General features: G+C 45.1%; 1 protein-coding gene across 1 annotated transcript; it reads left to right on the top strand.

Annotated features, from left to right (window-relative positions):
* The first annotated feature begins 10,271 nt into the window (after nucleotides 1-10,271).
* On the top strand, nucleotides 10,272-57,964 carry GPC4 (glypican 4). The gene is made up of 9 exons (XM_015626712.3): nucleotides 10,272-10,290; nucleotides 21,085-21,243; nucleotides 34,962-35,353; nucleotides 45,615-45,780; nucleotides 51,463-51,593; nucleotides 51,795-51,941; nucleotides 52,341-52,477; nucleotides 54,645-54,820; nucleotides 55,650-57,964. The coding sequence occupies exons 2-9, from the start codon at nucleotides 21,135-21,137 to the stop codon at nucleotides 55,856-55,858; spliced, it is 1,467 nt and encodes a 488-aa protein (XP_015482198.1). The 5' UTR covers nucleotides 10,272-10,290; nucleotides 21,085-21,134; the 3' UTR covers nucleotides 55,859-57,964.
* Nucleotides 57,965-71,080: the final 13,116 nt, after the last annotated feature.

The following is a 71,080-nucleotide window of genomic DNA, read 5'->3' on the forward strand; positions in this document are numbered from 1 at the left end:
AGAAATTAGTGATAGGGAAAGCCATGCAATAAGGGTGATAAATAACCTCCTGCACCTTCCTTGACTTTCCTTGGCCCATTCCCATGGGAGGGACAGAGCATTTATGTGATCAAAGAAACAGGCACAATTACAAGCTTGATGGAAAATGAATCCCTTGCCAGCTACGTATGGGCACCCAGGCGGGCTTTGCCTTTGCTCTGAATAGTGTGGGCTGGATTTCTTTTTGTGTACCTGCCAACCTTAGGGTTTCTAAAGTGTGGTGGCCAGCAGTCCTGGGGGAGCACAGGGTGCCTGTTGAGCCGAGGCAGTAGTGCCCAAATCCCTTTGCCTGGGCAGAGGCACTGGGAGCAGCTGGCAAACACCGGGCATGCAGATCAGGGGTCGGAGTGGTGCTGCTGGTTTAGCTTGGACTGGAGGAAAACAAACAGGCTTCCTCCTGAGTTTTGGCTCCGTTTAGAGACAGAACTGAGGGTGCCATAGGGCCATACGCTTTTCTTCTCAGTGGGGGGAAAAATGGCTTTAATAGCGTCTGCTAATGATTCAGTGCTGTTTACATAATAATTGCGGTTCGCTTTCATTAGCTCTCATAATGAGATTGCTTTCTTCCAGTGCAATCGCTTGCTAGTTTGGTTTTACATGCTCCTGCCTCCCTGTTCCCCGAGCATGGCAGTGGGATGAGGAGGGTGTGCAAGGGCTCTGTGTCTGGCCTGGCCTCCCTTCCCTGGCTCCAGACATGGAAGAAAGCTCAGAACTGCTCACTGGAAAGGAGAGAAGGTGAAGGGATTTTGTACTGCTGGCACTCAGGTGGTGGTTTGGAGCATCATCAAAATGGTTTGGAGCATCATGGCATCTTAGCGGAGTTGGGTTTGAATCCATTTTGCATGAGGTTCTCTCATCTTCATACTGAAAACTCTTGGGCTTACCTGTTTGCAAGGGCAGGAATACAGTGACCTGCTTCCACCCAGAGGAAGAAGCCAGGTCCTTTTGTCTCCCGGTTCCTCCATATCAGAAGCAGTGATCTGTGACAGTGGATGTGCATCATGGATATTGTTTGTAGCTGCTGCAGCCTAACCTTGATCTCGTACTTGTTTGCGTTCCATGTCTGAGTAATTGTGAGTGGTGGCGATGCTCCCCAGGCTGCAAGCGCCTGCCTCCAGCTGCTGTGCCAAGGAGCTGCTGCGAGCACCGGGGGATAACACCCATGGCTGAGCTCTTTTAAATTAATAATGTCACTTGGAGGAAAATACAATAGTGTGGGTGCTACCTTTTGAAAAGGTAAGGCTGGGTATTGTTTGGTTGGGTGTTTTCCTTTGTAGTGTAGTAGTGGGTGCATGAGGGTTTCAGAGCAGGCAGGACGTGGCTGACCCTGGCACAGCACTGGGCTGGAGCAGAATGGGTCCCCTTGGAGCAGTGGGTGCTCACCCAGGGGTGCTGTGGGGAGTGTGGGGGTCTGTGTGTGGCTTTACAAATGTCCTGGGGGATGCATGCCCTCTCCCCTTTGGCTGCAAGTGACTGTTTCTTTAGAAATATGTCTCAATTAATTGCCACTGGTAGATTAAGGTCTCGGCTGCTGGAGGGTCCTGAGCAGAGGATGAGTTGACCTTCTTCACCTTTGCAAAACAAAACACTTTGATGGGGGGTTGGGAGAGGTGTGATTTCTTTTGACCATGTGGCTTCTGCTAATTAACATGAGTTAATTTGGGCTGGTTGAAGAGCTGTGGCTTGGTGGCTAGAGGAGGCTGGAAGAGACAGGGCTCAGGGCTGCTCAGCCCTGTTGAATCCAGCCCACCAAAGGGATCCTGGTGCAGGCGCCTTGCTAGTGAAAACTCCGCATTATTAAAGGCTCCTTTATACCTCTTCTTGCCGTAACTCCTGTGAGAACAGCCAGTCTTTTCAGCAGCCTTCCTTATGGGGAAAGTTCTGTGAGGGGAGCAGCCTGGCCGGCACGGTGCTGCTCCAAACCAGCCCTGAAGTTGCTGTTGAAGCAGTCTGGGTGTGGGCAAGGGTGCCAGGTGAGCCTGGTGCTCCTGTCCAGCCTTGATAAAACAAGGGCTCTGGGTCCATTTGCTGCCCAACTGGCTCAGTAGGATCCTGAAAAATACTTGTGGAAACTAGGGGTTAATTTCTAGGTATCAAAATATGCACAAAAGGTTAAATGAGACTTCCTTCTTGTCAATGAATTACGGCTTGAAAATATTTGCATTCTTTCCTGAAAGATTTAGGAATAATTATACAGCACTCAGGGGCAAGGCATTCCCAGATAAACTTAACAACTCTATAATTTGTACTCGAGGCAGGGTTTCCTGTAAGTGATAGCTTTGTTTAATTTTACAATACTGCTTCCAAATGTTTGCTGACTATGAATTGCCAGCTAAACTGGACTTGTGAATCTGGAAGAGTATTTATTTGTTTATTATTGCAGACAGTTAGAGCTGCTGTGTTAGGCTAAAACTTGGCATCTTCTTTACAAGCTGTAGGCATCTCTCCCCAGGCAGGTTTGGTGCAGTGGGCAGCTGATGCGGGGTGTGAACAGCTTTCCAACTTCTCTGTACAAAATTCCTGAGCTTCTCTAGGATCTCCTCCTGCTCTGCCTTTCTTTTTCTGGGGTTGGGAAAGGAACGCTGCAGTCGCAATGCACATACTTTATTTCCATTACTCAAAGCTGGAGTCATGCATAGTTACAGCCAAAGACACTTCAGCAGCTCTGGGGATAACAAGATAGCTGACAGACTGGAATGTGGATTTATCAGGGGTAAAAACTGGCAAAATTCCTTATTTCTGGTTCTTCTTTTTAAATGGGCCCTTCATGCTCCTCCTGCAGGAGTCCACCACGTGTTTAACCCCTTGTGTTCTCCCAGCTGGATCCAGGGATGAGCACTGGCACTACCCATGTTTCTTTTGGGATTAAATTGCTCAGTCCCACATAGTTCCTAGGTGTTGTTTTTGAACTGCAAAGCTCTTTAAGAAGTGCTTTCAATGGGTTTTTATTTTAAAGTGCAAGCCTTTGCACCAGATGTCTGTCTGAGTGACCACAGAATGTAAATTTTACTGTGTGTTGCCTTTGGACTGGTAGTTTGGGAGACTACTGGGCAGTTAACATAGGCAGATTGTGCCATGAAATCTGCTTCCTTGGATTTGATTCATATTAATTTCTTTCAAAGCAAATCTCTCTATTGGCTTCAGTTTCATTTTGCTGTAGAGCTACTTTTACTGTGCCTTGCTAGGACCTGGAAATACTTATATGAGAAATAGGTCATATTCAGCGCCATGGATTTTCAGTTAGATATATATCAATATTGCAAGACATTAAGCAATTTCTTTTTTGGGGAAACAAGTTATGGCAGAAGGAGCACACTTGGAAGTTAAATAGATTAAGTAAAATCCCTCAATTACAGGAGGGAGGTTCAGAAGACAAGTCAGGCAGTTTAGGGAAGGAGTTTCAAGTTAAAATTTAACCTTTCCCAGTCTTCTGTGAGCTGTGGTGCAGCAAGACCTGTCTGTAGCCAGCCCAGTGTGGGAGCCTGGGGTGAGGTCTGTGACGTGGCCATCTGCAGGGTGGATGGGTTTGGAACTGAACAGGGAGCTGGTGGTTGTCCCTGTGGTTGAGAGTCTCAACTGACTGAGAATGAAGAGAATTTCACTTTTTATTGGAAAAGGAAAGAATTGCTCAAGGATTGCAAAACACTTTGTTTTGGAATAAATGTCATTGTTTGAAAATAGCACAAGAGCACGACGGGAGCTATCCCTAAGCCTCTGGCAGTCCTGGAAATCCACTTACCTGGGGGCTCCAGTGGAACTTCAGGGCTTAAGTGTTAGATTGGACTTTTGTCCAGGCTGGAGGGCTACACTTCTCCCATTCCTGCCTCTTCCTTTGGTGGTGTAAGGATGAGGAACTTTATTGTTTTTTGTTTTTATATTTTAAGCAGGAGGTGTAGTTTAAAAAGGAAACCAAGTCATGGCTTTTGGACAGAAACACTGATGGGGTGGTGACCAGCACTTGGTCTCTCATGGGATAGTTGCTGGCTCCTGGTTTTCTGCCCTCTGTGTCCTTTCTGCTCTCTGCATTTATCTCCTTGGCTGAGCCCCAGGGACATGGATTTGAACCAGCATGGCCATCCCTCTTTGCTGCAGGCCTTTGGCTGGGTGCTGCCTGGTCTATTTTGTATGGCTGCATCCCAGCACAGGTCGATTCCCCACAGTGAGAACCTGTTCTGGTCTCCACTGGAGACACCCAGCCCACGTGGGTTTGTCACAGAGGGCAGCCCTCCAGCCAAAGCCTTGTCTGGGTGCTGCCAGGATTTCCCCATGCAGCTGGCAGGTTGCTCAGTGCCTCCCCATTGCAGGGGCTGCCCATCGCTCCCCCAGGCTTTTTTTAGCTGCAAACTTTATTTCATAGACTATTTTTGCTGATGGAGGGTGCCAGGACACAGCAGTGGCTGTGGGGAGGGAGGAGAGCTCCTCTTCCTGCTTCAGAAAGACTAACACAACTGGTAAATCCACCCCATCCTTCTAATCAGCCATCTTCTCCCTGGGGCTCACAGTGCCAGGGCTGTTTACCTTCCTGCTGGTGGATGTCGATGGTCCCACCTGGCAGGTGGATGGCACAGGTCCTCTTCGTACTCCCTACTCCCCCCAGGTTGCTCAGGGCTGTGCTTAAGACAAAATAAATCCCTTTGCTGCCTGCCAGCAAAACCTCAGTGCAATTGTCCCCTGGTGCAGTTGGGTGCTGTCAGCCCAGTGTGTTGTTTTCCTATCGCACCAAAGCTGTTTGCACAAGCCCGGCTGCTGTTCAAACAGGGGATCAAAGTTGGGGTTTGCAGGTAGACAGTCTACAACACCAGGGCTAAGGTGTCTCCAAAACTTGTTTTTTCCAAAATACCTAAGAAAATGTGACCCTGTGCCGTGTTCCCATGTGGAGCAGCAATGAGGAGGCACATGTGAAATGTGTTTGAAAAGAGGGTAAGGAGCTCAAAAAGCTTTAATTTTCAAAGGTTCAAGTGGCCTCCTGCACTCTCCTTTTGTGATTTGCTGTCCCTTCTGGGAGGGATTTGCTCAAACAAAGGTGGCAGCACAGAAGTTGGCTTGGGAATTGTTGCAGAGATGTTTGGATTTATCTGTGCTGCGGTGAGGAGGAGGAGTACCAGTGTGAAGCTGGCGGCAGATAAGGCTGGTGTTCACAGCTGTGCCAAGGAGAGCGGGAAAGATAGGGCATTCTGGAGTGGGGGAGAAGCAGGAATTCTTAATTTTGTGATATCCTTATCTTAATCCTTTCTCCTCTCTCTTCCACCCTCCTTGCTTCGTCCAGGGTAGGTTAAACTACCCAGCCTCGCCTTTTCCACAAACACTGGCAGGCTGGTGGTTCCAGACCTGGAATACATTGGGAGTCTGTTTCAGCAGTGGGATGGGTTTTTGGACGTAGGTCGTGTTGTGCTAGCAGAGCACAGTGCAGTGCTTGTGTGAGCTGGGTGGCTTCTGCAACGGATACCTGGCTGTTGGAAAAGTAACACTTGGTGGGAGTAGCAGTCAAGGGCTTAAAAGCACGTTTTTCAGGTCAAAAAATCTTATTTACAAACTCAGCTGTGGTCTTAGCTCTGAGGTGTTTTGTCCAAGGGGAGATAAAGGAGGGAGGTGGGAGATGTAGGGGATGGTTCTGAACGTCACCAGAGTGCAGGCTGTGCTCTTGTCCCAGTGCTGCTGCTGCTCCCTGGGTGAGGAGGCAGTGACCCCACAATTGGGATCTCTTGGCAAATGTGCTGCCCTGTGTTTGGGGTTGGTGCCTCTTGCCTCTCCAGGCACTATCCCTTTTTTTTTTTTCAGGGGTATTGAACCTGGAGCTGTGCCTCTAGCTGGAGGGAGGTTTCCACTGATACCCTCCCTCTGTATGGTGGCCCAGTTTCTGGGAATTTCAAAGGCCCTGGGCAAGTTGCACCTTGGCTTTTTGGCACTGGATGTCCCCTGCCTCCTGTTGTGCTGCTTATTTGCCTTTCTCTGTGTGTTGCTTCAGCCTTGGCCATGTGCGTTTCTGGAGGTTTGTCTTATTTACATGAACAGTTCTCGGAAAGTTCAGCTGAAAAGCAGCTTTTTTTTTTTTTCCCCTGGGAACAGCCAGGAACCACTAGTGTGTGATCTTTGTGTATAAAGTTGCCTTTCTCTGATTATAAACAGCAGCCCTAGGATGGATGTGTGGTGGACCTGTTTAGATTTAAACCTGACCCACCTCCTCGTTTTCAGTGCTGGTATCTCCTTTGAGCTTCTTTCCTGCCTTTTGCAGTAACACATGGTGTGTTTTTTAACGTTTAAATTGGAAAGTCCTATCAAATTGTGATGTCCTGCTCTAGGCAGGAGAGTATGATTTTTTTTTTTTTAATGATTTTTTTTTTCCAATGCAATATCAGATACACACACTGCTCATTAATTTCCCATGTAGCCTTTCTTCTGATGGCCTGGCAAGCCACAGAGAGCCTATTGCGTGCCCCACTTAGTCCCTGGAAGCTCTGACTGAGGGAGGGGATAAGCTGGGAAGCACAGATCTGTGCCTTGGTCCTGCATCTGCAGTGGAAGAGCTGCTGCAAGATCAAGCTCTGCTGGATATCCCTCCCAGAGCCCTTCATCTGGGCTTGTTTCCCCAACCCTGCTTTGCATCAGGCTGATGTGAGCTAATTATTTCTGAAATCCCTTTAATTGGTGGCTCTTTCTGGTCCAGCTGTTTGTACAGTCATGAGCAGAGTGAAGACCTGGGGCAGAGTAGCATCACCTTTATTTCCCAGGAAGGCAGGCTGGATCAAGGGGTTGACAGCATCCCTGGGGTCATTGATGAAGCAAGAAAGGCCTTTGTATGGCTTTGTGGGCAAGGCTGGAAAATGCAGCATTCCAGAAGCTTGCTGCTTTACTGGATGTTCATAGTGTGCAGCTGTGTGCTGAGATGTAGCATGGGTTCCTCAAAATTGAGTTGTGGCTGTGATGGTCTGGAGAACATTTCTGGGGTGATGGCAGTGGTTCTTCCAGACTCCTGGAAAGCTGCTCTGCAGTGGAGCTGCTCAGCTAGAATATTTGGCACCAAACTGGCTGATTGTGGAAGAGGCATTGCCCATGTCTGGGCTGACAATGTCATCCTATGCTAAGCTAAACTGGGGGGACAACCAGGGAGCTGGAATTGTGGAGCAGCACAAGTGCTCTGCCTTGCCTCTGGTGCCAGAACAGCCTCCGTGTTGCTATGAAAATGTCTTGTGGAAAACTTTCCACTTAGAACTGAAGTCTCATTTATGTCTGCCCAGAACCTGCTCTTGGACTGAATTTTATTTTCTAAGCAAATGAGACTTTCTGGTCCTTGAGGCGGTGGAAATAACTGCTCCACCAACTTGCAGCCCACCCGCCCTCAGGGGCCCGGGAGCCAGTGGGGGTTTTGGCAGAGGAAATGGTTTATTTGTCAGGAGCAGTGTAGGGCTTGACTGGGGCAGTGGGCAGCACAACTCTCTCAAACTTAGTTTGTGAGCCCTCTAAAAACTTGGTTTTCAGGGGACCACAGCTCCTCATATTGCAACCTTCAGACTGCTGCTGTGCTCCCAGAGACCCCTCCAGCCACCCCCCAGACTGCAGACTACAAACTGAATACGAAATGCTTAATAGGAGCCAAACTGCCTTGAAAAATGCGTGGATGCAAAATTAATTTGAAAAATCTGGCCTTTTTGTGTATTTTCTTTCTGGAGTCTCCTAACCTGCTCGAAGTTCTTTCGTTATCTGCATTGTTACTCTGCTTGGCATGCTCTGCAGGCAGGAGAAGGGCTTATTAATGTGGATTTTTACATAGATAGGTGGTTGTGAAGTACTATTGACACATGGAAACGTTGGTGGATGTTTAGAGAAGGATCAGCTGCTTTGTGATAGCTCTGTGCCAGTTCCCTCGTTCGAATATAGTTACGAAACCCAGTTGTAGCAAAGCATGTTTAAAAAAAAAAAAAAAAGCAGCATATTTCTGTGGTTTAAGAAGAAGAAAAATCAACCCCAAAACCACACACACCCCTCCTTAGTAAAAGTTTTGCGCACATAGGAAACAAAGGCATCAGCATTTGCTTGTCAGAGCTAATAAAGTTTGCTTGGATCTTAATTTTTCTGCTTGATTTCACAAAGTAATTGAAACTTCCTTTTTGCTGCGAGCCCTTTTCCCCCCTTCTTTTCCCTCTTTTTTTTAAATATTCTTAAAAGAACATCTTTTGGTCAGTGAGTTGATGGAATTTTGCTCAGGAGGCAGGCGCAGTTTGAGCGTACATTGCAACTGGTCAGTCAAAGCTTATAGGGCAAATTACTTGTGTCTGCAAGTCATTCCTCCAAGTTGAAAACCACCTAGACCAAATAAACCTTGAACTACAGGTTTTATAGGAGCTTTTGAGCATGTAAGTGAGGCTTTTGTAATCTCGGTGATCTGATAAAACCTTTAAAACCAGGGTTCCCATAAAGAAAATAGTTCCACTTGAGGTGATAAAAGCCACATCTGGTAAACTTTGCCTGCTACCTCCTGATGACCTGTGAAACAGCAAATAGTCCCCACTCCAGAGGAACCGAAGCCAAACTACTGGTGCCATACCCTTGTCGTGGAGGGGATGCACTAAAAAAAAGCTGATTTGACAGCAAAACCAACAGCCTTTGAAGAAGGAGCCTCTTCTGGCTCATCCTCTAGCTCACAGTTGATATTCCACGACTAAGGTGTCTTGCTGCTTTCCTCCCGGCTGGCACAGGGAGATTCAGAGGTTAGGATAAAGGAGGGGCCTGCGTAATTGAAAGCAAACAAACAGCTAAGACAAAGAAAGAAACATAAAACAGCAAACCCAAAGCCACAAATAGAAAACAGACTTTCCAGATTGATTAGTTCAAATTTGTTTATTTGAAGTCCCAAAAGTTCACATTGTCACTCTTTTGAGGTGTCTCTCCAATTTGGCAATATGTTGGCCATGTGTTGCGGATCAGTTTTTCACAAGAAAGACCCTGTTTTCTGGTGTGTTGGTGTTGCCTTAAACTTTGAATTGAAAGGAGGGTTGCAAGCTCCAAAGACTGATTTGTAATTGTGATATTGAGGTGCTGCTTTTGAGGTAATTACGTTCTGTTAAACTTGTTTCATGGAGAATTTTCCTTGGGCACACATAGCGCTAAAATGTGCTGCTGATCACTTTTTCCCCAGGTTTAGGAAGACTGGTGCACTCACTGGCTTTGGAAATCAGTGGAAAAGTTTGGGTTTACTTTTGTTTTTCAAAGTGCTTTGGACAGAAAGGTGCTTCCTATCTTCAGTAACAAATCAACAGCGCGGCTGTATTTTGTACATACAAACATATACACACACACACACACACACACACATATATATATATATATTATGGATTTGGCTTAAACACCCTCAAGTCCCCAGACAGAGGAATTTCAGCTCCAGCCTACTAACTGTTGGCCATTAATGAGTCAGGTCTAAATGCCTTGATTGTGTCTGAGATTTCTAAGCTGAATCTTTGCATAACATTAGCATGGCAGGAATGCCTCCCAAGGACAAAGAGAACTTCCCAGGCCTTGCCGTGCCTCTCCAGGAAGGAGTAAGTACATTTTGGGTTGTACTGATACCATCTCGTGCCTTGGTGCTATCAAATCGGGTGGAAGCTCCCCACTGCTCTGGTAGCCTGGCTCTGATGTTCTTTCACATCCAGGCACATTGTTTATCTTTAACCAAGGCTTGGATAAACTTCCAAAATAAATGACTGGAGTAGTCCAACTTGGTCTGCTTTGGCGTAGGTTTTCTGGAGTGACTCAAACGTTATAAATATGAAAGTAGCTAGACTTCAAACGCTGCTTTTGGACTAAGTTTTCAGAGTTGCCTTCTAAAGCAGCAAAGGGGAATATTTCCTTGAAGAAAATCTTTGTTTTTTCTCCTATTTAAACCCCCGCCCTCCCCGTTTCTCTTTTCATCTGCACCCTTTGTTCACGTCTGCCTTCCTGATTAAGAACTAATCAGTGAAGATAGATTAGTCCGGGAGCATTGCAGCCCTTGGGACCCGCGCAGCTCCGGCGGGTCAGGAGCCGGGAGGCACCGCGGGGTCACCGTCACCGCCGCGGAGGAGGCTGGAGGAGGCCGGCTGGGCCGCGCTCCAGTGCACGGAGGAATGCGGTAACAGGATTTAAAGGAAACGTACAGAACTAACGAGGATTAAGGCTAATTGTCCTGTGAGGGGCGGCAGGATGTGGCCGTGCGGGGAGCAGCTCTTTTCTGTGAGGGGGAAGGTCTGGTAGCTGGGGCCTTGTTCGTGGAAGGCTCAGGTAGGTTTTGGTTGGTTTAGTTGCTGTGTGTGGAGAAATGGAAAATAGTGGATTGGAAACGAAAATAAAGTTGAGCTCTCCCTTAAAGACTTCAAGGCTGTTAGAGCAAATATTTCTGCAGTTGGTGGGAAGCATGCTCCAAGTGCTGGTTCTCGTCGTGCCTCGGCTCTGTTTTTGCTGGCTTTGCACAACTGCTGCTCTGTGCAGGGAGCCGATGTCTCCTGACTGCTCGTCCTGGGGCTGGCTGGAGGCTCTTGCTGAAGGACTTTGCGTGCCAATGAGTTTGTTTTGAGCAATGGCATGAATGTTGTTGGAGGTGTTCAGAGGACCCTGCCTCCCCTCGTAGGTCAGGCTGGTTATCAGGTCTTGCAGAAAGGCCACAGGTATCTCTGAGCTTGAATAAGGGGGGGATTTAAGAAGCAAAAGCCCTCAGGCTTCATCCTCAGCGAGCCAGAGTGTGTGAAATGCTGTCTGGAGCCAACCATCCATCATCAAGTGGTACTAGAGGGCAGCCAGGCCAAAAAGAATTATTCGCATTGTATTTCTGCACTTTGGGGAAGATCTGTTGCTACCTGGAATAAAGTGAAGTTTGCTTGTGTCCAGGCCAGAGCATGGAGAGATGATGCCCTTCAAGGCTGTGGGACCCTCCAGGCAAACCCCTGTTTATTTGCCTTGTGTCAAGGGAGGGGATCAGAGTGGGGTCTGGGGGCACCAGAGGTGTGATTCTCAGCGGGTGTGGATGGACAAGTTGCCCAAGAAAACTCATTCTTCCTTGGGCCTTGAGTTTTTGATGTTCCTGGTAGGAGCAGTCCAAAGCTCAGTTTTCTGTCCTGTACAGAGGTGCCTTGAGTGACACTGCAGGTATGCAGAGACACAATAGGTGCCTGGTTTCCCAGCTATTAGATTACAGCTGGACTTTGCCACACCTGAACCCTTAAACCTTGTTTTTTTTGTTTATACTTCCAGTTACCACAAGTCCTAAGTCTTGACTCCAAAAACCCCAAGCAAGCAATACTTTTGCAAATGGAGAAGATAGTGTTTTTTTCCTTAGTGCAGAGCTTGGGCTCACTTTTGCTCCCTCCCTGAGTGGGGTTCCTGGGATCAGTGGGGGATTGGGTGTGGGTAGCTGGTGGCATGCAGGGCACCAGGAGGAAGGAGATAAGGAGTTGGTGCTCTGGTCTGAAGTCCAGGCTGCCTGTGCTGTTGGGAAGAGTGCTCTGCCATTGGCAGCTGCGTGGGACAAGCAGTTCACATGGTTTTGGCTGTCAAAGCAAGTGGAGTAAAAGCAGTCCTCCTGTCCATGTACTTAAGACTTTTGGGTGGCTTTGGCTGGTCCTGGCTCTTTGCTGAGCTCTGCATCCAGCTTACTCTTCTCCCTGTCCAAAACTACCCAAGGCAGGGTGAAGGAGCGTGTCCTTACAAGTGGAAAACATCGCCCAGCTACTTCCCAGATATTTGTGTTTTTATTCATGCACTGCCCTTTAATGTAGCTGTTTGCAGTTGTTCTTGTGTTTTTGTTTGGGTTTGTTTGTTTGTTTCTTGGTTTTTTGCATTTTTTTTCCCCCTTCTGTGTAAAATTGGTTTCAGAATTGGAGCAGGTTCTGCAGTGCCTATTTTGGACCCCACAATAGGGAATTAATCTCTCTGGAAGCTAATTAACATCTCTCTTTTGTTCCAATTTATAGATTAGATTATTGTTTGTATAAAGCCTGGGATATTTTTTTAATTTTATTTTAAGTCGAAAACAGGAAATTGTGGCTGAATTCCACAAGCTTTGTTTCTTATTTGAGGAATTAAAAACATCTTCAGGTTTTGGGGTTTTTAAAAAATTTCTTGCTTGGGTCACAGCTGCCCGTTTGCATGCCCTTAGTGCTCTTACTGCTATGAAGCTCAGGGAAATGGTAGCTCTGCTTTGTCTTGTGCTGCACGTGTGGTTTTGCTTGTGCAAGCAGGAAAGCTTCACTTCTGTTGAGCTCCTGCATAGCTGATAAAATTGGAAAGGGGGGATGTTCAGGGGTTTTGGCCACACAGCCACAGTTCCAGTGCCTTGGGGCGGTGGTGCTTGCCTTGAAATGTGCCAGTGCAACCAGTTGGGAGAGCAGTGGTTTCCTGTGGTAGTGTAACTCTCAAGTGAGATCTGTCTTACTGAGTGCCTCCAAAAAAACATTGTCTTACATCCTTCTGAGTTTGTTTTGTAATTTTTTGGGGTATTTTTCCACATAAAGCATGATCCTCAGAATCATAAGGGTCATCTGCTGCCAGATCTGGGACTTGCCAAGGGATGACCAGTCTGCTGGCACAAGCAGGTGAGCCTGGGTGCATCTCACAAGAACCTACTGTGTGGCTCTGAAATACGTTTTTGTGCATTGACACTGGAATCAGCTGTGTTTGAAAAGGAAAGAATTACTAAAAAAGTGGTTGCCAGTGGCATATTTCTGCTTTTTCCTGCCTGCCCACATGTGGTGCCACCCTGCACTGGTGTGAGCATCCCTGGAGGTGCTTGGTGGAGGGTCTGGGGCATGCAGAGGGAGAGAGGCCAAAAGTGGAGGGAGAAAATGTTAAGGAGGAAAAATACTCCAATTTAAATTACATTGGTTGTGATGGAATCAGTTTTGGTCAAAGGCTGCTTTTTTTTCTAGCAAATAGCCGAAAGCTTTAGGGGAGAAAAAAATACAAACAGGCATTTTTTTTTTTTTTTTTTTTGGGTTTGTTTTGCCTTCTTAATGGGGAATTTGAGGAAAAAAACTGAGAAGTCTCACAACGAAAGTAACTGTCTCCCAGCCACATCTCTTCTGTTTGCTGTTCCTTATGCCTGAGGCTTCTGTAATTCTGTGTATTTGCAGTTCCAAATGGATTCTGTTTCCTGCCACCCCTTTTGCCCCATTTAATTGCATGAAATTATACTTGGTGAGGTATTTTTGTATTACCCTGGTAAAATCTGCTGGCCAGTCTCTGTTGAATTTTGTAGTCTTGATTGCTGGCTACATGCAACTTCTTTTTCCTGTGGCTTTTACCCTTAGGTAAAGGTTAAGAATTAATGACTGCAGGTATTGGTAGCTGTTAGAGGGTCCTAGCCATCCCAGAGATGGGTTGGTCTATCTGTATCCAACCTCCTCACCAGAGAAGTGGAAAAAATCCAGTAATTTTCTGCATACCTTGTCCCTTGTATAACACCACTCACTTAGTGTGTGTAGGCAGAGACATGTTATGAAAACTGTTTCATGCCTAAAGAATTCGTTGATAATAAAGAGAATTTGCATTTCCTAAGTTCTCAGTCAGAGATACCGAGGAGGGTTTTTGGTTTTGTTTTTTAAATTATGGTTTAAAATGGTTTTCATTGAAGATTTTTGTCTTAGCTAGAGCCAGGGAGAATCCTCTAGTTAGCCAGAGTTATTTCCTTTTCAGATTTGCTTAAATAATAAGTTTAATTATGTAATATTTTAATATTCTGTTTTCCCCCCTTGCCTTATTTGTATATTCAGGTCTTTGTGTGGTTTCTCTCTCTTTTGATGTTTGCAGAAATGTATTATCTTCATCTGTCTGGTTTGTGTTTGGTGTGCCACTAATTGACTCAATATCCTGTTTGTTGGAATGAAAGCAGGCTCTATCATGGCATATTTTTCCAGGGTGTAAAACCTTGCAGTATTCGGGCCACCCTGTCGGGTAGGAAATTGTTGGCTGTGCTGTGGAAATGAAGCAGTGATGGTATTTTTCCTCAGGTGAGCTGGGTTTTAGATTTTAATGAACTTTTTAAACCTCACTGAAGGCAAGATCCTGCATCCTCCTTGTTTAGACATCACCTGCAGAGGGCAGAGTCCCCAGCCCAGATGTGCTGTAGAGAGTTTTTGGGTTTCATCCTTGGGGTCTTCCACCTGAACCTCTCCATTGACCCAACCTCAGTTTGAGTGCTGGGCAGAATGGGATCTCAGTTGACCAGTGGTGCTTCTCTGGGCTGGTATGGAGAGCAGAGACAGATCTTTGTCTTTTGTTTGGGACTGAGGAGCTGGGTTAGGAGTGTGGGAAGGGCTCTTCTGATCTATCGCTGCCCAGGAGGGATATCCCAAAACCACTCCAGTTGACCTCAGCAGACAGCATTTACCCAGACCTGGTCCTTCAGGGACTGGCTCTGTCATCAGGTCCAGGATGAGCTTTGCAGTGGTTATTTGGACCTGGGAGGGTGGTTGCAAGAGGCCTCTTTATGTCCTAAGTTGCTCTTTCCAGTAGAAAATTAAATTTCTTAATGTGCATTTGGCTTAATGTACACACATGGATATAAATCTCTCTTGTTCTCTGCACTCCCTGACCCTCTTGGCAGTAAATTTGGGAACCGAAAGCTGTCAACAAAGCAAAATGGAAAAATAGAAGCCAGACAGACCTCTGTTGTATACGATATTTTAAGTAACTGTAGGTACGCACTGTGGAAATAATTAGGATTATTTGTTGTGTTGAAGGGAGGTATGTCACTGAGGTATTGTGTGTGCACTGCCATTCCCATGCCTGCAAGATGGATTAGCAGCTGAGTTAACAGATGCAGTAAAGCCCAACTGAAAATAGTTCACTGTTGTTAAGTGTAGGTGAAAGGGCTTTGGTTTGGGAATCAAAGAGTGTATTTTGACTGCTTGACAAGTTTGCAAAAAAAAAAAAAAAATCATTTCACTATTATAAGCTTTCTCTGTGAGTCTGGGGAATTTTTTGGTGCCATTAGAGTAATCAGCAAAAAACTGAAATGCACATTGATTAATAACCTAAGTGGAAGTGTGGGGGAAACAAGTGGCTTTAACATTAATAAGGCAAATAAACCATTTATATAAAATGGTTGCTAATTGGGTGGGATATTAAATACATTGCATGCTGGCTCATGGTGCCAAACAGTGGTACTTCCATAACCCTACTAATCAGCTTTGGGAGCTGACTACATAGTGAAGATGTCTTCTGGCTTAAAAAGTGGGAAAAAAGGTTCAGGTGGGGATGAGGACCCATGGTGGTTGAATCCAGGACCAAGATCTTCTGTGACTGTGAAAGGGCTGGAGCCCCATGCCTGGATGGAGAGTGGTGCTGGCTGTTTACCTTCATGGTGAGGACCTGAGTTAAGGAACATAGGGTGTGTTCTTTCTTTTGGTGCTTTTTTAGGTGTGAGATCCCAATAGGAGTTGCTAATGTTTTGAGGAGGGAAGAAAGAAAAGCTGACTCTGGTTGCATGAGCCTTTAGAATGGGAATGGGAAATTATTCACATTGGAAAATGGGATATGTTATTTTGTGTCTGGTGATAGGTGTAGGGAGGCTGCTGCACAAAGTGCTTCTCCTGGAAGCGTGTAGTTGAAATGAGGGTTTGGGATGGTTGTAACACTATGCACTCAGGAGCATCAAGGGAAGTACAGCCCCAGGTGTGCCAGCCTGGTTTGCCCTGCTCTGATCAGAGGGTACCAGCAGCTCTGCATCATTTGTAGGATGTGAGTGTAGGATTTTAACTCTGCTGCCCTTGGTGGATGTGTCACCACTGTTAGCAGGACCTTAATGCTGTTTTACATCCCTTCCTTCCTGGCACGCGACCATCTCCACAGGAGTATTCTCCTCAGTAAAATAAACACAAGGCTGACAGCAGCACAGCTTTAAAGCAAGTGGAGAGCTCTGACCACCCAGTGAAAAAGGAGAGTTCTGATAAGAGGCATCAACTAAAAATTCAAGTTTGCTGCTTCTGCCAGGAAGAAAGCATGCCTTGAAGCAGTGTGTGTGTGTGTGACAGCCAGGGAGGAGGTGGAAGGGCTGCTTTCGGGGTGCAGTGTATCTCAGATATTTTTTCCTCTCTTTGGTGTTCACAGCTTAGTGTAATTTCACCTGGAAAGAGTTAAATGCCAAGACACTGCATTTTGCTAGAGTTCTTTGTTGGCAGGTATCTAATGACAGTGTAAGCAGTGATTGTGCTGTGACTGTGCTGACATCCTGTAGGGATTACAGCAGCGCCATTAAAGATGGACAGGAGCTCATGGCCCATTCCCAGAGGTACTGAGCATCCCCTGATAATTTTGTAGCCAGGAAAAGGGGATACTTTGGGTATTTTCAGTAAATCAAAGGTGACTGGATTGAGTGGGCATTTGGGACTTGATGACTCTGCCAGAGCTCATGCTTTTCTTTTTTCTTGCCCCTTGCTAATGCAGGGCCGGAGGAGTGGAGCTATGCTCAGGGGTGATGCTAGTGTTTCTTGTCATCTTTGTTGGGGGTTTTGTAAAGCCTCGGTAGCATGTCAATTATATATGATGGGTGGAAGCCTAATATTCTGTGATAATTAGAAGGCAAGTCTAGTGTGAAATTGGATTAGGGTCCGGCATTACAGTCCGGGATTCCTTTGGTAGTTGGTTCAGAGGAAGTCATAAAACTCCTTTAAAGATGACACAGATCCATGTGTGCTAGAGGGGAGAGGCAGAGCACAAGGCTGAAATGCTGGTCCTGCTTTCAGGTTCTCAGCAGTGTTTTCCTCCTGCTCTTCTACCACCCAACATTACCCCAGCCTGATTTCTCACATGGGAGCAAAGTCCAGCAGTAACGTCTGAGACCATAAACCACTTCTGGCTTGTTTACTGAGCTCCAGTGAAGGGCTGGGCTGTGTGGGAAGCCTTTTAAAGAAATAGTCACCCCCCACCTCCCAATAAACTGCTGCTGGAGCGTTAGCTACTTTTGCAGTTAGCTGTCCTTAAAGTGTGGACTTGGGCAAGGTGAGGAGGAACAGACTGGGAAGGTGTGCTAGACATCCAGAAACAGCATTTTGAAAAGGTCTTGGAAAATTGCTTGGTAAAGAGAACTGCTTTTCAGTATCATGTAGCCCCTGAGTTTGTGCTGCTCATTTACTTATTTGATGAAAACTTGTTTTTCAACACATTGCAAAATAGTTACTTGATTTAGAAGAAACTCTGTGTGCCTGGAGTCTGCTAAATGCAGTGTTTCTGTAATGGCTTAAATCATAAGTTTGCAAGATTACCTTTCTGAGTGCATTTGCTTGGATGTACAGATGGTAATGTCATGTACCATTACATTTCTGTCTTTAAACAACCACCTCCATTCCCCAGAGATGTGCTGTTAACCAGCCAAGGAGCAAGTTTCTTTCATAATTTTTGGTCCCTCATTTTTCTCTCTGTACTCATATGTATCATAAAATAAGGAAAAGTTTTGCTGCAGCAGGCCATGAGAAAGATCTGCTGCAAATCCATGTCAAGCTGTGGTGATGGCGTGCATATGTGGTAGATATTTGGAGTCAATCTCTGCTACTTGAGCTCTTTTTGCCATGCAGTCCCTGATGTGATGATTGCACACCCTGCCAAACAATTCAATAAAAAGCCTAACTTGAAAGGAGGCTGTGGCAGAGTTATATTTTTGCTGTGCTCACATGGTGATAAATTACAAAAGCTGCCGAGGTTTTTACACTCAACAGTAGATGAAGAGTTGCATTGTTTGAGGAGTTTTAACTTGGGAAATAATTATTGCTGAATGTGTCCTTGACAGTGAGCGCACACCATGAGCATTCTCTACATAATATGCATAAACATTAGATCTCTGCTAAGTACACCTAAGTACAAGTATTAAAGAGTATTTTTCATTCATTTCCCTTAGTGGAGTTCACTGCCAGTTTGACAAAGGGCGTTGGCTTTGATCTGGGCTCCAGGCTGGTTGTGTGTGCATAACTGGTCAGTGCTCACATGGAGCTCTTCAGCCTTCATCCCTTTCATTCAACCAACCAACCTGGTTGTAGCACCGTGGTGTTTGAAAGCTGTTTGATGATGTCTTGCACCAGGGTCTGTCTGCATTGGATGAGTCCTGTGGATGGATCCTGAATGGATCAGCTCTGCTAGCAGATTTAAAAGGTCAGATGTGAGATTTCTCACTCACTGTGCCAGTGTTGGTGTTGGATGTATCCTTAGGGATGCTGTTGTGCTTGGGACAAACTTGTATGTGGGAAAACTGGGGCCCCCAGTGTCTTCCAGTGACTTTCCAGTGGCATATTGCACTGTGGCATAAGAAAACTGCGAGAAAAGCAGCCCACAGACCTAAACTTTCTGTTTTTCAAATGCTGGGTAGCAGAGTGCATCTTCCTATGATTAGCACTGAGTAGCCAGAGCTCTTCAGTTCCAGACAGAGCTAATTCTTGATCATGAGCCAAGACCACATAGTGCTGACATGACTGAGAAATATCTTCCATAATTAGATTGCTTGGTCATTCATTTTTGAATGTCTGAGTTACATTTTGGAGCATTATTTCTTAATGATCAACCAAATGAGATCTGTACAAGCTTGATTTACTGTCAGTAGTGTTCTTGCTTGGCTTTGCACGTGTGTCCTGGGGAGGCACTGTCAAATCTGGGACAAAGGGGATTAGATAAAATGATTTTGCTTTATAACATTAGGCAGGATGGTAACTTTAGTTTAATAATGTAAATAGATGTGAATCTGATACCTGTGTTTGTGAAATATACTGGGCTTTTTTTAATAACAAATAAATTGGAGAAGCTGTTAAAGCCACTGTATTAGGGATTGTAGGGCATCTGTGAAAAACTTCAGAAGTGTCTGTGAAGTGTAACAAGGAAATGAAATCCTGGTATCAGTAGGTCTGAATTTGCTTTGCTGCTATTCATGGTTAATGTTGTGTCAGAGTCCTTAGTCCTGTGTTGGAATTGTAGCAGAGATTCAAGGTGAAATAAAGCAGAGATGCTTGGGCACTTTCTTATTTTGATGCTTGCTGGTAAGGTGGGCTCAGAGAAGAGTGCCCAGGCGTGCTCCAGGGTGAATTTAGAGGGCAGGGTCTAAAAATCTGGATGCACCCCTTCTTCCATTTTAAACGACTTACGAAGCTACCTGGAGTTGCCTCCCTTGGAGCTATGGTTTTGCTGCTGGAGGTGCTCCTCTGGGACAGAAGGAAGTAGTCTGTGAAAAAAAGATGTAAGTGTAAGGAGTCAGTGAGATTTTTCTGTGTTTTCCAAAAGCTGTGCTTAAGCAGTGCTGCTTCCCGTAGCGGACTTTGAGCTTTCCGTAATTGAAGAGCAGTGGATGGTCTTGTGCAATAAATTTGCTGTGTCAGAATTATCTGCTGGTCAAGGTCTCTCTGGAATGCCACAGAAAACAAACAAACCCTGTAGCACAACAGGGAAATAGATTTTAGGAGGAGAGGTTCTTAGGAAGTGTATATATATAGAGAAAGAGAGAGAAAAACAATATTTGTGTAGTTTTTTAAGATGGCCCTGAAGAGTCTGTAAGGAGACACTAACCTTTCTGGGCTAGAAGGTCATGCAAAGTGATACAAAGGTTCACAACCTGGGCAAAAGACATTGTGGAGAAATCTTGCACAAGGTAGGCAGAGCATCATCCTGTTGTGTTAACCATGGGCAGGCTTTGAACTGTCCAAAACCTGCTTTTGTTTCTCTAAATCCAGTTTTGATGCTTTAGCAGGTAGAATGGATGGCTCTTCCTTAAATGTGTGGTGCACTGCCTGTCAGGAAGATGTTATTTTCTGCATGAGGGCTGACAAGTCCTTTGCAGCTCTGACAGTGAGTCTCTGAACCTCCGTGGTGGTTGGAGGTCCTTGGTGACTCCCAGGGTGGGAGCAGGCAGGGAAGAGCTTTCCCTTCTCCATCTGTTTCCTCAGAATGAAGGATAAGGTCTGGCAGCAGGGTGTGAAATGGGAGAGAAGGCTGCAGCTTTCATGTTGGCTGTGTCTTCTAAAATGCCATCTGACTTGGAAACATGAGTTTCTCATCTTGACTGCTTGTTTTGATCGTATCTTCTGTGTTGACAAAGATTTGCACAATTTGCCCAAATTTGAACCACTTTGGTGTCAGCCCACCTACTTTGTGTTGGTTCTGTGTTGGTGGGGCCTGTCAGAGAGCTGGAGCTGAGGATTGCTGTGCCAAGGGTTTATCTTGGCCCACAAAACTTGACAGTGGCATTTTACGGGTGCTGCTGGGACAGCTTCATCCCACACCGCTGCAAGGCATCTAAAAGCAAATTATGTGGGTCCAGATCCTATGTCCAGATTGGCTGAGAGATTTTGAAATGAAGCTGTTGCAGATACTGAAACACTTGGTGATGATCCCTCTGACCAAGCCAGCTTGAACCAGATGACTCTTAGGAAAGGATTAGGCTAAGGAAAAAAAAAAAAATCTGTTTGAAGTCTCCAAAAACAAGCCCTCTGTTTCCTCCAGGATGATGACAGAAAACTGCAAAATTAGGAGCTGGGAAATATAAACCATTTTCATGAGCCATTGCATAAAGCAAGTATAATTTAGTGTCAGTGACAACTGTGCTTCTGAGTGAGACTACTTCTCTGATAATTGGACTGGGGAGGGGTGAAGAAAAAAGCACTTATCTGGACAAAAAGGGCCATTGCCACTGATGTTGTGTAGTAACTGAATGAACTGGAAGTACTTAAAATACTCAGCAAAAACTTCATTCAAGTTACCATGTACAATATATCTATAAACAGGTCAATTTTCTGGTTCTTCAGATTATACTGTGCAGGAGGAGTATCTGTTTATTGAGTATCAGTTTATTATGAGTATCAGTTTATTAACTGAATAAGTAAGAAGACACTTTATAATATTCTTATGGAAAGACAGGTTTTTTACATGTATTGATAAAAAGTTTCTCTAAGGAATCAGGTTTTGATGTGCTTGGTCCAGTGTTCACAGTGGGGGGGATCTCCTTGCAAGTAAATGGTGCTGCAAATCTTCACACACCCTGCCTCATGAGACTTCTTTTCTCTGGCATAGAAAGTCCTTTTAACTTGGGATATTTTCTTCTCTGCTTTTCAGGTGACCACTTGAAAGTCTGCTCACAAGGCTACACATGCTGCTCTCAAGAAATGGAGGAGAAGTACAGTCAGCAGAGTAAACATGACTTCAGAAATGCTGTCATAGAGCTTAGCAATCACCTACAAAACATGTTTAGTTCCCGATACAAGAAGTTTGATGGTAAGTGCAGAGACTTTGAACTTGCTGTCCTTGGGATAAAAATGTGAAAAATCCCCATCCTGTTGTTTTCTATGCAGTTATTCTGCTCTGTCTCCCCCTTTGCTGGGAAAGTTCATGACTCGGCTCAGAGGGCAGAGCATGCCTTGTTTTGTAATCCCGTGAGAGAGAAGTATTTGCTGATTATGGCTGCTTGTTTCCCAAAGAGAGAGATCTTTCTTTCTGATTAATCTTTTGAAAAGCTATTTTGCTCTAATGTAAGATTGCAGTTGGTTTTGTTGGTACATCCCTGCAGCGCACGTAATTGTAACATGCACATCTTGCAGCCCCAATCCACAACAATGCTGATCTTTCCCAGCATGTTGTGAACCCACAGGATTTGTATCCATCTCACTTTTAGCCTTTGGGGCTAAGCAGAGCAGCAGATAAATGCAGAGTGGTTTTGTGTGGAGGCCGAGGTTTCAAGTGTGATGCGGGGTCAGAACCATAATGAACAAGTCTCGGCTGAGTTCCCATCGCTGAGTGATGCTAGCTGCTGACAGATAAGCAAATGACTGGTCTCAGTATTGGCCCTGGGTCCACAGTGTGTCCTGTCAGACTGGCTCTCCATGGGGCATGCCTAGCTCATGGGAGCTGCAGGAAGAAGCTCCCTTTGGAGGTAGCTGGCACACAGCCAGCACTGCCCACCTTGCAGCCAGGTGATTTTCCTTTGGGAGCACCTCTGCAAACAGCTGAAGTCGATGCCTAGACACTGGGCACAGAACCTGGCTGAAGTCTCAGGGCATTTCTTGGTTTGCTTCTGAGGTCTTGGTTGGTTTCTGTGCACTTTGTAGGTGCCTCAGTGCTCCCAGACACTGCAGCCTCCTGTTGCCTGGGCATCTGGGGAGGAGGAGCAGGATGTCAGGCTGCTGCTTGCGTTGTCCCTGTTGGCTGGGGGACTGAGGTGACAGCCAGCTGCATATGGAAGTGTCTGACAACTCAAGTGGACTGAGTTGTTCACACAGTTCTGCTTGTACATTACCATCACACTCTGTGGTTAAGGACAGTTCCCCCATGCAGCTCCTCTGGACATTTTTTCCCTTGTTTGGCCATTTGGCAATATGAGTTTTCTATGAATATCCCAAAGTCTGTGCCATGAACCTCCCAGCAAGCTCCTCTGCGCTACTACAGTGGGTTGCAACCTTTTCCTTTCAAAAGGGATTGGCACTAGGGTGAGAGAAAAAATCCCTGGGTATGAAATTGCAGTGAGTCAAAGTAGAATTATGCAATCATCTTGATAGCATCTAAATCTGCTGGCTAAATATTTCCCTCTTAACCTCTGTTGTCTCTACCTGCTGGTACACCAAAGGGGTGATAGAGGGAGAACCAAAGTGTCTAGACTTGCAAGCTTATTAAATGCAGAACAAGACACTTAATGAAATCCAGCCCATAGATAAGCTCGTTCAAAGAGACCAGAGGAACAGCATCTGCTTCACCTTAAATGAACAACAAAGCTTTCTGAAATGCTGCATGGAAAACAAAGAGCATGCACGGGTTGCTGCATTAGCATCCCTGACGTGGATCAGACATCTTGTGAGGTGCATCTGCCCCTTTGTGGGGGGAGGGATGGCTGCAGGGCTGTGTGAGTGCAGGGGGACGTTAAGACAAGCTGAGATGGGTGCCTGTCAAAGCACAAGGCTTCAAAATAGGTGAGCTTTGGAAGGGAGCCTGCACAAACTATTCTGTCTGTTCTCTGTGGTTCTCCTGTCAGCTCCATAGAGCATCCTCTGTGCTGGTCTCACTCTCACTTTAGCCTGTGAAGAGCTTGATTGGCAAGTCTGGAAGGGGATGGTGTTGTTCAGCTGTTCCTGAAAGCTGGATTTACTGTGCCTGGCCTGTCCCTCAAGGGTGTGTCTCTGCCTCATATGAAACTAATGAAGGAGAATTGGCAACCTCCTCAGCCTGTCCCAAAGCCTAATGACTCTGTCTTTGAGTGCTAGTATCAGAACTAAATCTTCATTTGCTGCAGACAAAGCTGATTTAGGGATTTTTTAAATCTTACCTGGGGTGGAAGTAGAGATGAACTGATTACCACCCTCCATCATTTACCTCTTGGGAGGCTTTTAATCTTGACAGCCTTTCTCCCTCCAGCCCAGTCACCTGGAGGCTGAAGGCACACCTTCCTGCTGGTTGCTTGGGCAGGTTGAGGAGTCTCCCTGCTGAGATCCTCAAGCTCTTCTGCAAAAATATTGGAGTTCCATGCCTTAGATTGCTGTATTTTAAGAGCCTGCTGTTGAATATTTGGCTGCTTGTGGGATGGTGTTTCCTTCCTTTGGTCTTGGTGCTTGGTCATCAGATGAGCTGTGGTTAGTTGTATCTTGCATGTTTGAGTTCCTTTTGCCCAGCATAATTCATCCCACACTTTTTGATCTAATGTACCCAAACTACAGGAAGGAGAGGCAATCGAGACCTGTATATTTGTGCTGATCCTTAGGGATGAGACTGGAAAAGGACAGAATCTTTCCAGAGCTGCTCTTCTGCATGGACCCAAGCTCTGATATTACTATTTGCAGCTATTCAGGGCGTCCTTATCACTTGTAGCTAAACCCATTCAAATGTAAATAAAACTGACAAAAATGAGCTGTACACCTTCCTTAGTTTAACATGAAATCCTCTGTGCTAAAGCTTTGCAGAGTGACTGAGTAGGCAGGATGAGTTATTACAGACACCAAATCCACTTCAAGTGAGGTGGACGCTTCTCTTGTGGGGTGACACATCCCTGGGCTGTGATTGGCCACTCCAGGATGCAGCCCAAACAGCAAACCCTGTCCCTCCAGCCCTTTGGAAGTCTTTGTTGTGGGTTCTCTGGCTCCTAATCTCCCAGCCTTTACATTCAGGTCTGGGAGGAGAGGCAAACCTGTCCTGCCTCCGTTATGTGCTTGACCTTTGCAGCAGTTGCTGCTGCAGAAGGACAGTCCAAGTGGCGGCACGTCCTTTGGACAGAGGCTGGGATGCCCTGTGGCTTCTGGAGCGTTTGCATCAGCTGTTGCTGGAGCACTGTGTGCTGTTGGAACTGTTGCCAGAATTGCTCTGATCTGACACCAAAGCCATACAGAAATGGATTATCTCCTCTTTAATCAGGAGCATGGAGCAATCTGCTGATTATCCATCCCCAAAACCAGGAGTCATTTCGGCTCCCAGTGCGAAATGTGACAGCGTCAGATCCTCCTGCGCGTATTTGGTTTGCAGGCACCAGGAGAACTTGTGAGTTGAGGAGTCCCATATCTTACATATCCTGTCTAAATATTTGCTTACAGTACAGGTATGTGTGCTCCTGGAGGTCTCCCCTGTTGTAATTTAAACCACTAGCCTGATGCCAGTGTAGCAGTAAGAGGTGTATTTTCAGCAGCAAGGGAAATGCTTTTTTGTTAAAATAAAAAATACTTTGTGAGTTGTTGGATTCACCATTGCTAAATGATTTTAGAGGTGAAGATTTGCTGGTTAGTCTCAGATATGTTTATGGGCTTCAATGAGAAAATAGTGGGTAAAATTTTCTGGCAATGTAAGCGTCTCCCTCCATAACAATGACATTCATGGGAAAGCTGTAAGTGACGGTGGTGACATCTAATGCCACAGAAGCAGCTATACCAGTTAGGGATTTAAACACCCCCTCCCTTTTTTTTAATAAAATCTCTTGTGCTTTGTCTTATCTTCACAACTTAGTGCCCTCCCCTTCACTCTCTCGGGGATTAATAACATTAATAGAATTAATGGTGACATTAAGGCTGTATAAATGCTCAGTTCCATGTATTAAATTCGAACTTTCACCTCTTTTGCCCTTTGAGGCTGAAGTTTTCCACGCCAGGGTTTGTGCTAGCCAACAGTGCTTTGGGGAAACTGCTCAGCTGTTTTGAGGAATTGGAGCCAGGACAGGACATAGCCCATAACTCTTCTGCAGTGTTTCCGCTGTTCCGTTGCTTCCTAGATAAGATGTTCTTACTTTCTGCTTTTTAAAGACCCATCCTGAATCTCTTGGAAAATGTAACTGTTGTGCCAAGCCCTATTCTGGGGGGGAAATAGAGGGGCTGCTGAGTCCTACAAGCTCCTTGTTTCTCCTGCTTCTTTGTATTTCACAAGCACTTTTGCTGTTGCACTTAAATCAATTCGTGTCCCTTTCTTTTGTGCACTCTAGACTTAGGCAAGGCAGCAAACTTCTGCAACCCTCACTATACAGGAGAGGAACGTGTGAGATGGTCTGTCTTTGGGCTGGGTTGGCAGTAGGTTTGGTGTTCTTAATGCCCAGATGACAGAAGGATTTGCATCAAATGGTACAGCCCAAGCCAGCATTTGGGAAGCAATTGAATGCTGAGAGTTCCATTTCTGATCCAGTCTCCCTGAATTTTCCATTGGCATTTAAGATAAAACAAATACAGAAGTGTAAAAGGAAACAATAAGTGGAAACAATAAGTGAAAAGAAACCAAATCCAAGACGAAAGAGCTGGCCAGGGGTTCCCAAGTCCATGTTGCACACAACCCCTCTGCTGTATAGGGAGCAGGCAGAGGGGCTGGAGAGAGGTTCCATGGAGTGGGCTCCATGTTTGTATTGGTCAAGGTAGCTACAGGTACAAGGCGTGATCATGATGAGCATAGTTGAAACATCCCAGGGTACCCTTGACCTTCTAATGTGAGATCTGTGTTGCTTCTGGGTGCAGGAAGTTCTTCCAGTAACTGGCCTGTGGCTGAATTTGAGAGACTGGTCAGGAGAACATTGGCCAAATAGCTTCCAAGCTCTGCTGAAAATGGAGGAAAAAGCCTGGAATTAATTTCTGAATTTAGTTTTTGTTGTTCAGATAACCCTTTGCTTCCAGCTGCTGTCTGCAGGTATGAGTTCTCAGGGAGGTGTGGTGGTGCAGTGGGATGCATAGCTGGAATGTATTAGTAACTAGGAAGGACACAGAAGGGACAAGGGAGAGCTTTTGGTGGTCTTCTTTCTGCTGCTTCAGGCAGTGTGGAGGCAAACAGTGAAAGATGAGCCCCACAGGTGCCCAGTCTGCTGTTCCTATAGTTAGAATTTGGCAGCCCATCGTGGTGCTCTGCCTTACCAAAATAACTGCCCTTTGGGGACCTTCATCTCACGTTAACTCTTTTACTGGAAACTGCCTGTGAGAGCAGAGACCTGGGCCCTCATCTTGCTCCTTTGGCAGGGTCCCCCTGTGTCTGTGGCACCCAAGACCATGGGGTCAGTGGGGTCAGTACTGGCTGTCAGCGCATTCATATCTGCAGGAGGCAGCTCCAGCTGTGTTGGCACGGCTGGAGCGCTGGGTAGAGACCTCTGCTGTGCCAGAGTTGCATTGAGTCCAAGCTTCTGAATAAACCTGTGTGGTGGGAAGAACTCTCCCCCTGCCACCCACCTTCAGGCGAGTGCACTGATGACCATGGCATCGTTAATAGGGTGGTTTGATCTATGCTGCCACTCACATTGATGTGAAGGCTCAGCCTTGTTCTGACCCCTCCAGAAATGGATGGCAGCCAACCTCATACCAACCAGGGCAGAAAATGTTGGGAAGATATACCTCAAAGAAGCTGTTGTGGAGAGGCAATCCTTTGGACTTGGTTACGGATTGGTTTTTAAAGAGCATAAGGAGGGAGTGACTGAGGAGAAGCTGGAGGGAGCAACCACCAACACGTTTCCTTTTGCAAATACCACTTGTGGGCTTTTGTTTGTGCTTTCCCACTCAGTGCAACAGCAATGAAACAAATTGTCTACTGTCTGTGCCTTGGAAGTTTGTTTATTCTTTCTTTTTGTTCAGCTGGCTCCTCTCCATCTCGAGGTTTTTCAGGAGGCACATACACCACCATGACTTTTAGTCTTGTTCATTGAGAAGGGTGATGCTTGTCTGACAGCAGTGAGATCCAGACCTCTCTTTTGGGACGCTTGGAAAGATCCTTTGGTCTTGTTCAAGTTACCACAGAAGCAGGAAATCTCATGGGATGAGGTGAAGGGGGTTCCTAACCCTGTTGGTTAGGAGGGGGAAAAAAAAATATTAGATCTTGTAACTTAGCAAAGACTTCAGCAAGGGGAAAAAGCAGTTTATATATGGGCTTGGAGGGATCAAACACTCTCATGTGATCTCAGGTCAAAGCAGTTCTGCTCTTATGGTCACAGGTAAACTGCTCTTACCCTATGGGCTTTTATTCCCAAAAGCAAAGATGGGGGAAACAGGCTTTGTATTTGGCTACAGGAAACGTGCCTGGTGCTCTCTGGTTGCTAATTGCTGTCAACGAGTCAATGAGCTATTGTTTGTCTGTTTAAAATTAACTCTCTCTTCCTCCTTCCTGCACAAAGGAGCCACCAAGACTGTGTGCATAGTCCTGGTAGCTGCTCCTCTGGATGCCTGATTTGGTGGTGGTGGTTGGGCTTGGGGGTGTGATAACCCACTGGTGCAGGGCTGGAGCTATTTTATCAGTGTTTAATGTACTGTAATGTCTTAGTGTCTAGCCACTCACATGCCAGCTGAACAAATAAGAGACAGCCCCAGCTGAAAGAGCTCTCCCTGCCAGTGTAATGAGTTGAGGGTAACTGAGGTAATGGAACAAGACAATCCCCACTGTTCAGTAGTGCAGGCCCTCCCTACACTCTGACAGCAGTAGGAAGGGAGGCTTGGGAAAACATGTATCTGTGAAATACCTTAGTGAGTGTCCCAGAGAGTTCCTTTGAGGTGGGAGGATGTGGGAGGCAGCCTGAAGGAGCTCACTTCCAGGTGAAGTTTGAGCTGGGAACTTGGTGTATTGGTACCAAATGGTTGTGGGGCAAAGGTTCACACCCGAGAAATCACAGATGTGTCTGAAGAGATTGAGGAATGGGTGCAGTGAAAATTAAACATGGAGGGAGTAGAGGGAAGAGCAAACAATGGAGGAAGAAGAAAACAGCTGCAGAGAGGTGCATTAAGGAAAAGTTTTTGCAGGGAAGGGCATGGAAGTGCTGGGAATGATGGACCTGCTGCTTGGGGAGGAGGCAACATGGAAGCAGTGGGAGAAAACTCAGAATAGCTGACCAAAAATGGGATGAGTGACAGTCCCTGAAATCAGGGGAGGCTACGAAGTTTGGGCTCATTCTGCTGCATGGCATGTGGCAGAGCAGGATGGACTAAGATGGGACCAAGGACATTTCTCGCTGCTTTCCTAATTCATGGGATGACTGGTACATACAGCAGGATGCAAAATATACTGCTGTTTGTTTCTTGAATCACAGACAGCAATCTCCACATTGTCCTCCTCCTTCATTGCTCCTTATTCTCGAACAAGCTTAGTGTCAGTGTGATGGTGCTGCCCAGTGCTGCTGTGTGTTACCTTCTGCCCTGCTCATCTGGACTCCTACTAGCCCCCCCAGTGCCTCAGAAACCAGAATTTCTAGAAATCTTTTATTTTTTTTGGTGGTTTTGGTTTTTTTAACCTATGAGGCTGTGGCCCAGTTTTTCTTGTCTTGACTTTCACTAATCAAGCAAAGTTTAGGGAGATGTTCCTCCCAGCTCTGCAGCGTTCACATATTGGGGCTGTTGCTGTGACACTGGCAAGATTTAAGCCTGTACTTTAAGCCCTGTGAAAGAATTCTTCCCATGTCAATAAGTGCTAACACATGTTTGAAAACAGGACAGATAAACAGCTTGTGGATCTGCCCTGCCCTTCTGAGTTCATATTCAATAAATGTGTTAACACTATGTGTTCATCGGTTTCTCAACACTTCCGGAAAAAGGTTGTTAAGCTAGGATTTGTTTTTCCCTGGTGGAAATTACAAATGTTGTATATGCAATAAAGGAAGTGAAGGCATATTAAAAATAATGAAGCACATTTAGGAAAAAAAAAATTGCTTTCCTCCCTTTGGAATAGGTGGCATAGTTGTGGATGGCTTCAACCTCCAGGTGAAGAGAGCTGTGAAACCTTTGTCTCTTTTCTCCCAAATTCCATTTATCTGTCTGGATTGAATTTTGCTTCACATGGTAGGAGCAGCTGCAGGGTGGAGTTTGCATCTGCAGATGCACCTCTGGAAAACGCAGGGACGGAGTTGGCGCCGGCCCTTCCACGGCACAGCCTGCGGGGCCGTGCCTTGGGCAGGAGCATTTGTCTGGGAATCCATCTTGCTGTTGTGGACATTTTATGAATAAACCTTTTAAGGAGAAAATATAATTAATCTCTTTGTGGCAGTGTTCTCCTGTACACACTAGAAAGCATAATTGTCTATACAGACGAGCAAATTAAAGGTTTTGGTTAGACAGACGGTCCTTAATTAAACATAATCTGGACAATATATTAAGAGTATGCTCAAAAAGCTGGGTGGCAAATTATCTGAAACTAATTAATTGTGCCTGTAAAATTTTAGCATGTTCCATATGCATGCTTGAACCTGGTTTTATTTGTTTTTTAAGGTGGTTGAGTAATTGCATGTCTACCTGGGATCTGTTTGTTTAGTTCATTTGCAAACCTCAAACAGAAAAAGGCCAATGGAAAACTAGTCTCTTAACTAAGGAAACCTGGTGCATGGGAAATGCAGCATGTCTGGTGGTTTTTGGGATCAGAAAGTGTGTGGCAGCCCTGGTGTCCTTTTGGAAGGGCACCAGCACACAGGAGCATGGCCAACAGGTGGGTGTCTGTAGCAAGCACATTGGCTCAACAGCCTTGATGAACTCATATATAAGAGTTGACTTTTTTTGCACTGCAGTTAAGGTTTCCTTTGTTCTATAAAACATGGGGGGTTTAGGTGATGAGCCTGGGTCACTGATGATTTGACTCTTTGCAGTGGCGACAAGAGGAGTAAGTGTGGTGCTGTGGATCATTGTGCCTCTCTGTGTGAAAGTATTCCCTGAAATACGCGGGTCTTGCTCCTGAAGATAAATTGAAAGCACAGCTTTGCACTCCTGCAGTGCAAAGAACTGCAGTGGTCAGCTATGGATTCAGCCCTGAGGACTCTGCCTGGGGCAGGACTGGGGAGGCTGAGGACACCAGGGGCAGGTGGTGGCAGGAGGCAGCTCGGACCAGGCAGTTCTTGCTGCTTTTTCCTCTGTTGCCAGCGCATGTGTGGAAATGCCAAACCTGTCTGTGGGTGAAGGGAAATGTGACCCTTTGATGTGTTCATCTCATTTCCAGGAGCTGCCTTTGATTTAGGTAGGACTGTGCCCTACAGCACTGGGCTCTCCTCAGCAAAAGCCCTCTTGTATGAAAATGCCACTCCTGAAATATCTGAAAATGTTAGCAGAAGGAATAGAAAAACACTGCATCTCTTCTTACTTAAAAAAAAAATAGAAAAAAAAGAAAGAAAAAATATTTTCAGGTGACACCTATGAATCCAAGATCAAAAATATATTGGGTCTGAAAGTCAAAAAAAGTAGATGTGTTGTCTGGAGGTGGGATTTACTCTGTCTCGCAGTGGGTGGAGTGATTGTGTTTCTTCAATTAGCTCATGTATCTGCAATTTGAAAGAAAGATTGTTTTGAATTATTCTGGCAGTGGAATCCAATGTCATGTGGAAGCACCTTGGGGAGATGCAATGCTCTCCTCCACTGGGTTACTGGCAGGGCTGGTCTGCCCTCAAGCTGCAAAGAGGTAATACATCTTATTACTTGAAAAAAAGGAAATTGCTAAGTAACTATGGTTATGTTTCTCGATGTGCTCTTTTAAAGAAGGATTTGTTCAAAAGCAGAGACTTTTTTCCCTAGAATTTTTATTGCAGAGATGGCACATATGTCACATCCTGTCTTTCTTACCATTTCATGACATCGCTAGGCTTTCACCAAGTGGTGGGCATTGAAATTCTACCCTGAAATTCAAAAATGTTAAAAGAATAAACAGAGCCCAGAGCTGTAGATTGCCTGACTGCAGATTACTGCCTTTTCTGCCTCTTAAAGTTAATTGCATTGGAAATGTCATCCTCCTTTGAGCATCAAAGCCCGTAGCATGCACAGGATTTATTTTGCAATACAGACAAATTTTAAAACTGTTTCTTGATATTAAAAAAAAATTTGTGGCTCTGCTTCCACAGCGCTGGTTCCCTCAGCCTGGGGCTCGTTCTCCTGAGCATCACCTTGGGTGAGAAAGTGACTTTACATCAGCAGGACTTGGCTGAGGTGTGTTGAAGCAGTAGAACATGGCCTTGCTCCTCAGTCAGGTTGGAGCAGAGCTGGCTGTGCCATGTTATCCCAAGGCCTTGTCTGTGGTTCATCCTCTGTGTGTAACCCAACCCTCTCTGCAGGCTCTGCTCTTAGTCACGAGAACCAGGGAGACCTTGGAGCCATGTGCTGCTCTCACAGGTCAGTTTGTGAAGCCCTTCCCAACCATATGTGTGCCTGTTTGTCGACAAGAGGGGCCAGCCCTTGTCCGGGGAGTTTAAACAAGATAACTGGAGGGAAGAGAGAGCCTGCCATCCCTCCAGATAGCAGTGTCTGAGAGAGCACCGGTGAAGTATGATTTGTCGTCTGTGAAAAATGTTTGCGTTTGACAGCTTTTCACAGGAAACCTGTCAGAGTGATAATTTAATGAGTACAGATTGCTTGCAACACAGCTGTAAAATGTGCTTTTACAGTGCTGTAAAATAAGCAACAGAGGCCTTTGTGTGTTTGCTTTGTTTGAGAACAAGTCAACTTCTAATACAAATGAAAGGTGGTCATTTATTTTACCCAGCAAACAGTCAAGACGTAAGAGAGGAACCTGCCATTTTTCTTCTTGTGGTGGCAAGGTTAATGCTGGGTTATGTTGGTGTTTGCTAATCAGCTCATTTCTGTGAGGGAGAGAATTAGTATCTAATTTGATATAGAGAGTTACTAGTCAGATTAGCATTTAACTCAAAAGAAGGACTTCCAGGCTTTTTTCTTTTCCTTGCCGACATCTATGCCCACAGTTTGCACAGAGAAAAGATTAATGTTCCTTCTGGTGCCCAAGCTGATTTCTTGATGTGGAGATAGAAACTGAGGATGCAGAATTATACTGTGCCAATAGCTACACTAAAATATATCTATAGATATAATTTAATTGCTGGTGGTTAAGAGTGCTGTGTGTTGCATGGAGAAAGATGCCATGTACATCCCACTTCTGGGTCCATCCCTGCTTGTTGAGTGGCCCTTCATTCCCAGTGCCATGCTTGGCATCACCCCTCTCCAACATCCAACCCCACCTGCACCCCAGGAGCCTCGAGGTGCCAGCAGTGGCACCCAGTGGCCTCGCCACAGGTGCTGGTCACCAGGGCATCCTGTCTGGCATGCTCAGGGATACAGGCATGTGCTGACAGGGGTGGATGCTGACTCCAGGCTGCAGACACAACCTCCTCTGCCCTCCTCCCCTTCTTCTTTGGCAAGTGGCACTTTGAGAATGGGAGTTTTCTGTCCGTGTAAATGATAGTTGAAGCTTGAGTCAGAGACAACAGCACTGTGCATGCATGCTGCCTCCTTCAGGAGTGCTGCATTGGGGTTTTGGAAGTGCCTGGTTTTGGTGGGAAGTTTTCATTTCCTTTATTTACCTTCCTTTTGGGCAAGGAAAAGCTGCTGGCTGGAAGGCTATAGGTGCACAGGTATTTGCTGCTAATTAGATTGCAGGTTTTTTTCATGATAATTAATGAACATGCCTGGTTCTAGCCCACATGAAAAATTGTTAAGAGATGAAGAGCTCTAAAGCCTGGTTACGGTTTATTAAACTTCCACTTTGGAGAGTAACCAATAAAATGAGTTGGGCAGGAGAATAAATAGATTATGGTAATATGGGTGTATTACTTAAGATAACATTCTTGGCTTATAACATTGCTTTGGGTTCTTTAGACTGACGGTTGGAGCTATCTGATAGATTTGCCATCAATATAATTTCAAAAATCTAATTCTTTTTGAAGACTTTGCTGACACATCTAGCTGGTTTTGTGCCTGGTGCAGAAGTATTTAAATAAAGAACCTACTTGGTGATACTAAAAGGTCTGAGCAAAGGAAGGAAGTGAGCCTTCAAAATGATTAAGTGAATTAGAAATTAATATACACCAAGCTAATCTCTATAGTATAAACTGAACAGAAAAAAATCTTCCTAGAGAGGAAATGCCAGTCATGGGAACGAAAGTGGAGGTTCCTGCTGATATTGGACAGAGGATGTGTTGGGTGTTTGAAATCAATCTCCTCTTCCCTGGATCATTTCTCTTGTGCTCCTAAGAGGCTGCATTATATACAGCCATGTCAGGCACTGAACCCCATGACTTTGTTCATCAGGAACTCATGGAATGTTTCAGTTTTTCCAGAAAATGTTTTCTGTATTAGGCTTTGTTTGTACTGGAGCACTTTGAAGACGAAAATCTGAACTTCAGCATACTTTTAATGTCTTTTAACAAGGTTTAAATTTGCACTGGGCCAAAATATTTCCCCCCCCACCCCCCCTCCACCCTCTTATAACAACTTCTAGCTCTAAGCATTGCTCCTTTGTGGATTTAGAAAACCACAGAGGCATGTTTTATTAAAAAATATTTATTGAATATGAGTCACAGAAAAGCAGAGGTCAGAATCCTCAATTGCTGGTGGCATGCATAAAATAATCTGCTTCCTCACCCGGCTGTGCCTGCTGTGCTCCCCAGGGTGCCCGTGCTCCCTGCAGGGCTGGAGCAAACAGGCATGGGAGGCTTTGTCCCAGTGGCACTTACCTTGCTCTCCTTTGCTGCCCCCAAGGCCATAGAACAGGGATTTTTTTCCAAAGTGCCCCAAATGCTTTTGGCCTAGTGGACCCCTCCCCTATTTTTTATTTTATTTCATCTATGCCAAGTCTCCAAGGCAAAGGCTTTGTGGCAGGGTAGTTTGTGCTTAGACCCATGTGTCAAGGTTGTGGTGATGTGTTCTTGGAGGAAGTGTTCTTCAAACTGCTTCTAGAGTGGTATCATCATTGGGTCAACTTGTTATCAGTGCAGGAGACACATGTGGCACTGCCAAGACATGGCAGCAGCCACTTTGGGCTGTCCAGTGCTCCTAGAGAGTGAACCAAAGTGGGGATTTGCTTTTAGAAAGTGATAAAAATCACAAATCCTATCTGTCCTTTGTCATTTGAAAAATCTTTTGTTATTGTGCCAAGTGTTTAGTCCTTAGATTTTAAGCAAATTTCAGTATAATTGGGGGGGGGGGGGTTTGCACTGCCACAAATGTCTGAAGCCCCTTCTGCAATCAGGACCAATTGGGCAAGTGATCAGGCCCTGCCCTGAGAGATGATGAACTTGCAGGATGGGAGAAAGAACCTGCAGGTAGATTTTTAAATTTGTTTTTAAATATATTAAAATTTGTTCAATTTTGAGGCTGGTTTATGATAATCTTGGAAAATGAATTGTCAAGAACTGGAAAGAAGGATTCATTTGTGCAAAACATCTGTTTAACAAAACCACTTTTTCTTTCCAATATGTTGTTCTTTGAAATTACATCTTTTGAGATACCTAAATGGGAACATCAGAAACTTTTGTGCTTTTTATTGGTTTTTGCTGACTCTTAATCATGATATTCATATTTGTATCAGGAGAGGTTTCATTCATACAAGTCTTGCAGTCTACAGAGAGATTTGGTGATTGGTTTATGATGAGTAATCAAAAATTTTGAGATATAGACATAGATGAAAATTTCTGAGGGAGTCCTTTAATTTTCCATTTCAGTTTGATGATGCCAATCCTCCAGTTGAGCAGTGGTCATAGGAGTGTGTGAACACACAACCCAGTGCCCATGTTTACCATATCTTCTCTCTCTCTTTCCTAGAATTCTTCAAAGAGCTCCTGGAGAACGCTGAGAAGTCTCTGAATGACATGTTTGTGCGGACGTACGGCCGACTGTACATGCAGAACTCGGAGCTCTTCAAGGACCTCTTTGTGGAGCTGAAGCGCTACTACGTGGGCGGCAACGTCAACCTGGAGGAGATGCTCAACGAGTTCTGGGCGCGCCTGCTGGAGCGCATGTTCCGGCTGGTCAACCCCCAGTACCACTTCACGGACGAGTACCTGGAGTGTGTCAGCAAGTACACGGAGCAGCTGAAGCCCTTCGGGGATGTGCCGCGCAAGCTCAAGCTGCAAGTGACGCGAGCCTTCGTGGCCGCCCGCACCTTCGCGCAGGGCCTGGCCGTCGCCAGGGATGTCATCAGCAAAGTGTCTGCGGTGAGCTCCGTCCCCTGACTGCTCGTCCCCGTGTCCCTTGGACCCGTGATGGGCAGCATCTCTCCCTGTTGTACTGTACCTAAAGGTGGTGGTGGTGGTTGAGCGCTACAGGTGGACCCAGCTCCATCTATGTAGGCTGGGCTGTTGCGTGGTAGAGTCACATTCTGAGGACCTCACTGCCCAGTGCTGCAGCCCAATTCTCCAGCTGGATGCTTTCCTCCTGTCTAGGGAACAGCAACAGCAGGAAATTAAATACCTTCTGCAGTGGAAATAACCATGTTTGCTTGTGTAATGGCCATATCTTCTTAATATTGCCTTTAAATTACAGTGAGTCAGGGATGCTACAGGCATCTATTATGGAGCAGCTGATGATTCGCTCCTCGCTGCAGGGCAGGGGGAGAGGCAGTTCACATGAACAAACAGCACTTCTTTGATAACAGTAAGCTAGAACTGTCTGCACAGGGCAGAAGCCATTTGTACTTGGTGCCACACATGCAGCACAAGTTAGACCTCAGACTTTTATAGTTAAGTCACTTTCTGGGGGGATGAAACAGCTGCGATGTGCTGGTCACTTAAATGTTTACCTCTCTCTTCATATAAATCACTTTGGAACTGTTTAAGTGGGGTGACTGCTTTTTTGCCATAAGATTTGTTTTTAATTTTAGTCTGAGTTGTATGGTAAAGGGAACAGTCAATAATCCCCTTGAAGTGATTATGTAAGATAACAAATATCAGTGATTTCCTTTTAACAAACTCAGCTCATTTCCTGTGGGCTGTGGAAGATTTATTATAATAATTTAATTGGGCAGAGAGACGTTTACTTTCTCTCTACCTGGTTATGGAGTAATAAAACGTGAGGCTGAAAGAGCAGGCAGGAGTTTGAATCACACCAAGTTTCAGGGCAAAAACCCCACAAAACTGTTCAGATACTGTTAGAGGCAGAATGCAGTTCTGTAGGCAGCACAAACAGCATCCTTAAATGAGATAATCAGTCAAATTTCTTTGACTTATGGGGATAATATTAAAATACTGTCTTTGAGCATAGGGGAAAAAATAAGTCTGCTTCCATATTAGTTTTTCTTGAAGATAAATGAGGCTAACAGCCAGCAATAGGCCTGAACATGTATGAAGGAAGGAATTTCTTAACTAAAATACCCAGACTCCAGGAGTGAGTTGTAAGTTATCAGTGACAAGTTTAGGTCCTTGGAGACCTTGACTCCCCACCAAATAGAGACGACTTTCAAGTTAGATTAATGTGCTGCTGGTTGAGGATGTGTGTGTGGAGCTCTGTGTGTGACATGTGGGGTCACTCTTACGAGATCACAAAAACTTTCAGCCTCAGGGATGCTGTCCTCCTGGAAGGGAGGGGTGGTCTCAGATGAAGTGTGATGTCTCTGTGCCAGGCCACTGGCCAAACCTGTTGACTCTTGGTTGGGGTTTCAGATTTGGTGGCCCTTGTTTTGTTGCTGTGGCAGCTTTTGTGGTCAGGGGATTGGATTTTCACTGCTGTAGAGTGTGGATGAAATATTTGGGTGGGAGGTCTGGCCATTAAAGCCCCTGTACAGTGCAATTACTTGATAGGCAGTAAACATGCATGGATGAGGGATTGTGTTTATGCTCCATCTGCTCAGAATTCATCAAAACGTCTCCAGACTTGACACAGAACCACAAGGGCTGCGGTCCCTGCATCTGTTACGAATCAGTCGTGAACCTGAGGTGGCGTTGTGATTTCTCTTTCCCTTTTGATGATCCTTGAGTGTAGAGTTGCCTTCAACCCTGGAATTAATTGCTTGAGTGTGAAAGCTACCCAGAGTCCCACGCAGCTGCAGAAATAGCTCACATGCTGTGGACAATCACAGTTGCTCTACTTTCCACTTCAATTTCACAAGTTACACTGGAAATCCTACAACGGATTGACTTTTCCAAGCAGTAACAAAAGTCCCTGCTGTTGAATACCTAAGCTTCAGCAGTAGAAGGAATAATAATCTTTTCTGTAGTGTTTTAATCTCTTTCAGTGGGAATCTAACATCATGTTTCTGCAAGACACAATGGGAAATCCAAGACATGAGTTTAAAAGCTGATGTTTTTATGCCTGCTGCTCTGTGGTTGTGTTTTGGGGCTTCCCACATTACATATAGATTAGCCTAGCTTTGCTGAGCTCTCTATAATGACTCCATTGACTTTTCTTCCTTATTATTTTTACTCAGGAGTTGTAGTGGAATGACTGCATATACCAGGGATTAACTGGGGGATAAATCTTCATTCTTCTTTATGAAAAAATGTCCAAAGGAATGCAAATTAGTTTTACTTTAATGTGCTTTGTGACAAGTAAGTTAAAAACGTTTAACTGAAAATCTTCAGGAGGAGAAATACAAACAACTTCAAGGCCCAGCTGTGTATTTTCCTGGGATGCTATCAGGAGAGCAAAGAGCACTCTACAGTGCAATGGCCTTGATGGCTTTTTAATGATCCTAGGTATTTTCACATCTTCATTAGGGAGTTGCATTTAGAAGGATATTGTTCTTGCATGAGTTTGGGAATAAAGGGGTAAAGGACAAGGGAATACTGAAAAGCTGCAAGTACACTTGATTTCTGAGCCAGAATGGTAGAAAATAACTTTAAATCCAGCCTTGAATGGATCAAAAGCTGTACCACTGTGCTGAAATACACAACAGAGAGAAAGTTGTATGGTTTTGAGAGAAAGCACAGACTTTTTTCAAACTCTATAAACCCCACAATTTCGATGATCTAGTCTTCACCCCTCAAATTCCCTTCTTTGGACCCAAAAAGTACAATATTTTCTAGATCTGTTCTGAACAGCAGGTCTATACAGGATGCTAGAGATGTGCCCTGCCTCTGAGGTTGGCTGCAAGGGGCTGGGGTCCTCCAGTGCTTCTCTCTGTCCTGTGCTGGTGCTGGGTGCTTTCTCCCTGACCTTCCTGCCCCTGCCTTCAGGAGATGGAAATCTTCCTGTCCCCAAATCACTCTCCTAAGTCATGGATGAGCGCTGAAGTCAGCCGGGTTAAATCGCTGCCAGCAGTGACATTTCCTGCCCTGGCCAGGGCTGGAAAAAAAGGAGCAAATACAAGCCAGAGCCACGAGTGAATGAAAAAGGATGAGAACCTGCAACTGGACAGTTCTCAGGCTGCTGAGGTGTTCCCATAATTACATGCCATTAAACCCACATCCTGGTCGAGGGTCATGACACCTTTGAGGCAAAGAGCACTGGGGCATGTAGGGTGTAGGTCAGCTACAGGTATGGGGTGGAGGTCCCTGTTTTTGGGGGAAGAAGTGAAATCAAGGGCTAGGCTCCCTGACAGCATTTTGTAGGGTCAGGGGGAGCTGGGAGGGGAGGTCTGGCTAGAGGTCAGCAGCAGAGGCACATGAAGGCTGAAGCATGCCAGCCACCCAGCACTGAATCCCTGTGTCTGTGTCACCATCTCTCTGCAAACAGGATGTGGGGGTGTGATCTTCTGCACTTGGCAGTGGTGCTAAGAGTTTTCTGGAGCCCCCCAGGAAATTTATACTGATAAGCAGTTGTTTTGAGATTCTTCTACCACTTTTCCCTCTTGCCCTTGTGTCCTATAATTTGAGGCAGAACTGCTGGGAGCTCAGGAAATCACCTCCACAACATGCTGGAAAAAAATGCTGAAAGCCACATGAGATGTACCTGCTACCAAAGCATCTGGGCTGCTGGAAGGGGTCTTCCAGCCTGTCCTTGGGAACCCTGAAAAAGGCAGCAGCTTGGAAGTTGTACGCAAGAAATGGTGTTTAGTTTGGGAGCACAGTTATGAGCCTTATGAAATAATGCCGTTTCGTATGAGGGTTACACCTACTTCCTCATCTGCTGTCCTCTGGTGACATTAGCAACCAAGAAGAGGCTGCTGGAGATGTTCCCAGTGAGTGGAGGAGGTCAGCTTTCTTTGTATTGGTATTTCTGCCCTAAGGAAGTGTAATGGTAGCAGCCAAGGAGGGAATTTTCTTCAAATTGTTTATGAAGAGAGTGGGACAGGTGATTGCCTTCCCACAGGTGGGACCCCTGTGGCTTTTTACTTTGAGCCGCCTCATCTTGAATGAGGCACCTGTGGAGCACAAGTTGAGTTGTTGGTTGGCCTGCTGGTCTGCATGAGCAACCTGAACTATGGCTCATGTCATTTTTGGCATGGGTGCTGAGTGCAGACCAACCATTGGCTTAGGAGAAGCAGTGATGAAAATAATAAAACAATTAATTACTAAGAATTAAGGCCTGTGTCATCACAAATGGTACGGCACCAAGATCTGGTTTTGGTAAAAGTTGTGCCCCTTGTAATTATCATTTGAGGATCTAAAAGTTTAGTCAGAGATCTGACGTCACTCTGAGCAGTTTTTGCCCTTGGTTTGACTTAGGGAGAATGTAACTATAATCCTCTTTCAGAAAGAATTTTGTGTTCCTATATCCAAAGGCTGCAATATCTTGCCAGGCAAGTGACAGAAATGGAATTTGTTGCTTGCATGCATTGGGAAGGGATGAGGGGACAACACTTCTGCTATGTGGGTAACTAAGAAACAGCAGAGGAGCTAAGGAGCCCTTTTAGTGTGCAGCAGAAGAACCTCCAAAGAGGCAGTGCTGTCCAGGCAGCAGGTTGCAAGCCACGAGGCCAGACCAAGGGGCTGCCGTGCACAAGGACATTTCCTTCCACATACCAGGGGCAAACATCAATGCAGAAAACAATACCAAGCACTTCTCCACATCAAAGATGACCCTGAGAAGACTTGCCAAGAATGTGACTGCATCTGCCTCAGTTCCAGCCATCTGTGGGCCTGTGCTAGGCCTTCAAAGCATGCTGGAGCAGCAGTCAGCTCAGATTTAGGGCTGGGAGTGCATGGATAGGACTGTGGATTTGGAACCGATGATGTCTTGCAGGAGTACTTCAGTCCACTGGCATGGTTTTGACTCTTTTTTTTCCTCTGCCCTGCACTTTGGTTCTGCTGCTAATTTTGAAAACAATGTGAGGGATAATTAAGGATGATTTTGGTTATAGATGCCCAGATAAATGTCCCTGCTACTTTGTTCATTAAATGGAATGCTTCTCATGATGCTAGGTGTCTGAGGAAAGGAGAGACTTGTTTCTACAGAGAGCAAGCTTGATGTGAAAGTCCCTTTGGTCCCAAAGGCACCATGAGCAGGAGGTGCTGAGCCTGGCATCGCCATGTAAGTGGTCAGAGGGAGGGGCACCCACTTGGGTGTGACCCTGAGGTCCCTCGTGCCCCTTGTGGGCTGAGGTTGCTGTTGGGGAAGACAAGCGTGTGAATGTTAAGACTGAGCAGCTTGAGTGCCTGGCAGTGTGATTCTCAGGAGCTCTGCTTTTCCTCTTGGCACTGTCACATCTGGAGTGGGGGGAGCACTCTGTAAGGAGGGAATTGAGCATAAATGTACTCTTGAACTTTTCCTTGCATGAGATAACAGTGCAGCAGACATGGCTGGGGATAGCAAGTGTTGAGGTACTCTCAGTTCCCAAAATCACTCCTAAAAGTGTTCCCTTATGCAAGACCTCAGAGGACCAAATCTGTGGTTGAATCAGATGCTGTCTAAATTATTAATGTCCTAGCATCAGGCCAGCAAAATTGGTTAAATGCGTACTTAATTCCAAAACACTTTCATTGGAATATTTGGGGTGGGGAAGCAAACCAGGAGCCTTCCAAGTGATGTTCTGCCTCACAGTGAGCCGAGCGTCAGGACCAGTGTGTGCCAAGATGATGTTCTTGCACAACACTGAGAGGAAAAAAATGATGCAAGTAGAGTTGTGTTGGTCCCAAAAATTGATGACTGCTCACTTGTTTAAGATGATTGCTCACCTAGAGCATCTCACAGGCAGCTTCAGAGTGTGTTTTTGAAATCATCTTTCCATGTCACTGAGAAGTTACTCATTCAGTCTTTCAGCCAGTATTGCTGTCATTCTTTTTTTTTTTTTCCTTTTTATTTTTTTTTTTCAAAGAAAGCACAATATAAAACAAAAGTAATTTCACTACATTTATTTTCAAATTGTTTGATTTCTGTTTTCTGGCAGCTGTGCTGCTGGCATGGCAATGCTGTTGTTGTGCAAGCACAGAAAATAAGAAAGCCTGGGTTATCAGTGTTATTATAAATAGTTATTAAAGCTGACAGGATTTTAAATGTTATTATTAACATTCTTAATGTTAACTTGAGGGTAGAATGAGAGAATGTAATGTAGCTCTGGCTGTCTGACAGCTGGTGGGGGCTCCCTGCAGGACAGTCCATGGTTGGAGTTCTGTCATCTTTCCTCAGCTATTCCTTGCCTTGGGAAGGAGATGAAAAAGAATCTGGTTGCTTCTCTGAGTTTTATCTGCTTGCACAAATCAGTTTATCTTGAGTTTTGGTGGTTTTGTGGTAACCTGTGAATAAGGCATTGCATCCATAGGTGTGTACTGTAGTGGTGATGTTTCTACCAGAGGAATGCATCCAGCTGTAATTGCCAGAAAGTTGGAAAAGGCAAAGGGTGTAACAGTTTCCCTCATGTGAAACTCTGAAATGGGATGGGTATGACAAGGTAGAAGGAAAAACAGATTTTATTATGCCACGAGCATGTAATTTTTACAGGAACATGATTTTACCTTCACCAGTCGATATAAGCTGGGACATTACCCCAGCAAATGTGATACAGAATGTTTGAATTAAGCCCTGAGTTGTTTGCTTTTCACTTAATTTTTGTAAATTGTGTGCAAATCTGTATTTTTAAGGAGCAAGTTCGATATGAAGATTGGTGCCAAAACACATCTGTTAGCAGCTTTTAATCTTCACGTTTGACAAAGCGTATAGATATGGACAAATTGTAATTTACATGATGAAACCGCAGGGTGATGGATTGCTGCAGTGGCGTGGAACGCCATGGAAAGGAAATAAATTTCACAAGATAAAAGGAGGGGGCTGGAGTGCATTTACTTCTATCAGAAGCTTTTACAGGCTATGTGCACTGCAGCTACTACTACCTGGGCTCAAATCTACCAGAGTAAATCCCCTCCAGCAAATAAAGCTTTCTTTGGTACTCTGCTTTATTAGAAAGGAGATTACTTGGTTTGAGGGTCATTCTAGAGTACAGTTCAAATGAACTTGAGTTGCTTTCCAAGATAAACACAACCCCAGAACAAAGCATATCTTGGTTTACTGTTACATACAATGGCGTTTTAAGAGCTTGCACCTGGCGTGGCAGGGCCAACATTAAAAGCTTGTGAAGAATTGCCAATGCAACATATGGCACACCCCACTGACAGAGCCAGAGCTGGTCTGGACTGGGTATGGGCCCTGTGCCAGGGGTTAAGGTTTTCCTTGCAGTGATACTCAGCAGTTAAGCATTTATCACTGTTGTAACGAGGTGTAATTGCTCATGGTCTTCCCCAAAACTCTCTCTTAGAGTGATCTCTGATTGTGCCTTCCTGTTGCTTTTAGATGCCATAAAATGCCAGTTCTAGACTGATCAATTTGCCCATTATCTTCCTCTTTACCTGTGACTGTATTACGCCCTAACAGCTTCCCTGTGGGTTACATCCATCAGTAGCAGGGCTCAGCTTGTCAGTCACTGCAGGCTGGGGTTTGTCTTTTCCACCTTCCCTTTGTGATCACTCTCTGCTCAGCTCTGTGCAGGACTCAAACCTATGTGGGGAAGGAAGCGAAACCTCGCTTGCTTTAAAATCGTCCCGTGTATTTGCTTAAATGACCTAATCCAAGTGACCATTGCATATTGTCTGCTGTGGAATGCAGGAAAGCAGCTTCAGTTTCCCCTGCATCTGCTGGGATTTTTCTAGGATCAATCCCTATGGAATATCAAAGTGGGGGATGCTGCAGGGCTGCAGCCTCTCAGCACTTGTGGGGCGAGGTGGGAACCTAAGATGGGAAGGGGATGGTCACAGTTCTGCCGGTGGGGTTTTGCTGCATGCTGCCATGCAATCCCTTTCATAAGGCTGCAGTTTTCCACAATAGGGTTGGGGAATCCTCCTGCTCATCTTCCACTTCAAACTGCTCTAGTCTGGCTTGTGCTATCAACATTATCCTAATTTTTCTTTCTGGGGAGGATGCAGAGCACTCCTTTGAGGGCTAACAGTGCCTTATGGATGGCCAGGATCAACTGATAAGCCTCTGGACTTAGCACGGAGGTCCTGTCACCTACTGCCGAATGACACAGGAAGGGATTTTTATCAGAGAAACAACTAAACTACTAAACCTGAGCGTCCTTCAGAGCTCATCTCTGGGTGCGAGATGTTATTTAGTTCCCCCCACCACTTTTTTGTTGTGCAAGGACTGCACCATCTGGATAGCAGATGATACCTTTACATTTGTCTGTTTCCAGTTTTCCAACTATAAATCATCTGATTTAGCTGGTTTCTGTTGCTTGAGCTCTTAGTATTTGATCCAGCTCTCCTTTAAAGCCATGCTGTCCCAATAGGGAGCCTTCTGCTGGGACTCTTGCTCCCACTGTGCCTTCCAAATATATATATATATATCTAGAATATAAAATGTATATATGCAGTGGAGCATCTGAATCAGATTCCACAGCCACCAAAAACAGCTTTCTACGTGGATTCTCCTTCTCAGCCAAACAGGCTCTTTGTGGACAAAAGAATGGTAAAGTGCTATCTGATGAACATTGCTGGCCAGCCAAAATCCAGCACTGAGCTTTAGCTGCAGAAAATGGTTCTTCTGTCTCTCTGACCAGTTCACTTGCCCGTTGAAGAGAAACAGTGATTTTTCTGGAGTTGTCAGAAACACAGCAGGTCTTTGTCTGTCATCTCTTTCTATAAGAAATGAGGGTTTGAAAATTTCCTGATGTTATTAGCAAGGCCAGCCTGATTATGTAATGCTCTTTCTTTTATTATTATTTGTTTTTGTTAAAACCTGTTGCCTCCTAATTTCATGGGTTGTCAACAAGTTTTTGAACTAGAAGGTTAGGCTTAGTTTCTCCACAGTGCTTGCACTGAGATGGGCAATAGTAAGGTCCTCAGCATATATGTAGTACCAGATCTTCCTCATGTACATTCATCTCCACTTAGTTTTATTGTCCTCTCTGCCATCAAGTCAGTTCCCAAACCTCCAGCAGGTGACATGTGAAGGTCATCCACATCTCTAGCTGTTTGTGTTGAGGGACTTTGCTCTTTCTCAGGGATCCATTTGTGTCTCCTCCAGCACAGTCTTGGATCACAGCCTCTTTAGAGCACTTCCCTAAACACCTTACAAGGAGTTTTCATGTGTGGCTAATTAACACTTAAACTTACTCTTGAGGGACCTTCTCTATTCAGTGCTTGAGATGGGCCCACCGTGTGGTCGGGATGGAGCTAATGCTCCTTGGACTGGCTGGATGGAAATGGTTTCAATGAATGTTTTGAAGCTGGGCCAGAGAGTGAATCAAACATGAATGACCATGAGTCACTTTGGAAATCAGCCCTTTTGAGGGCTCAGGGGTGACGTGCCTGCTGCAGACAGCTCCGCTCGCACGCCCAGCGGCTGCGCTGCGGCTTTGAGGGTCCTCCTGGCTTGTCCTCAGCTGCAGGGTTGTAGCTGCCACCTCCTTCGGGTGTGGGGAATGGTGTTACTGAGCGTGATGAGTGCTGAGTATAAATGAACCCGGGTATCTGTCATGTAAATGCTGTGTTGAGGGACTTGAATGTGATATAAAGGAGCTGGCCTCTGTGCTGGGGAGCCCTGCTGGGTGATTGTCCAGGAAGAGCCACAGCCCTGCTGGGGAGGTGGGCATATAATCCCAGTGGGTTTGGTACAGGAATCGTGTCAGACATGCCATATTGACATACTGCTTTTTCCTGAAAAATCCCAGCATCATCATTTTTAGCATGTGTTTGCAGCAGAGCCCAGAGAATGCAGCTTTGTCTGACATCTTTTAACTTGGGAGTATTTTACTGCCTTTCCTGAGCTTGAGTGGTGCTGCCTGTCCCCTTAGGGTGCCTGTCCTTGCAGCCCTGGGAGGGGTCCCACATCATACAGGGTGTACTGCATGGTACAAATAATGTTTTGCAGAGATGGGGGCTGTCTGTGTCCCCTGGAGTGGCAGATACACCCAAGGAGGTGAGCCAGACCTTTTCATCTGTTCCCCAGATCTGTGGACCACATAAGCAGGGACCAGATGCCGATGGCTGACCCCTCTATGTCTCTTCTGCACAGCTCTGTCCCATTCATCTTGGGGTAAATGTGTGGGGTTTTTTGCTTTGGTGATTGAGGGCTAATTTTCTTGTCCTTTTGTGTTTTTCTCTCGTGAAGGTAAACCCCACGCCGCAGGGTACGCGAGCGCTGCTGAAAATGATGTACTGCCCACACTGCCGAGGTCTGGTGTCAGTAAAGCCCTGCTACAACTACTGCTTTAATGTCATGAGAGGCTGCTTGGCCAACCAAGGGGACTTGGATGCCGAGTGGAATATCTTTATGGGTAAGGCAATATGGGTTAAAACCACATGTAGGTCTGCACTGATACTGTGTCCCTCACCTGAATAGCATTGTGAGTGGCTGTGCTGAGCTGTAGCAGGTTTTTCAGGTATCTGGATATCTGTGATGGGTATCTTTTCCTTCCACACCTCTCTGTACAGCACACATTTTGCCATTCACATTAACCTCTAAATAAATGAGAATGTTGTGCCAGTGACTTCTGTTGCATCAAACTTTAGGAGGATTGAGGTGGCATGGGCTTGTAGGCTTGGAATGTTTCTTCTTGCTGGACCAAGCATGTGTGCAAGCTGGTTTTTCTATACTACTTACACCATGTTGTCACCATACAGCTATCCTTCCTGAAGTCACTAGAAGTCAGTTTTCTCCTTCAGCAGCTTGGGAGTCTCCTTGCCAGCCACAAAGAGCTTTGGGAAAAGCCAGTAGGCCTGGATTTTATGCTAAAAAATTGAACAGGACATGTCTGAATCTAATTTTAAACAGCTCATTTGGTGCTCGTCCACCATCCTTTTGCAATGTCAGCAGGTCTTGCATGACACTGTTCTGTGCTTATACACATTATCATTCAATACATAAAATTTACACTGAAATGTTAAATTCTACCTTGGGTCAAGGCTCATCAGAACTGACAGTGCATCTCACTTTGGGGCACAGGCAATAGATAATGTTAAATGTTTTCATTTGTGCTGCTTTTCCAGGAATTTTGATTTATCTGTGATTGAGCGTCCTTTGGGAGCAGTCACTTCACTCTAGTTAATGTGTGATGAAGTGCACATACAAAGTATCTGCTGCTACTGAAAATGCTGTGGTACTCTTCCCATTCCACTCATGGGAAAAAAAAAAAAAAAGATTGTTAGAAAGAAAAGATTTTTGTTTCACTAAGTTGCAAGATTTAAAATAAAAAAAAATTGCTGCTAGCTGACATTTCAGGCTACATTTATGTCTTAGAACTTTCTTTCCTCTGTTTTGTGCACTGGATTTTCACTTTGCTGCCCATGCCAACTGAATGTGTGCAGGATGTTTTTGTGTGTGTATTCCATATAGGGAGCTAAATGTGACACTAAGTTGGGTTTCCAAGTAATTCTCTGTGAGGCTGACACCCCCCCCCCCCGCCTCAGTCCTCACAGCCATCCTTCTCATGAGAATATTAAGTATTTCAACTACAATTGTTGCTGAAATAGCTCAAAGCCAGGAGACTTGCAAACATCTAGTCCAAGTAGAAAAGAAGAATCTCATGAAAGGGAAGGGCATAATGCCAGAAAACAGACAAAAGCACAAGCAGCTAATTGCTGTAGGTGGTATGCGGCTAAAAACGAACCTCGGGACAAGCCGGCGAGCCCTGTCACACGAGACTGATCAGGGACTGCCTACAATAATTAAGATTATTAAACAAGACAAAATAAATACATGTGATTCCAGGTCAGAAGCAAAGCTTTCTTCTTGTGGTGCTTCCTTCCCAAAAGGTTTCTTGCCCACTCATTACTTAAGTATGGTATTAAGCTTCATTACATTTATTGGCAGTATTTGCTTGGTTCTTGCACTCCGTGTTGATGGTTGCAGTGGAGTACAGATACAGAAAACTTAAGCTGTGCTTTGTTTAGACAATTTAATAAGTGAACAGGTGCTGGTTATGTTCCAGACTTCGGTTTCTCTCTCAGTTTGCAACTCGAGACAAATGAAATATATCTGGTGTTTAGGGCTGGGCATATGCCACAAGTATCTTGTGTGTGTGTTTAAAGGTTTAAATAATTAAAGAAATAACACCCCAAAAAATTCCCCCCATACCACCTCACAAAATCCCAAAAACCCATCTCCACGGTCTCATTGAGATTTTACATCATCAGTTTGAGTGCCAAGTTATGTCAGTGATTTATTATGAGTCAAAAGCAGATTTTGAATCTATCAAATCAATTTAAAAATAGTTAAATTAGACAACTTGTAGCAAGTGCTGCAAGTCTATATGAATGTGGGTGCATGTGAAATACTCATTTGTGTGTGTACTGGGTCTATAAGTAAGTCAATTATGTAAAGCTGGGATGTAAAGTTTGTAGGTTTTTTGAGACAAGAAGACTTTGTAATTCCTCATTTCTCCAAAGTACCATTTAAAGCTGAGGAGTATGAAATAATGACTGAATTGTACTCTTTTCTCCCCTTTAACTATCTAAATTATTTCTCCCTCTATTCCTGACACAATTGTACACCAATTAGACAGGGGTATACTTTGTTTCAAACAGGCTGTTGGGGGGTTGGAGCTTTCCTGAATGAACAGTGTTAATCTCCAGTGCCTTTTCATGATTTTTTTTTCTCCACAAAGGTTTACTCTGCTCAAAGATGTCGAATTCAGGCTCCATATACATATCTGGAGTACTACTTTGTGTGCAAAGAATTTTTCACCCCCCCACCCCCTCTAAAAAAAAAAAAAAAGAAAAAAGATTGTTGTTAATGAATGGTCAAGGTCTTCCCCCTCCTTCCTTCCCCTTTTAAATCAGATCTTGGGGTTAAGACTGAAAACTGCCTTTTGTTCTTCAAGTCAGACAGTGAGGCTGAAGATGTGGGTTTCTGATTATTGGTGGCACAATGAGAAAGAATTGCTTTCCTTCATGAGAGCGAGGTGCTTTGTTGCCAAGGATTGTCTCAATGCCAGTAGCAAGGACAAATGTATGCAAGAGGAAAAGGGTCTTTAAGGGATGGTGCTAGATGGTGTGTCTTGGTTGTGTTTTTTTTTTTTCACCTCAATCCACTTCTATTTCCCCATCTCAGGGAGGAGAAACAGTCTTTGCCATGCTGTGTGTTTGTAATATGTGGCCTGGGTACATTTTTCATTCTGCCAAAGTTGGGTTTTTTTGTGAAGCAAAGCTGAGCCATTTCACTGAGGCTTACACATATCATTTACTTTGCACGAGAGCTGGGGAAAATTCTTGTTATTTGTAATCAACTCCTCTCTCCTACCCATAATGGAAAAATTCTGAGTTGCTCAGAACTCATCTCCCAGATGAAATGAGGAGGTTCCTGGAGCAGGAGCCTCCCCTCCTCCGGGCAGCAGTGCTGGCAGTGCCCTGAACCCCAGCCAGCCTTAGCAACATCAGATGGGGCTGCCAGAGGGAACCACTGCTCGCCACCACTGCTGTGGGGACACCAGCCAGCTCCTGGTGGGAGGTAAAAGTTTGCAGGATGCTTCCAAAATCAAAACTGTGGATGAGGCAGAGCTCCCCCCCTCCAGAGCCCTTGCTCCTCCCCACCCCTTTCTAATGAAAGTTTATTTCGTTTAGTGTTCCTTGCCAGTATCAATCCCAACTCCAATTACTACTTTCCTTATCTTTTCTCGCCAGCTTTGGCAGCTCTGCTGGAGGCCGAATGCATTTTCTCTATCGGCAGTCAAAGCAGAGGCTGCATTCCTGGGCTGTGATACATGGAATGCCATGGCACCCCTGCTAACAAAGGACCCAATTCGCTCTACATTCCCATGGTCTTGTGGATGGCCTGCCCGGCTCAAAGTTTACAAAGATGCCAAACAGCCAGAAGAATTGGGGTTTATGTTTCCTTTCAGTCTTTCACAAACACTTTATTGATCTGTGGCCTTTCCTGGCCACTCAGAGAATTAAGTAGTTACAAAATGGAATGATTTTTCTTTTTTTTTAAAAAAAACCCAAAACCCTGTGCATTTTGTGTGTTTTATTATCTGTCTATTCATAATATTTTTATTTGAAATGAGTGGCTTCCTCCACACTACACTGGGATGTTCTTTATGCGCGTAAAAAACCCCAAAAGCTTTGACAATGATGAACACATTTAAGTTGTGCTCCACTTGTTTACAAAAGTCTCCATTTGGTGGCACATCAAAAGCATTTTTCTCTCCTCCGGCACAATGGTATATTCATGCTAGCAGTCATTACTCAGAGATTTGAAGCATCACTTTATTGGAGCCCACCACAATACAGTCTAAGAGTCTTTGTTTCATTTGTTATTACCGTCCCCCCCTTTTTTTTTTCCTTTTTTCTTTTTTTTTTTTTTAATGCATTTAGTTCAGACCTGTTTGTAGTCCCTGACGGTGAAATTCCAGCCGTGCCCTGCAAAGAGCTCTGTCACTGATGCTGGTGGTGTGTGCTGCAGAGTGAGGGCCTTTCCTGGGGCCTCCAGCACCACCAGGACTCGCTTCCTAAACACCCACACCTTGGTGGAGCTGAGAGAGTGAGAAGGGGTTAATTAATGATAGTTCTTTAACACCCAGCAAATTGTCAGAATACTGAGTTTTCTTTAAAAACTGGATTTACAGGCTAGGAAGGCATCTGCAATTCATGTTGGGGTTATGGTGTTGGATTATTGTTATAATTGGTGTGTTTTGTTGTTTATATTATTAATAATAATAATGTAATGTATGCAAATAGTTGTGTATTTTTCATCATTTGTGGTTTTTTAATGTAGTTTATTTAACATGACTTGGGCACTAAGGCAGAGCTATTACTAAATTGTTCAGTATGTAGAGTTTCTTTATAGAGCTTTAATAGATAGCCAGAGCTCACAGAAGTTTTCTGTTTGTGCAAATTACCTTCTGCATTTAGGAGGAGGATGAATGTCATGAGAAAGATTAATAGACTGAGTGTGAAACGCCCATTTCTCATTAATGGAAGGGACCAGGCATATCTTAGGAGCAGGGAGGAGCTCCTTGGGGCCAGAGGGGCTGTTCTGTCCTCATCACTCAGGCTAGGAAAAATCGAAGAATTAGATGCAACTGGAAAAAGATGAGTTTGTGGCAGAGCATCGTGAAATGATGCAGGAGAGGAGACCAGCAAATACTTTGGGGTTGAGGGACCACAGTGAAAGCTAACAGTAAATTAAAGTCGTGATGGGTGAGAAGAGACAAGAGCTTAGTGCCAGGTGTATTCCTGGAGGCACCTTGTAAGGGAGAAACCAGAGAGGGGGTTTAAATGCAGTGCAGAGTGAAAGCCTTAATGACAGTAATAATTTCCCAGAGGAAGTAGTGGATGGTCCAGTAGCTGCTGTGTTTAATGATGCGTTTGATGAGGACATGCATGTCGGCACAGGAGGAGTGACCCAGTGTTGGCTGAGGGACTTTCCATCTCCCCTTGCTTAAAGATGTGTCAAATACACCATGAGTGTACAGCATTCACCCTCCTCTCACACAGACTCCCTCCCTTATGCAAATTGTCCATATAATTCTAGGAGTTGCAATCCTTTGGCTTCCCCAGGCAGGAAAATTCCTGTAGCTGTCCATAAGGGAAAGATGGTATCAAGGATTATCTTGGACCCTTGCGTGTTGGTGCCTTGTGCTCAAGACCAGCATGAGGAAGATGATGGCTTTGGAAGCAGTGATGAAAAACAAATGACACAAGGCAACCTTTAATAAATGAGCATGGAAAGGAGAGTGTTAGTAATGCTTGTTCTGATGGGAGGAGCTGATTACAGGCTGCTGTTGGCAGGCTGTGATGGCTTTTGATGTCCGTGAGCCTGTGGTTTGGTGCTGGCAGCATCTAAGTGTCTGGTGAAGGTGTAGGCTCTGGGAACTGAGCAAAATGTTTCCTGGAGATGTGTGCTGGTCAGAGGTGACACTGCAGTGGTTAATGTCCATGTGCTCAATCTGTTATCCTTCTTAACTCTTACTCCTGAAGCTCCTCCATTAAAATCCTTCATTTTTCTCTCTATGTGTTAGATTCGATGCTGCTGGTAGCAGAGAGGCTGGAGGGACCTTTCAACATTGAGTCTGTCATGGACCCCATTGATGTGAAAATTTCAGATGCGATCATGAACATGCAGGAGAACAGCATGCAGGTGTCTCAGAAGGTAAATGAGCCAAGAGGACACTTGAGATTTTTAATTAATGTGTTTTATTTCCCTATTCTTGTCAATATGCATTTTCTTGAATGCCCTTTCAAATATATATAAAGCTAATGTATTTTTTTGGGCAGATACTGCATTGGACCCTGGAAGAGGGAAGCTCTTGTGACCTCCTATTTCATAAAATCCTTTCCTTCTCTCCCATAGGTTTTCCAGGGATGTGGCCAGCCAAAAACACTTGCCCAAGGCCGGACTGCTCGCTCTGTCTCTGAAAGTAGTTTCAGTGCTCGTTTCAGACCCTACAACCCAGAGGAGCGACCAACAACAGCTGCTGGCACGAGCTTGGACCGACTGGTGAGTGTCTGTTCCTGCTGGTGCCACACAGGCGCTTCATACTTGGGTACCACAGTGTATAATTTACCATTTTTAATTGATAGGCTTTCTTAATATTCCTTGGCTGTCTTAAAACTCTCTAAGGGGTGTAATCTGTCCATAGCTCTAGACATTAATTACCTCAGTGCCTCTATGTCAGAGGAGTGCCTGTGTTAAAAGCTTGGCTTATGAATAATATGTGTTTGAGGAGCAGTGTTTAATTTTATATTAAAAAAGTAAATCAACCATCAAAACTCACAGCCTGAAGATCTGGCCTGTACACGTCTGTTGTGATAAAAAATACCTTCCCAACTTCACTTTTACTGAGCATTTGGTATTCTGGATTATGTCTTGTGTTCTTTTTTTTCTTTTATTTAATAGGTTACTGATGTGAAAGAGAAGCTGAAACAAGCCAAAAAATTTTGGTCATCTCTTCCTGGCAACATTTGCAACGATGAAAAGATGTCTGTAGGCACTGTCAATGAGAACGAGTGCTGGAATGGGAGCGCCAAGAGCAGGTTTGGTGGTGCTCTTGCCCCTGGTTAACTCCTTCCCTCTCACCCCAGACTTTCCCTGTGTCTTGACACCTCTCCCTGAGCCCTTTTCTCCTACAGGAGTGATCCCAGCTCACCCAAGACAGGCTGCTGCTATTACCCCTTTAGTTTTTGTAGATGGGAGAGCTGGAATGTAGCACCAAAGTGTTGTCCAACCTCTATGTGGGAGCTTCTTCTAGAGGAGGGAACAGAGCACAGATACCCAAATAGGTCATCTCTCCTCAGACTTAAGCCCCTTACTAGTTGTTTGTGGAACTGGGGAGATGATCTGTACAAAATCCTGTATTGCAGCCACAGAGCAGAGGTGCTTGTGTTGTCTGACAGTGCTGTTGCCCCAGTTCCCCCAGTTGGTGTTTCCACCAGGAACTGGTTTCTTTGTTGAGCAAGGACAGGGATGATGGAGGTTGGAGACCTTCTTCACAGCTGAGGTCAGTGGCACAAGGGGGCCAGTGGTTACATTCACACTTTATATGGAAAAAAAGAGTTACAAAACTCTCTCTTTTTCTTCTTTTTTTTTTCTTGTAAGGAAGAAATTGCCAACACATGAGTAAGCCAGAGTTTTTCTGTCATATGGTTTATGTAACTGTTTTACTTTTATTTTGGAAATAAAAGTTTCTTTTTTTTTTTTTCTATTTGCTTACTGAGGAAATAAGCACAATCCAAGATGTTCTATTAAAAAAAAGCAGTTGTCTGGGGTTTTCCAGCAGTTTTTCTAAGTAATAGTAGGTTCTGCTCCTGATAGTTTTGGGCCACAGCACTAAGCCAGACCTCATAATTTTGCACTGTTTTGTGTGTGCCTAAGACTCTGTTATACTTTGCTAGGGTGATGTTTTGGGTGTATGTGACAAGAAATGGCTCTGCCTCCTGAAATTGTGTTTGTCAGCAGCTTCTAGGGGCTTTTCATAGTAGATACCCCCAGTGTGTGCAGGGGCACTAGTATCAAGGAGAGATGGAGACTTGGCAAGGAGACAGGGCAGGCTGCATATCCTATGTGGGTTGGACAAGATAATTTGCTTTACTGTTTTCTCCATGGCTCCGATAAAGCAGAAGTTTGGTAGTCTTCCACTCTTTGGTCTCAGACTTCTTTGAAACAAATACTGATCACAAATAATAACAAAACTGTCATTACCAATTATCACTGTCATTGTCACTCCCATATATATAGAACAGGGTTTGAGCATGCTTTTCAGAGAATGCTTACTTCTCACTGCCCAATGTCCAGGATCACTAAACTGTGCTAAAGGCTTTTCTCTCTTGTGATACTGATGTTGGCATCATAACTAAAAAAAGTAATGTTCTCTTCTGTTAAACTGATCTTTCTAGCAAGCCAGGTAATTGGGGGAGAGGGGGATGTGTCCTATCCCTGCTGTATAAGATGATACTCCAAATACCTGTGTCAGGAAATGCAATCTGTTGGGTTTTGTTGCTCAGTCTCTCTTTTAAACCAGGAGGCTGTATGTGTGTTCAGACCTGAGCATGTACACCTTCTGAAGCTGAGCATCTTGCCTCTCCCCTTCTCTGATGTGTGGGGCTTCAGGATCTCATCTTCAGCATCACAGGTGTTTCTCTTGCTGGGGTTATTAGGGAAATTGCATCTCATGTCTGCGTGGTGAGAAGCACACATTCAATATCCCAGCTTGATGGTTAAGGTACAATACTCAAGGCAAGAATGACACTCTTGCCTCCAACAGTTACTATAGGTTTCTGTGGGATAACTATGGTCTCAAAGGTTGTGTTCCCAAAAGTGTCATCTAACTGGCATCAAGGCATCTCAGCAGCATGCATTGCTCTGTAGCCAGCAGCAAGCTGATTTATGCTGTTGAAAGCTATTATTAATATAAACCCCAGATTTTTCTTTTCAAGTTGGGGAGAAAATTGTCGTTCCCCTGCCCTTGTGGCACAGTGTAAATTAAAACAGTCCTTCATTCCACATGCTGTAGAGATTGCAGGGAAGGGAGATGGGGTAAGAAAGGCTGTGTGAGGTTTATCATGTGGAAAGATGCTGTTGGGCTCAGAATATTACCCAGACTGAAAGTAGGGATGTCGTTGCAGCGTTCCCACGTTATCATCCTTCAGCATGGGACCCTGCTGAGCTGCAGCTCTGGTACCAGCTGGAATGGTTTCTTTTCAGGTATGATTTTGCAGTGACTGGAAATGGCTTAGCAAGTCAAGTGAATAACCCAGAGGTTGAAGTTGACATTACCAAACCAGACATGGTGATTCGCCGGCAAATCATGGCTCTGCGGGTGATGACCAACAAGCTGAAGAATGCCTACAGTGGGAATGACGTCGACTTCATTGACATAAGTATGTTTGCTGTTGTTTGCCTTTTGCTTTTTCTTTTTTCCCTTTTAATTGGATTTCATGGTGACACGGCTAGCTGGTTAAGCTTCAGCTGTGGGTAAGCGTGTTAGTGAGGAGGGTGGGAACCAGCCTCTCCGACAGGCTGTGTGACGAGGGGTGTTCCCACAAAGCCATAGAATGGTTTGGGTTAGAAGGCACCTTTAAAGGTCATCTAGTCCAACACCCCTGCAATGAGCTGGGACATCATCTACTACATCAGGCTGCTCAGAGCCCCATCCAACTAACCTGAGCTTGAGTCTCTCCAGAGATGGGAAACCTACCACCTCCCTGGGCAGCCTCAGAGTTTCACCACCCTCATCATAAAACCATTTCTTCCTTATATAAAATCTAAATCTAGTTTCTTTTAGTTTAAAACCATTATCCCTTGTCTTAATGCTGCAATCCCAGCTCTCTCAGTCTGGATTCACAGAAAAGGTGTTCAGGCTCTGAGTATTTCTGTGTCGTCCTCTGGACTCCCTCCAGCAGATCCTTCCTGTGCTGGGGGTCCCAGAGCTGCATGCAGTGCTCCATGTGGGTTCTCACGAGTGGACTAGAGGGGGTGAATCCCCTGCCCTGGCTTGCTGCTCACAGTGCTTTTGGTGCAGCCCAGGATGTGGTTGACTTTCTGGGCTGCACCCATTGCCCAGACATGATGACTGCACACAGAAATCACATTAACCAGGGGACCCATGCTTCCCTCTCATAAACACCAGAACAGCCCCACTCTTGCCTTTTCCCCATGCTGCCTTGTGCAGCCAGCAGAGGAGGACAGCAGGTGTGTTTGTTTCCCCAGGTGAGGAGAGCAGCGGGGAGGAGAGCGGCAGCGGCTGCGAGCTCCAGCAGTGCTCCCCAGAGTTCGAGTTCAACGCCACCGAGGTCACTGGGAACTCCAACAAGAGTGACAAGACCGTGAACACTTCTGCTGCCACCAGAAGTGGTCTATCACAAGCAGCCTTGCTCCTTAGCATTTTGTTCTTGGCCATGCAAAGACAATGGAGATAATTGTGCAGCATAGGGGGAGGGGAAAAGACTTTTATTATCAGAGGTAGAAGGCACCTGCTTTCACTTTTATACCATCTAGAGACTTTGCTTTTTAAGTTAATGGACAACAGTGTACAGTTTTTACTATGTTGCCACTGGTTTTAAAGATACTGGTTGTTTTTTTCCCTTGCTATCCTGGGAATAACAGGAACGGGAAGTACCAGTCTATCCCGTTCACCAAGAGTCCATGTTAGAGGTGGATAACAAAAATGTATATACAAGCCTGTAGTTAGCTCTGCATTTGTGTCTTTATCACTTCTTTTTTTGTTTTGTTTTGTTTTTTAATTTTACTGTATTTCTTATGAAAACAAAAACCCCAGGGTCTTCTCTTGGCCTGTAACAAGTATGTGTTTCTGAAATGAGAAATATCTGTACAGAAGCAGGTTTTATTTATCATGTTATCTTATGAGGAAAAAATAATTGCCCAACAAGCAGAAAATGTTTCATGTAGTTAACTTCCCATTTATCCACATTATGTTAGTTGCCTTATTTGGAGAGAAGGTGGAAGTCATTTGTCTTCATTATGCGGTAAAAACAGAAGGTGAAGGCAGAACTGGTCATCGTGCCAAGGGCCCCGTTTGCATAGGGCATTCATGCCAGGAGCAGGTTGTGCTCGCTTTACAGGAGGTTTGGTTAAATTGGAAGGGACTACAGAGAATTCCCATTCTGCAGACGCTGAGAAGAGCTGTCGTTTGTTCCCCGGGATCCTTGCAATTAGCTGTAACTCCTGTGGGTCAGTTCCCAACGTGCATCCCCCATGGGAATGAGGCATTAAACTTGTTCAGTTGGAAACAACTTGTCGTCTTGCAGATCCAAATGCCAACATGTGTGTTGTCTGCACGTTTGTTAGCCGAATGCTGGGTTAATTTTTAACGGTTTTGGTTCTGGTTTTAAGGAATCCTGTGTGGGAGGGCAGGTGGGGAGGGGTTGGGTTTGTGTTTGTAACAGTTTTATTCCCGCTCTGATGGGGGCAAGAGAGAAGGAGCAGGCACTGCTGCAGGTACACGGAAGCAGGAGCTGGCAGGGCTGAAGATGCCTCATTTTGGGTGTGTTTGGTCTCCTGAGACCTGATGCCCAGCACCTGTAGCTTCTCAGCACTACGTGAGACACCCTCCTCTGTCTACCTGTGCTTTTGGAATTGGAACAATGTTGTGGTGAACAGCAACTCATGAATAAAAGAAATGTATATTTTTAAGAAAAGAGATGAAATAATTTTTGAAAGAGTTTAGAGAAAGCAACGTCTTTGGAAAGACTCAAAACTATTCTTCACGTCTCTTCCTGCTTTGGATAGCCTTTAGGTCTGGCTGGATGCCTGAATCTGGCCAGGAGAGCAATCCAGAGAGAAAAGGGTTGCTCTATTCCACCCATGTGTCCTAAAGGATAATTTTCTATTTTTATATTGAAGCATTAATTACTTGTTAGCTCAGGGTCAGCATTATACTCAACTTTATTTTCACACCAAATTTCTGCAAAGCTATAAAGACAGAGTATTCTTGGCTGGTATAAATAATCCTGGAGGCTTAATTTCACTAGAAGTAGCCAGTTATTTATTAAAACATGATGTTACTAGAGTTAGGGATATTCTGGTTAGATTATTTTTCTTTAGAAAATAAATCATGGAACCATAAAATTGAAAAAATTATAAATTTATGTGTGGGAAAAAATGGATTGTAAATAGCTAAGTTGTCTTGCAAGGAACTGGAAAATGTGCTGATACTTAGAAACTACCTCAGTTCTGAGGAATTTCCTTTCTAGCTTTGAGTGCTATTGCATTTACTTGGTAGAAGTGAATCTGGTCTCCAATATGTAGCTGAAAGAGTTATCCCTATAGACCTTGTTAGATTGTTTTTAATTTAGAGGGTTGAACTACATCCAGCTGTTTTCTTTCAGCAAAGTTCCCTAACAAAGAGAATTTCTGAATTAAATATTGCTGATGGTTTCCATGACTTTTCCTGATTTGTTTGGTTTCATGGCATTTTCTGATTGCCCTTTAATTATTTAAATGGTTCTAGCCATTTGAATTTTAATCCTGAAATAAACAAACCTTAGATGCACTACCATTGTAAATATATCGCAGTAAGGTCTGACTGGATAACCCTTCTGGCTCATACCCAGCTGGCAGGCCAGCAGAGTTAAATGAAGAAAAAAAAAAGAATAAAAAAAGTAAAACTTCTTCAGAGCTCTGAGATTGGTGGAACAAAAGCCCTTATGTTCAGAGAGGCTGCCTGCTCCAGCATCTCCCTTCTCGGCCTAAGTGTTCATATGTAAGAAAGTTCCTTGTAAATTCTGGTTTTGAGCATTTCTGCTCAGAAAACAAAAACACTTCTGAATTTATATTTATCATTTTATAACTAATTGCTCACTAAGTACTGTTCTTTAGTTTGGTACAAGCCAGCAATGTAAAGACCTCCCATCAGTTTCAAGCATGTCCAGTTGACTTTGTTAATAGCACAAGAGACTTTCCAGTATATAAAGGACAGATTTGTCACCTGGGGCTGCAGGAAACAAGAGTAAACATCAATGTAGGACGATCAAAAGTTGTGTTCCTGCTTTTATTTTGTGTTTGTGTGTGAAGTTGGCTCTCTGACATGAGCTTGTAAACTAAACCATACGGGAAGGGATGAGACATGCTGCTCCCTTTGGGGAAGACATGTGTTCCCCTCTTTCATATGTTTTTTGTTGGGTTTTTTTTTCCCATGTGATCAATGCCATTATGAGCATGATTTAAAGAATAATTCCCTTATATAGAATTAATTATTAAAGTTAATGGAGCTGGTAAATGCGCTTCAAATGCAAAATGAAGCAGAAAGTTGGTGTCCTTGGCAGCATGGGAGGTGCTGGTCTCCCAAAGTGCTGGAATTAAAAGATCCAGCTCTTGATAGGACCTGTTTTAACAGCTCAGTGCCTGTCCTGAAATGGCTTCACAGGTGGCACGTGGAGGGGGAAAAGGAGAGCATGTGATGGGGCTGTGATCAGAGTCTGATTTTGTGCTGTGTTGGTGCCCCCCCATGTCAGGACAAATGGCCAGAGCAACACGAGGAGTCTCCACACTCCAGGGCAGGGTCCTGCTCTTGTCCTGGCTGAGCCAACCTGTGTTTGTCCTCATGGCAAGGTGGAGTATTAATTCTGGAGGTTGCAACCTCTTGGAACAGTGGTCATTTCTTACACCAGATTGTGCTCTTGTTCCCATCACCAGCCCCTAATTGCTTTGATTGATGCCTGGCTGGACAAGGCAAGCCCTCTGTTTTGGTTCTGGCTCCTTCTTCATCGTAGCATCTGGTGTTGGGCATCTCAGAGCACAGCACATTCAAATCCCTTCCATCTTTTTGGATGCTGTTACTTATCCTAGAGTAGTTTCCAGCCCTGTTTGTCACCTTTCTCACAATGTCACCCTCTTCCCTACGTGCAGCCCACAGTGTGAATGTGGCAGTGTCCCCCATCAGTTACAGCAGTAAGCAGATCAGTGACAGCTGCTGCTTGTGCCCTTCACTGGCCAGCACAAACCCACAGCATTTGCTCTTGTCCTTGGGGAAGCCCATGCCATATCTCCACAGCCCAGAGTGGCAGACACCCAGGTTTTGCCAATGCAGACCAGCCTGGAGCATCCTGGGGACCCTGAGAACCAAGGACTGGGGGATGTGTGCAAGCTGATGGGCATTGCTGCTGCTGGAAATCAGGGCTTGGACAAATCCATCTGTTTACTGGAGAAAAACTACTTGCACTTACGGTTTTGGTTTTTTTTTTAATGTTGATGGCTTTCTTTTTCCATGTGAGCTCCACTGGGGTAACTGCAGTGTCTCTGCCAGATGTGATGGCCAGGGGACACTTGCCTGCAGTGGTTCATAAACCAGCACTGCAGTTCTGGCCAGGCTGGCAAGATTGCCTGACCCCTGCTGCTTCTCTTCCACAGAATGTTCTCTAGGACTGGTGGTAATTTAAAAATAAATATAAGAATGTGTAGAAAGGGGTGAAAATTGATGCAGGAACACTGCAATCCTGATCCCAAATGGTGAAGTGTGCTGTGCTTCATGGCATCTTTCAAACTGATGGGATTTAATGGTTTAAGATACCTGGAAGACACAGGTTGGTTAAAGATGATGCAGTAGTGGTGGTTTTAGGACCACCTGAGTGTGAACTAGCCCTGGTAATAGTTTTCATTTCTTGATAATGCTGGGTATTTCTTGATAATTTCAGGAATCAGGTTTTCTGGGTTTGGTTTGCTTTTCTTGTTGCTTAATCCTCTGCTGTGGTTTGTTTGATCGCTTGTAGCAGTGTAAATTGCCTGGGAAGACACAGCTCTTTATGGGCTTGCTGTAATTCTAGGTTAAGTGTGCTCAAATTGCTGTAATTTGTATCTAATGGATTACATGGATTGAGAGCCCTTTTATAACTGTTGGAGCAAGGAGGGGCTGCCTGCCCTGGGAGGAAGGGAAGGCATCCTGGGCACGTGGGTCCCTTTGTCCCTCTTCTCTGGGACAACCATCCTTCTCATGATCCTGGGGGCTGGACAGCCTGGCACAGCTGGGGACACAGCTGGCTTCAGGAGGGGCAGGCAGCTGTGGCAAAGAAGCTTTTGCTAAACCCAGAAGGTTTTGGGGGTTGCTGATGGTAAGTCCTGATGTGGTGTAGCTCTCCCTGTGCTGTTGGGTGGGTAACTACTGGGGATGTTTTTCCTCCCTGGACCTGCTCTGCCTTGACCAAAAGGAGACCCTTTTGCCTTTTAGCCTGCTCACTACGATGAGCAGTGGCCCTGTGGTTCCTTGCTGCCCTGGCTCCTTTTCTCCAAACCTTTGATCTTTGTGTTTGTTCCTCTTGTGCATTGCCTGTGTCCCAGCAGCAGCAGAGTGAGAATGTGTCTCACCCATGGACCTTGGTGGTCTCCCTTGCAAGCCATCTCCACTCAACACCAGCCAGGGATTGCTGCAGCTGCTAGAACAGAAGTTCTGATTTTAAAAGCAGCTCTTACTAGCATCAACAAATCTGCTCCACTTGTTAATCATTGACATGGTTTAGTGGTGGACCTGGCATTCATAGGTTATGGGCTGGGCTTGATATTCTTAGAGGTTTTTCCCAGTCTTAATAGTCTATGATTTATTTCAACAGCCAGGTAATGTCTGTCTCCCTGATGGTTTCACAGGAGCTGAGTGGGAGCAGCTTCATCGCTATCACAAAATCTGGGGTGCCTGTGCCCCTCGTTCGTGTATTGCAGCATTACAGTTCCCCTGCATAGCTGCTCATCTCCCCAGCGTGTCCCTCTACGTGTGTCATTAATTCCTGTAATCCGATGCAAATCAATATGCTAAACCCCTCATTAATTGGGTTACTGATTTACACTAATGAGACTTAAAATCTTGGAGAAGGTTGAGGGTATTTGTTTCTCCTCTGACAAGCTATTGTCAACCCCACAATGGCTGGCCCTTGGCTGGGCTGGTAATTGCCTCGTGACTGTATTTGCATCAACATAATGGCAAGGATGTTAGCAGGAGCTAAGACATCTTTTGGTCTGAACAGGAAAATTCAGGATTAGCAAGGTGGAATGCTTTTGCCAGCAGTTCCTGGCAGCCCTGTTGTGTAGGGTGGCTTCTCTTCACCCTCTAACTCAGCTCTGTTGGTTGTTTCCATTATTAACCTGCTTTTCTTCAGAGCTTAATAAGCTCTGCCATAAAAATCAGGTCTGGCTGAAAACTTGGCACAGTAGGAATTGGCCAGACTTTTATTTTTTCTGGTGGGAAGAACTGATGATTATTTTTAGAAGAAATTGTTTCGTCTGTGAAGTTTAATGGGTTGAAATGCTGTTTTGGCATTCACAAGCCTTCAGACCAGCTTTGTTGAAAACCCCATTTAGCATCACCAATAATACAGTAATGCTGAGGATCCCCAGGGACAGGCAACCGAAACAATAGCCGGAATCTTACATTTTTAGAGCTAATTGTTGTACATGTTCAGCCATTTCCCCCATGCCACTACCACACACCGCTTGCTGTCTTGTGCAAGACACAGATCTGAGGACAGTTAAGTCCAGAATAGGCACTTCACTGACGTTGACAGGAGGATGCATCTGCATTTCCAGGGACTCTAATGGAAGCAAGGTTACAGGCACATATCCACTGGATTCCTCCAGCAGAAAGACAATTCTGATTTAATCAAGAGCTTTTCTTTTTCTTCTCCTTTTTTTTTTTTTATGGCTGCTTTAGTTTGCGTCCTCATGACAGAGAGTGTTTGCATTGGAGCTGGTATGTGCAATCCTATATATGTCATTTGCTGTGTGGCAGGGCTCTGGAGGCAGCTCTCAATGAATGCATCTTCACACCACCCCTCTGATTCTGGCTGAGCAGCCACCCTGCCTTATTTGCAGGTGAGGAGCTGGGCACCCTTATAAATGGAGAGTGGAGTAAGGGACTGAGTGGCTCTCATTTGAACAGTCCTAAGTGACTTTGAGGTTTTCCTTGAATTTCCTGTGTGCTGACATAGGCCATGCTGTGTTCCAGGAGGGTGCTTCAGGTAAAATGCCTCACAAAATGAGACAAAGTGATGACTTCTGAGTGGTTCCAGGGCCTTCCATGTCTTGGGGCAAGACTCCAGAGACTTTGGCTGATGTGTCACAACCTCCTTCCTTTGTTTCTTCTCATAGTTAAAAAAACTGTCCAAATTGGGGGGAAAAAACCCCCCAAAACACAATCACTCCTTATTTATTGTTAAATTCTTTGGATGGTTGTGCATTCAAAACCACTTGAGTATTGAACAGGAATTTGTTACAAAACAGTGGTGGGATTTTCAGTTTTGAGCAGGAAGAGTTGGGGGTCAGTGTTTGTGTGGGCAAGCCAGGGGCCAAGAGAGTCAGTGTTACAAAGAAGCTGTTGTCTTTGACAGAGGCTTCTGGAGCCTAGCTGTCTGAAATTAATTAGCCAAATAAATTAGGTGTGCTCCATGCTAAGTAGTTCTGACATTTGGCTTTCTAGGGGAAGGGATAATGTACAGAGATACCTCAGCTTGTCCTTTGTCCCTGGGAGGGGCAGCCATGGAGAAGGAGGGGGCTGCTCTTTGCACAGACAGTAACAGGCAGGAGAAGCTGCTGAAACCTTGTGCTGACCAGAGCGATGGTGAATCCCCCAGAGGATGGGCAGAGCTGCCTTGCTCCTCAGTGCAAGAATGTCCTGCCACTGAGGGCATGTTTAACTGCAAACTGGTGATTAATAAGAATTCCATTCCATGAAGGTGTGCTCCATCCTATTGGTGCAGGCACGGTGTGGGAATCATCTAGGAGCTCCCAGAGCTGTGGGACTGGACTGAGAGGTGATGGTTAGAAATGAGAGGGAGCCAGGAGAGGAGTGCCTTGTGCAGCACTTGAGCTGTATCACTGCCATGTCCATCCGTGTTTCCTGTCCTTCCTTTCACTCTGTTGTTATTTAAAGTGCATTAGATGCATCTCCTGGTGTTGTATTAACCTCTCTCTTTCTGAGATGGGCTGGCAGTAGCATCTTTTGGCCACACATTGCTGTACTGGTTTTCTCTATCAAAAGGCAGTGGGGGTTTCAGCTTTTTGACCACCTTTATAATCCAGCATTGCAGAGATGTTGTGGGTCACACTCCCATGCTCACCCCATAGAGCTTTTCACAGAGAGTTTTAATCCTGCTGCAGGGTGGGAGCAGAGCAGGTTTTTTGGAGCCTGGATGGGGCAGAGATGCAGGTGGCAGCCAGCCAGGGGAGCCAGGTTTGTATGTGGGTTATGCACAGCATCCTCCAGGTGTTCACAGGAACCAGAAATGAATTTGAAGCTTCTGGAAGGGAGAAACCTCCCCATTATGATTTTGGCCCCATTGCTCTGCATAGGGTGGTTTGCTCCCTTCCTCGGTGTCCTGTCCTTGCTGCTCACACATGGAGCATTAAAGGATCAGGAGTCCCAGCTCTGAGGAGTTGCTTAACCCATACAATTGTGAGGTGCATGGAAAACCTGAGTAAAACCATGACCAAACCCATATATTCATCCTATCTCAATGAATGGAGGAACCAATGGATTCCACCCTTGGTTTTCAGAATCATTAAAGGGATGAAAAAGCCCACCAACACCCAAAACCCCTCCAGCCCATCAGTGATGAAGGTTGTGCAGGGGCTGCACATCCCCAGGAGCAGACAGGAGCATGGCTTGGAGCTGAGCACAGGAGCAGTCCTGGCTGTGATGAACCCAGACTCCTTCTGTGAAAATGAGCAGTGAAATGATGTCTCCAGCATGAGAGTGAGAATCCAGGCTCTGTGCAAAGTCCCTTTCCTCCAGGAAGACAGGGATTTCCAGGACCTGTGTAAGGAGCCCTGGGGCTTTACCTGGGCAGGCTGTGGTGGTACAGCCACCCCAGCCCTGGCAGTGCCTCAGCTAATCCGTGCACAGTGTATTCATGGCTCTCCTCCTCTGGGGCCTGCACTGAGACAGCAGAGTGGTATTAATGAGAGCAAAAAAGTTAAAATTGGGTTGGTTTTTTTTTTAACTTTTAAAAATTAGTGGCAGACTGTGGCTTTTCAGGTTGCTATTTTAACTGCTCCAGATGTCAAGCATGGCTCAGCCAAGATCAATGCGTAATCCAAAGGAAATACTATTAATTTCAAAGGAATGTGGTCAATATTTAAATATTTTGGATCTTTTTAATATGTACCCAGTGGTAGTGGTCTAACTGGGCTTATTAACTCTGCTTTTGGAGCAGTGATTCTATTAGCATGAATTAATGTCTATTAACATTATTGATTTTCATTTATTTTAACATGCAGGCCTGTAACGATACTGGTTATTTTAGATATTCTCCGAGGCTGTACTGAGTCAGGAGCTGTTGGTTTAAGGCTTGATCCCAAAAGCTTTTATCCTTCCAGTTCCTATTTAAGCTCTGACTTAGCTCCAAGCCTGCAGAGTGGCTCCTGCTGACTCCAGCAGCAGTCGGATTCAGTCTGCTCCAGTCCTGCTTCATCCAGCCCCAGCGGCTTCAGCTCCAGCTGCAGAGAGGCTTCACATGTCCCTGCATGGCCAGGGTGGATTGAACCCCTGGAGCACACCAGTAGCCACTGAAATATCCCTCTGCTCTACCTCCACATCACAGTGGGAGCCAATCCTGGCTCTTACACCCAGCAGCAGTCAGTGGGTTGGACCTGGTCTATATATTAAATTCTACTTCTAAATTAAGCCCAGGTAGACCCGTTCCCCTCCTCCTCTGATTTTTTATGCCTATTAAATGTATAAAGCACTTAGAAGGCAAAGGGTTTGTAATTAGGAACAGAGTCTTCTTGAATGTTTTGTTAGAGGTTCAGAAAATACAGAAAGCTTTGAGAAAAAAATTCTTTCCTTTAAATCAGATTGAAGAACAATTTAAAATAACAGTTGGAGAATGAGCTGCATCTTACAGAGCTGGAAATGGACCCATTTTTCAACAAAACACAAAGTCCATAACTCATAATTTTCTTAACAAAATATCTGTTTTCAATAGCTGCTGAAATGTTTTGCTTGTAGAGGTCACACATTTTTAGTGAAAGACGTATAATTTTTTGGTTAAAAATATTTTTAAAAGCCAAATGATTCCCCTTTAAAAAAAAAAAAAAAGGTTTAAATCCCTGGTGAAATTACAGAAAAGTTGCACAAGAAGAAAATTATGATCAGCCTAAATATAATTTTTTTAAAAGTAGGCACTCAGGAAAAAAACCCAAAAACCAGAATGCCACAGATTTTGGTCTGCGTCAGAGAATGCTCTCATTAAAAGGAAAACTTCAGCTCCTTTGTCTGAAGAAACTTACCCTTTGTTCATGTTTAAGAGAAATGGTTCTAGTTACTGAGAGAGTGTTTGCCTTGCTCAAAAAAAATGTTTGTGTGGGAGATGTTTTACATTTGAGTGACGCCAGAGAGCCAAAATGTGAAGCTGTATTGGCAGTAATGACCACAGGCTGATGTAGCTGGAAAAATTCAGCTGAAAGCCTTTGGGGAAAGGAGAGGATTTCCCCTCCCTCTGCAGGCAAGTGGGATATCGGGATACGGCCAAGCTCTTTCTGGGTGGGAAAAATCTGGAGCAGGCAATGTGCAGAGCTGGGGTGCCCTGGTGCCACGGCTGAGGGCACATCTGGGCCGCACATCTGGGCCGTGCACACCTGCCCACCTGGCTCTCTGCTATTTCTGCCTGCATGCACTAGATGGCATTGCCAACTTGGCTACGGGGACTGTGGGCTCCCAGTGGGCTCCGGCGGGGTCTCAGCCCTGCTGCTGCTGATGATCATTTGTCATTTTTTTACTTCTGAAGTTCTCTGTATTGGGGAGAGCACGACGGAGCCGCCGTGCCTGGCGCAGGGGGCAGCTCCACATGGCTGGAGCTCACCTGGTGCCGTCCTGAACTCCAGCCTGGGACCTGCTTCTGGGCATGGGCTGAGCACACAGCCAGAAATGGTCTCTGCTGCCAACAGCTGCTGCAAATGAGGTGGACAGATATGAGAAAGGCCAGGTCAGTGGGATCTGAAGGAGAAACCTGAGTACCAGGGACATCAGCAGTTCAGCAGCGCCTCTTGATTCCCCATTCAGGCTGTTTATTCCCTTTTGTTGTCTCCAGTGAGAGCCTTGCCCCTGTCCTCCGTGCCCCAGTTTCTCCCCTGGCTGTGCATGCTGGGCTGGGATCAGTAACACAAGCTGAACAGAAAGCTGTGGGAGGAGGGTGCACCTGAGGGGTTGTGACCTGGTTCCTTGTCTACAGCAGCTGGCTCTGAATGCCTGAAAAACATGAAAGCATGCCAGAAATGGAGGAATTGTAATCCAGAGAGCCTTTCTAAACTGTCACTTGCTCCTTGAACTCTGAGCTGCTTTTTAAAGGCCAAAGGTATGTTGCTGGTTTTTTTATAGCCCTACATCCATTTGTGGAGAGCAAACCAAGTCAATAAAATCAAGAAGGAGTGCCTGTGTTGGATCTGCAGCACAGTCATATCCCTGAAAGCAGGAAACCCACCCCAGGGCAGGTTCTCCAGGGCATCTACCCCACTGTGCAGCTCTGGAATGCTGAACAGTGTGGGAACAAGCAGCCAGGGTTGCTTGGTGCCCCTCTTGTGCTCCAGGACTGTGAGCACCTCCTGCCCTGCCAGTGTCAGCCTCAAGGCTTCACTGGGACAAATGTGCCATTGTCTGTTATCCTGCCTTGCAGTTTCTCTTGAAAACTAAATCCTGAGTAGCATTCAAGTAAAACAGAGTTCCTGCTTTCCCAGATGGCAGCCAGTGAGGAACACGCTCCCTTAGAAACGTCTGCCATCTCCATCTTGTGTCCTCAGGCGGGCTGACAGCTTGTTTTTCATTTAGAGTTTCCCTTGGTTGCCTGGGGTGTCCTTCAGGGCACTGGTGTGTGGCTGCCAACAGATCTAATGATCAGCAAAAGTATTATTTGTGTTGTGTTAGCATCTCAAAGTATCGGTGTTGCTTTCCATGCTGCTCGGCTCCGTGATCAATGTTGGCACTGCAGAAATGCTCATGAAAAATGTTCAGGGCAAATCTCCCCCTGGCTCCTACTGGAACTTTCTAAAAACTAGTGATGGGAGACTCCATGATGCAACTCTTCCCTTTCAGAATACTTCTCTCTGTGTGTAACTAAGAGTTTGTTTGTGGGGAGAGCTGCTCACACCACTTTGGGTATTCAAGTTTCCATGGAGAGGGACCTGGCTGCCTTTCCTGCCTGGGAGATGCAAGGCTTGGAGTAGAGCTGCTCTTAGAAAATGAAGTATTGTGCTCCCTTGAGCCTTCCGGAAGGAGGACTTGGCCCCAGTGTGTTGTTTGGGCCATCACAGGACTGTCGTCAGCAGTTCTTGGTTTCATGCCTTGTTTTGTATGAGATTTTTTGTAGGATCTTTGGCAAGTCTCCTCTCTATCTTTTACCCCCTCAGAGGTACAGGCATAAAACAGAGAGAACTGAGATAGCTGTGAGCTGGAAGCTGCTGCAGGACTCTCTGATTTACTGCCCTGCACCACCAGCCCCACCTGTGCCATGTGTTGACATTTGTGATGGATTGTGGCCATTCTCCTGTCAGCATGAGCCACCTTTGTGTGCCAGGTCTCGTGCATGGGATGCTGAGCAAAAACTGGGGGTTCATATTATAAAACTAGGCTGAATTAAAGTTTTGTTTCTCTTTTAGGCAAACGTTGTAGCCAAAAATTCTGCCATCATAATGTATATAAATTTACTTTTTGACTAACCTGAAATGCAACTCACTATTTGGTATTCCTGCAGACCTGTGATGGGACATATTGAGAGAACCAAACATCTGTACCAGTGACTGTGAGGTGGACAGGAAATGTGTGTTTTTACTGCTCACATAGGAAAGAAATCTCATTAGATTTAAGTGATCTCAAACCAATTAAGTTCCCTGTGCAAAACCAGGCCTCCTGCAGCGCAGCCCAAATCTTTAAGACAATGAAAATAAACCAGCAGCATCTGTAATGTCCTTCTTAATGGGATGAATTAGGAAGAATGTGTATGGACACAATCCTAGAGACTACTCTAAGCACAAGTGATTGGAGGAGGGTAGGAGAGCGTGTCATTCTTCAGCTTTATTAAAGAAGCTGGTTATGCACATGCATGACTGGGAATGCCAGTCTCCAAACATTCTGATTACTACAGACACTCCAAGTAGTGTTCATCTGCCAGGTAAATGACAAGTGAGGCACTCATATTTACAATTGAAATTGCCTGAGTGTTCAGCTGGCCCTCACCCTGCCAGGCTGGGCTTTCATTGCACGTTACTCATCATCAGTGGCTTGAGAAAATCTCCTGACAAGACTCACCTTGGAGCTGGCAGGACCACACGTGACTTCATTTGGAAAAGCAGGTGAGAAACCCTTCCCCTTCCCAAAGGTCTGACCCTAAGCTTCCTCTTTAACTCAGGCAATTCTCAATAAGGTCTTTCCCAGTCAGAACCTCTGTTCTAGTAGCACAGGCTTATTGATACAGGTTTTTAGTGATCCATTACTTTTCTGCTGTTCTGAAAGGGTGTAAAACATTCTCAGAAGATAAAAAAACTTCACTGCTTTGCTATGGGTATGATTTTGTATTGAGGAATAGTGTCCATTTGCTACTAAACAATGTCCCCTTCCATCACTCCCACCCTTAGAGGCAGGGTTTCTGAATGGGGGAACTAGAGCACATCTGTGCCCTTCTAGCACTAAAATTAAAGAGAAAAGAGATCTGATCACAAACCGTTTATAAAAGCAATCTCCAGAAATGAATTCACGCCTAAATTATCCCAGTGATGAGCAAACCTGCAAGTCCTGCTTGCAAACTGGCAGTTGGAGGTTCCTGATGCCATTCCTTTTTTGTGTTTTTTCACATATACCACTGTGATTAACCCTGTTGTGAGAGCCAGCTCCATCTGAATTTGGGGGTTGATGTTAGTGCTTTCATAACAGAATTAATACCTAAAAGTATGTTTCAGAATATGCTCAAGACATGATCTGTCTTTCAGTGTGTGAGCTCTATCTTAGAATTACAGCTAAGCCTCTGCAGTTTACAATCTAGGTGAAGGTTTGATTATCTTGAAGGAAAGGAAAAAACCCAAAAACTTAAGCACATGATACTGAACAGTATCATATCTCAGTGGATTCTGTTCATAACCTCCTTGTGGAACTTAACAGAAAATGAGATCTTTGCAACCAAATTCTTAAATGCATTAGAAAACACTGTGGTGTAGACCTTGCCTTCCATCAAATTCCCCTCCAGTGACTTTTAAAGAATGCAGCTGTTTCGTTCATTTTGAGTTCTTGTAGACTTTTCCATAGGGGATATTTCTAGTTTTGCAAACAGTTTCCCATCAACCCAGTGAGGAGGGGGAAAAAATAAAAGAAGAAAGGCATTTTGTCTCGAGGAAAATCTTGTGTGCTCAGCTGGAGCCTTTCCTGTGAAGCTGCTCTCCCAAGGCCCAGGGAGCTGCTGGAAGTTCCCATGGCTGTTCCTGTGCTCTGTGCACCCCAGGCTCAGAGATGCTCTCCTGGGTGCAGATAACATGGTTGTGTTGTGCCACATGTGCAGGAGCAATGAGGGTGGATTCCCAAGGACTGTGACCAGCAAACCTTCCCCATGCCCCAAAATCACCACACTTAAAAAAGATAGAGGAAAAATTTAAGAAGTATTTCAAAGAATATGTTGAGTAGTTATTTTGGTAGGTGGTGTCTTTCCAGCCAAGGAAAGCTCTGTGGCTAGATTTTGGTGTCCCTGCTGTGGGTAATCAATAAATGTCCCTTCTCCCTCTGTGGCTGCCTGCCATGTGTGCTTTGCTGTGAGAAGCTGGACCTTGGGGCTGAAATTTTGCCATATTTAGTTTTAACCCAAAATACTGTAGTCCAAATCCAGCCAAAGGTATTGGGTGAGGGAGAAAGACTAATGCGCTGGAAGATGTGCAGCTGGGACCATCAAGGAGCTTGCTGAGCTTGGGCACTGGCCCGAAAGCCCAGCCAGATTGGGACCATGGCTGTGATGTTTTGCCATACCCAGGTCCCTTTTTGGCTCCACTGAAGGATTATGGCACATTGTGTGACCCTGAGAGCTCATGGTGTTCACCTGGGGCGAGGTGAACATGGGGTCCAGTGGCAACAGTATGAGGAGCAGGGTATTTCCTTGTGCTTTTCCAAAAAACTGTGTGTGATACTGACTGTAAAGTTCAAATGAAAGAGATCTTGTGCTATAAGTTTTTCCCTCGTTCTTTAAATAAATCTGTAGATATGGAGGAAGGAGTGAGAGAGAAGGAGGAGCTTTTGGCCGGTGGCTTTGGGCAAACAGAAGATTGACCCTGCCGTGTTGCTGGCAGGGCAGGGAAACTAAATGGAAACAAAACTGAATTATTAAAACAAAAATTGGAGTGAAGGAGGATCATGTTTCCTGAAGGGTTTTGCCTCTCCTGGGTGTGGTGGTCTCTCTTGGCGGGGTGTCAGGCTGAGCTCAGCGCCGCGCAGTCACCGCGCAGCGCCCCGGGACCGCGTACCCCGCTTTGTTCTCGGCACACGGGGTGGGGCTGTTTATTTAACCAGATAGCTCCAAGCCCCCGAGGACTCAGACTGCTGTTTATCTTTCTGAGTGTCAGAGTTAGTGCAGTGCTTCTTTCTTTTATCTGAGATATTTTTATTTAGTAACTGCTAACCAGAAATACGCGCTTCCCAGCTTCCCTCTCCCAAACGCCGCAGAGACTTGGGCTTGCAG

This window comes from Parus major, chromosome 4A (genome assembly GCF_001522545.3).
Source record: "Parus major isolate Abel chromosome 4A, Parus_major1.1, whole genome shotgun sequence".
In the NCBI taxonomy this organism is placed as follows: domain Eukaryota; kingdom Metazoa; phylum Chordata; class Aves; order Passeriformes; family Paridae; genus Parus; species Parus major.

Coding starts and splice junctions, on each gene's coding strand:
- GPC4 (XM_015626712.3), top strand. CDS start 21,135: ATGGAGGAGAAGTACAGTCAGCAGAGTAAACATGACTTCAGAAATGCT. Junction 51,942..52,340: donor GCACGAGCTTGGACCGACTG/GTGAGTGTCTGT, acceptor TTTATTTAATAG/GTTACTGATGTGAAAGAGAA. Junction 52,478..54,644: donor AATGGGAGCGCCAAGAGCAG/GTTTGGTGGTGC, acceptor GTTTCTTTTCAG/GTATGATTTTGCAGTGACTG.